Consider the following 71,843-nt stretch of genomic DNA (forward strand, 5'->3'; position numbering starts at 1 on the left):
TATGTTCATGAGTCCATTTATAGGAGCACCGTTTTTCCTAGTAATATATGCTCTTTGGCTGCTTTCAGTTTCAGTAATTTCATCTTATCTGTGGGTGCTTTTATTCTGGTGGCCTTTATGTGGTTTGCACACGTGGTAATAGAGATCTGTATTTGGGACAAATTCAGGCCTCTGTAGTCCCTGGTACAGAGTGCCCACTGAATTGATGCTTGAACTGGGAAAAAGGCACAGTAAATTTTGGAATTTCAACTATGGTTGAGAATTCCAGGGTTCTATAACCTGTTTAGACAACCTTAATATTGGCTGCACCCATACTGGGTAATTTGGTGGAAATTCATGTTATGGTGGTGTAGAGACAGGGAATTGTATGCTTCTTCTCTTTCTGTTTTATTACACTCATTCTCCTGGGCCTCCCAGATCCTCCCCCAGAAGGGCCCAGGGCTGGCTTGGTGCTGCGCTGAGGCAATATTTGTTAATAAGGCCCTTTCCTCATCTCTTCTGAGCCTCCGGTTCTTTCTCTGCACAATGAGGGCTTAGACTAGATAACTACTTTTCAGTTTCTTTTAAAGCCATGTTTCCTTTGAGAAACAGAAAATGCAAATCTCTCCTCTCAGCCCAACCCTTTAGATTTTGATAAGTCCTCCAAGGAGTGACATAGCTCTTTGTGGAATATGAATGTGATTGTGATCCCAGGTGAAACAGAAAAGACTCTTCAGAGATTGATTGCAGGGAGAGGGCAGGAAAGGGGCAGTATGTCACACTTTCTAGTGTGAGCACTGGAGCAGGGGCTTGGATTTAAATATGGTGACTGACGTGGCCTCTCTCTAATCTTGTAGAATGTGATAAACTTCTCTACCTCAGTTTCTTGATGTGTCAAGTTGGGGTGATAATATTTTAAGGCTTTTGTGAAACATTATGCACATAAGCCATTTGTGTCTCGGTAGAAACAAGACCTGCTAGGGATTCAGGGATTTGTTTAAAAAAAATCTTGTCCATAGCAGACTGTCTGTGTGTATTTTAAGTTCCTGGAGGGTGAGGGTGAGTCTGAAGCCCATTGTGGGACAGGTGGGCCATAGTTCTCTGTGCCCCAGTTTACCCCCTCCTCCCCAGTCCTCTTCCTCAGTCCAGGATGAAGTTCCCTTGTAGATTTTCTCAGAGGTCTTGTGGAAATAGCTTTTCATTTTATTGTTTCACCAAGAAGTTCTGCCATCATGATCTCTTTGGTCAGGCTTTGAAGGGCTGCCATCATGATATCTGGTAAGAATTCTATGGAATTGGGAGTTTCTATTTAATGAAAAGGAATAAAAATTACAAATAGAAAATTAGAACAAGGGTGGTTTCAGGGGCTCTTTGAAATGGACACCATTAGCTTTGTTAGCTTCAGGTGCTGTGGCCTGTTGCCACGAGGACCCATTCTCTTGCTTTGAAGTTGGAGGTACCAGTGGGTCCAGTGGGAATGATAACTGAGTGTATCTCATGGGCTGGGCATTGACCTATTTGTACTGTGTGTTCCTAATTTGAGACAGTGAGCTCACCTAACCTCAATAACCTCTTTAAAAAATTAGACTTTTTATTTTGAGATGTAATGTTGATTCCCATGTGGTAGTAAGAGATTATATGGAGAGGGCTTATGGATCCTTTTGCCCAGTTTTCCTTCATGGTTCCATCTTGCAATGGTGAGGTACAATTCATTACTGACTCACTAACAATTTGAGGTTTGTGTTATTGCCCTCATTTCTATTCATGATTAAACTGGGGCTTAGAGAAGCACACAGGCCTACCCAGGTCACCCACTTTGTTAGTGCAGAGTCGGGTGAACGTGGGCTTGGGATTTCCAGGCAGTGCCATTATGATGGTCTGTGGCAGGGAGCAGCATTCACTTGCTTGTTTATTCATTCATTCAACAAACATTTATTGAGTAAACTCTGTGGGTCATATGCTTTCTTTGGCTTATCTGATTATTCATCACTACTGAGAATCAGGCAATGTTTATATTTTTTAATCTGAGAAAATTAGCTCTGAGAGGTTATAACCCTCCGAAAGGAAGTATAGCTCATTAAGGAGGGATAGTACATTTGTACAGTCACCTCTTTTTATGCAGGTGGTACCCTAGACATTTTACATTTGCAAACATCCGTAATTCAGATATATTCTTGTAAGGCAAGGATTTTTTTTTTAATTGAAGTATAGTCAAGTTTACAATGTTGTGTCAATTGCAAGGTGTTTTTTGACTTTTGAATTAAAAAATACTTTTTCAGGAGGGTAATTACGTGTATTTATTTGTTTCATTTTTTAAAATGAGGTACTGGGTTTTGAACCCAGGACCTCGTACATGGTAAAAATGTGCTGTACCACTGAACTGTATCCTCTTCCCCTAGGCAAGTTTTCTTATCCATTATTATGAAGCTTAGGGGATCAAATAATTTGGATACAAATCCAGATCTTTTAATCCTACTGTGGTCCTTTTCTTTATATTCTGCTGAAGGGGTTTGGGGAAAGCATTTTCTTTGTTCATTTTTTATTCAGCATTTTTGAGCAGTGACTTTGCATCAGGGCCTTGCTAGGTGCTTGGAAATAGAAAATAAGAAATGACCCTTCTCTGCAGAGGCAGGAAGCCTAGACCAAAAGCTGGGTAATATGATCCGAGATACATTAGCCATGTGCAGACTCTGAGGACAAACTGTACCCCCGGATTTGCTTTGGCTTCCCTTGCCTTCTGGCTGGTACACACCAGGTCACATCAACCCAGATGGGCCCGTAGCACACAGCAGAGTATGTACCTCGATCTCCTCACCCCTCTCGGCAGGGCCAGCAACATGAGCATCCCTGACTACGTGCAGTGTGCTGAGGACCGCCAGACTCGTCCCGTTGTGGTCCAACCAATGGAGATCATCTCAGAGGAGAATTTCTTTTGCATCTATCAGCTACTCACCTCGGTGTGCCATATCAGCCCATGCGGCTCCCAGTGGACATTCTGTATCCACTACAGGCACCACTATGTGCCCGAGAATGGGTGGAGCGTCTTCCAGACACACCGCAAAGTCGTGGGCCTTGTCACCATTACCAACTGTCTCTCTGCCAAGGCCTTGGAGAAGCTGCACGTGCAGAGGGGCTGTATGGCACCGCGCTTAATTACTCTCAGCTCTTTGTCTTTGTGCTGCATGGGGAGGTAGCCGAGCAGCCGTTCACCGACGTGTCCTTCAATCTACGAGGACTGCAGGGTGGTGGAGAAGAGGATCGAGGACTTCACTGAGTCACTCTTCATCTTGCTCAAGTCCAAGTGGCTGGATGGTGGCCACAAGAATTTTGGGGCAAGATTCCCCTCCTCTGCATCCTGTTTGAGAAGGAGGACTTCATGGGACTGGACACAGACAGCAGGTAAGTTTACCTGGAGGCCAGCCCACCCTGGCTTTGTGCCGGATTGCTTCCCTACATCCAGAAAGGGATCAGCAAGGAAGAAGTCTGTCTTGTAGCCAAGGGGGGAGGGAGGTGCAGCCCGCTGGTTTCCAGACATTTCAAAGTGAATCCGCCTTTGTTTCAGAGAGATCCTTTTAGGGTTAGTGTGGACACTTACTCCCGCTTTACAGCCAGGACCATGGTGGGAACCCTGGAGTTGCTGTCCAATAAATTAGCCAAAGCCACTGATGCTAGGAGCACTGGGGAGGAGGCTGGACTGAGCTGAGATATGCTGTAGGTCAAATGCACATCAGACGCTGAGGCTTGTCTAGCAAATGTATATAAACTATCTCTTTACTTCCTACATTGATTACATGTCAAAATGATAGTATTTTACATACAGTTGATTAAGTAAGATCTGTTCTTAAAATCAGTTTCTAGTATTTGTTTTTTGTTTGTTGGTTTGTTTTTTTGTTTACTATTTTATACGTGGCAACTGGGAAACTTTCTTTACATGGCTCTCATTTCATTTCTGTTGGGCAGCCTGTCCTGGGACAGTCTCATTCCTTTGCTTTTGGATGAGATGCTTAACCCCGAGAGGCGGAACGGGGCACTGGTTGAGCTGGGGCTGGAGCCGGTGTCTCCTGCCTCTCAGGCCCAGCACCTGTTCAGCTCAGGCCCTCTCTTCTTGCCCGACAGCCACCATGCCAAGTTAGGACATCAGAAACACCGCCAGGGACTCCCGAATGAACTCCTTATGCAGGGAAAGGCGTATCACGGTGTATGGGACAGAGCAGGGAAATGTTCATTCTCAGTTTGTCCCTGTGATTAAGTCAAAGTCCCCATTTTGCCTCGGAAGTACAGACGAGCTCTTTTGGGCTGCCTACCCCCCCACCTTCTGCTCTGTTTCCCGGTGTATCTATCGTGCTGTCCCTCGGGCAGAAGAGGGTGAGATGTCTTTGCCGAGAAGTGGTCCCCCTTTGCTGGGGAGAGTAAGGGAGGCTGTGTCCCCCCGTCCTATGGCCTCTGTCCTTGTGTCTGGAGAGGGCTCATGGTGGTCCCACAGGTGACGGTCCGAGAACCTGGCACATGCTGCTGGGCCCGCCGTGAAGGCAGTGCTCTGTGATTCTTGAACTTACCTAAGATCAGATCCTACTTTCTGGTTGTTGGTAAGTTGGAGGAGAAGATGCTAGAGAATTGATAAAAAGAATATCTAGACCAGCCCTGTGAGTGAGAAGAGAAGTGGACCCGAGTCCCACCTGCGAGAGCCCACCTAGCGGTCTCTGGATGAATTTTCTGTTCCTCCCAGATATACCTGTATGGCTTAAGGAAGGGGAGAGGCTTGTCGTGGCCATGATCTGTGCTTGTCCTCACAGGGCCCTGTGATCTACATGCCCGCACTCCCCTTCTGCTTCTTGGGGATGTGCTGGTATGTTTAGGAGCCTGGGCACTGCTGAGGGCATAGCTGCCAGCACCGTGCTACACCGAGTCTGGCTCTGTTCACCTCACCTGTCAACACCTGCTGAGGCCCCAGGCATTAGTCAAGGTAGGTGCATCGGTGCAACGTAAGCAGGGACCACCTTCTCCCCCTGGACAGACTGGTGAGTGAGCAGTTGAAGCCTTGAGCCCTGCCCCAGCCCCCACGCCAGTGCCTCCTCTTTTGTCATAGGAGTCACTGGTGACATTTTTACTCAACAAATGCTTGTCTCTGAGTCTGCAGAGCCACCAAAGAATGCCAGCTTGTTTTTGTCTTTTGAAGTCTGCCCTTGGGACTTGGCGGAGTAGCCGAATGTGTACTTAGCCCACAGTGTTTGACACTGTCACCATTGATTACCCAGAACCTCATGTACCAGGCATGGCTCCCGGCATCAAAATACAGCAGCGCATTAAATCTCCCTCCTTGTGGGTCTGTCTGTCCTGGTACCATAAGAGCTCAGCCAGCTTCTGAACGTCAGTGAGATAACGCGGCCAGTGAGCTCAGGTCAAGCACATTCTCCTCCAGTCACTTTTACCACATTGTTGCTTTTAGTATTCCACAGTCATTAGTTTTTTAAACAATGCTTTGGTGAAGGAGCAGAGCCTAATTCTCTCCTGCTACTCTTGGTGGAAGTGAGTAAAACGGTCCAGAATGAAATGCGACCACAATTTGTAGCTCAAAATCTGCCTAGACGCTTGTAGGTGGAATTTGGGTTAGGGGCGCTGACCACGTTGGGGTCGTCCCGCAGCACCGCTCCCCTCAGGCCCCTGCTTTCCCTGGAGCAAGAGGTGAGGGTGGGTTTCACCATCCCCGCGTCCCTGGCCTCACACACTCACGTAAATTCTTGTACATGCTGTCAAAATCATTTTTGTTCTTGTGTGTTTCTAATTTTCTCGTCTTCATCTTTTCCTTTTTCTTTATTCCTTTTTCACTTGTACTGCCCAGTGAGCATGTTGTTGCATCTGAAAATGTGGGCTGTGCACATCCTGCATTGGAAATAGCCAGATTGCCATCCGTGCTGTCTCAATCATTTTAAAAAGCAAAAACTTAACAGCTGTCTTGATCCATGTATTATCCTCGTCATTTTGTATTTTCTCAATTTTTGGAATATTTACTTTGTTTGCACATTACCCACTGGTTTTTGATACCTGTTAAAATCCTTGCTTTGAGGAACCTGTTTGGTCCTCTTTTTATTTGGTGACAAATGCGCCCTTATTAAATTTGTTTCATTGTTTTGAAGAAGTGAGATGCGAATTGATTTAGGCGGCTGCTGAGGGATTCTTTTCATGGAGTATTTAAACTTGTAAAGTCAAATTCTGCGGCAACTTGCACGATTCCTGCTTTTATACAAACGTGCTCGGCACGAGGTTCCTGGCTGTCGCTGTGTGACGTGCGTGACGGCGCTTCCTGGCCGGTGGTCACTGGTGAGGAAGTGGCCGGCTCGGGGGTGAGCATCTGCAGGGGACGTTGTTGGAGGAAGCAGTCACCGTTTGGTTCTTTAATTTTTTTTTTTTTTTTGCATTCAACTACCCCGTGCCATTTACTTTACTTTGCCTTCATAAAGGGGCCGAATTGGGTCTAAAATCCATGCCACTATTTTGTTCCCTTTATGAGGCTGGTTTTTCTGAGTATTAGGACAACATGGCCTTCTCCTAAGTAGCTGGCTCACCTGGATCTGTTGGACACAGGGACAGCTAAAAGGGCCATAGCTTCCTCTCTGCTTCAGCCAGTGGGCATTCAGAGCTGGGTCTGTGGTTTGCCTCAGCAGCCGTGCAGACCTTCCTACCCAGGGATTTACTTTTAACCCATGTTGGTAGTAAATAGCTGAATCCGTTTCTGTTGCAGCTGACGTTCACCACTGACGGCCGTGTCATTAGTTTGTGGTAGTCAGTCTCCAACACCCCAGACAACCATGAAGGAAGATGATTTGGCCGACCTAGGACCTTGGATTCTCACCCTCACCATGGTTCATCTCACCCGGTGGAAGGGTGTGGCCACCACCATCATGCTGACCATGAGGCCTTGTTTCTCCTTTCATGCTCTGGTCCAAATGTGGACACTTCATTTTTCACTGAATTTGTCTCGCTTGAGACAGGCCAGAATATCTGAATGAGTCCATCACATTCTGGGTGGGGAACAGAACAGAAGTAAGTGTCGCAAGTAGATGGAGTCTAGGCTGTCCGGGTTGGCAATTGCAGGCTGGGATCTGTGATGGCCGGGCTGTACCCTGGACACAGGCCTTTCCCGTGGCTCCCATGAGCCCAGGAGTTGGAGTGAGAACAGCCTTGCCTGGGTTCCCACATCCTCATCTGCTCACTTTCAAGTGTGTCTGTTAATTAGGAGCTCCCCCAGACCTCGGGCCCTTCAAAGCTCAGACCACGGGAGAACCTTGAGTCCCTTCTCCTGGGCCTCCTGTGTGAGAATCCAGTGCCTTCTGAGGTGTCCAGTGGCAGGAGATGCCTCCCCCGCCGGGGAGCACCCTACGGAGGACTGTTATTCAGTGCACCATGCTGTGAGCTTGTGGGGTTCCGACCATGGTCCCTGCAGAACCACACTTGAGATGGACTTATTGTCATAAATAACAGGACTGATTGCAGGGCAGGGCCGGGGGGAGGGAAGAGTGGAAATTGAATGTGACCTCAGACAACTAGGTGGGTGCTGGGGCTGTTACTAAAATGGGGAGTCTGGGAGATACCTGCCAGGAATCGAATTCCAGAGTAAATGGTGGACATGAGACATTTTTAAGATGCCATTTTTCATCCAAGTTAGGACTTCAAAGAGGCACTCGGTTCGATGAGCCTGGGGCTCAAGTGAAGGAGCCGGACTAGAGATACACGTTGGGAGTCGTCATTCTTAGCTGGTGTTCACAGCCTTGCATGTGAATTAGATCTTCTCAAGGGCTGCAGACTGAGGCTGAGGGGTGGCAGGGCTGTGCCTGGGTTGGAGGAAAGCCCAGACCATGCAGCTTTGGTGTGTCAGTTAGCTGCATTTGCCATTTTCAGAGCAATGCTATTTATCCTTAAGGGGCCAGAGGGTGGGCAGGGCCAACCAGGAAGAAATCTGCAGCGAGGGTCGTGGCCACATGTGCGTCTTGGTAAGGTGCAGAGGCTGCAGGGTACGGGAGGGTAGACTCCTCAGAAGCTGAAGTTGGAGTGGGGAGTGGGGAGAATGTAGTCACAGTCACCTGTGAGGGAGGGAGGGAGGCCTAGGGAGTCCCCACCTTACCGGACTCGCTTTCCCATGAACAGAAGGCAGTCAGACAGAGGATCTGAGGTGAGAAGGGATGGGCACTGGGAGGGGAGCCAACCTGGAGAATGGTGCTTGGAAAGTTCTGGAGTAGTCTCCCTGAAAAATAGAGTTAAATATACCCAGACTCTTAAGAACATTGTTAGTGACTTGGGAGGAGGCAGTTGTTTTTCTGGCCTCCTAAGGGTAAGGCATGTATCCAGGGATACACAGAAGATACGGGCAGTCTGTTCCGGGGGCTTGATCGTTACCGGGGGAACAGTGCAAGTTTAAAGGGGCAGAAGGGCAGCGGAGGGAAACTAGCCAGGCCCCGTGTCAGGGAGCAGTCGGCCGCCCTACTTGCGTGTTGCATTCACATCCATGCCTCCCAGGTGGGCAGTGGCAGCCCCCTTTTGCAGATTGGGAAGCCTTCTCAGAGGGGTTAAGGAATTGGTCTGTTTAGCGGCTAGTAAATGCTGTAGCAGGATTCAAGCAGGGCCTTGTCAGACTTCAAGGTCATGTTCTCTCTACTGTTTCCAGTACTTCCCTGTTATACCTGGAATGGTGAAGTGGGTCAGTTTTGGAGCCTTTCAGAAAAAGTATGATTTAAGTGCCTCAGGACTGTTTCACAAAGCTCAGCGTTCTTTGATGATTCTGAAGCACGCAGTGCTTTTCGCCCCACAGAGGTAACGTCTAACTCCTTTGAAGATGACGTGGTTGCAAATGATGTACAGGTGCAAAACCAGACTCTGCAGCTTCTGAACGGAAACTCTCCAGTTCTCCCTTGGTCAGCTTTCTTCCGCGGGATGTAACTGTGCTGCAGCGTAAACCTGAGCTTTCTGTATGGAGTGAGTATTTAATATCCAAAGTTAGCATAAAACGGTCAGATGAAGAAAATCGACGTTGACAATTTATTTTTGGGTTCCATTAGTCAAGATATACTATAAATTAATGACCCATATAGCAAATGGAATTCAGTATAGGACATTGCATTTCTTGCTTTCTATTTAGAGTTCTCTTACAGAATAAGGTTGCCTGCTTTGGAACATCAGCTTCACCACCACGGCACCTATCAGTGTGTTGGTGTGATTGCATTTACAGAGTGAATGTAATCTGGGCTTCCTAAGCCCCAAACACTCCTGTGCAAAATCACGGGCTGTAGCAGTCTGTTAGTCACGCAAATACTTCTAAAATTATATGATTCCAGAAAAGAAAGAAGAGAGAGAGAGAGATTGCCTTTATCAAATTTCCTTTCAGTTCTAACTGCAAACTGTTGTTGAGCAGCTCTGGTTTCCTTTGGATATGAATATATACATTTCTTTGCATGTAACCTAGGTTTTGGACTAGAACACCAAGTTCTTGCTGTCCATAAGCCACAAAAATAGTAGCCAAATTGGACCCGTGTGAAATAGTTTATACTTTTTTCTGAGAAAGTATCCTTGAATTTGGGACTTGGGCTGTGATTTTTGCTTTTTGATTCCCCCACCCGTCTTGTAATCTCTCACTCCTTCCCACGTGGTTCCCAAGTGTTCGTGGTCTCAAAGGAGCGGGCAAACACCCAGTTGGTCACCATATACTGCTGCTATAGATAGAGACCAGACAAGACCTAAAGGACATTATCGGAGAGGAATTCCTGGAAGAAATGGGCTCTACATTCAGTTGTGAGGACAGAGTAAGAGTCAGCCAGGAGAAGGAGTCAAGAATGTGTCTCAGATCGCAGGTGCAGCCCGGGCAGAGGCCTGGAGGCTTTTGGCGTGGGCACCCGTGGAGAGTGCCCTGTGCGGTCCAGGGTGGAGGGAGCCCCTGCTGGGGAGGACACTGGAGAGAGTCCGGGATGTAGGGCTTTGGAAGAAGTTGAGCTTTACTAGAACTGACACAGTAGGCAGTGAAGGGTGTCAACAGAAGTGACCCTCAGGAAAGGTACTTCTGGTTTTGCTTCTGATATTCTACAGACCGAAGGATCGGGACGGGCGAGAGCAGTTATGTCTGTCCCTTTGAGACCCAACCGGTCATTCATTTATACATTACACGTGCACTTCTGTGAGTCTAGGGGAGAGAGCGTGTAGCCACATTAGTAAGCAAAATGTATTTGCTTCTTGAGAGCTTAGCATTGTCAGAAGTTGACTTAGCCTAGAATGTTCTAGGAAGAGAGGAACAAATTGTGGAGGTTGGAGGGAGGGAAGGCTTCCTTGGGAAACAGTCAAAATAAGACTGGAGCAAGTGGGAAGTAGGAGCAGGTCAGGGGCCCCTGTGGTTACTGGGGACCTGTGTACTTAGGTGAGGATGGGCGAGCAGGGTCTGTGGTGGGGCTAGAACTCTAACAGGGAGCCTCTAAAGGGTTTGAAGTGGGGGTTGATGTAATCAAATTTGTGATTTGGGAAGGCTGCCGTGGCTCTCTGTGTTTGTATAGCGGGGAAGAGGGGGTGGGTGCCACCAACTGGGGGATCATTAGAAGACCATTCACAGGCTGGGATATGGGCATCGGGGCTACTTGGGGATAGCAGGGGCAGTGTGGATGCCGGCTTTCCTTATTGGGGGACTTGTTAGCGGGCCGACCTAGAGGCATTTTGTGGCTGGAAGAAAACTGATGGAGGCCGCCAGGTGGATTTTCCTCTTCTCTCCTTCCCTGCCTAGTGTGATGATCTTAGCTCAGCCAACATTTGGAACAAAAGAGCTAATTTCCAGGGTTGCCCAGGACTTTGTAGAGCTCGTTCGAGTGAGATCTGATTGGATTTAGGTTTGTGTTCAGATCTGGATGTTCACTTAGCTAGAAAAGTCCTGTCATTTCGATTTCCATAGGGGTTTTTATTCTTGATAAAGATTGCTTTCTTGGTGAGAGGAAATTTAAAACAGCTGTTGTCTTTTTCAAAAAATCCTCTTTTAAGAATTTTAATATTCAAAAGAATACGAATATATAAAATATTTAAGGAAGTCTTTGGTGTTGTTTCTTTGCTTTCTGAGCTAATGTGAAGTTAGAGCCTTTGCATTACTTAATAGCACATCCTTGTCAGTATTTAAAGAGCTGTTAGTGAGCGCCCCAGGTCCCACCTCTCAAAGAATCGTTAAAGTTTGCTCTGAAATAATGAGGTCATAAAGGTCTTGTTTTCAGAAATCAAACGGTTTATAATACACAGCATAACTCCATTTATAAAATAATAATAAGTTCAAAACTAAGAAAGTGGAGGATAAATGATTTTTTTAAAGCCTAAACATAAATTTTCTTGTGCTAATGTTGCAAGTGGAAATTTTGAAAAGAAAAACCCTACTGCAATATCATCTATTTGGAATACATATATGAGTTTCACGTTTGAAAAGTATCTGCGCAGTGGTTTTCGAAGTCAGGAGCATTCCTGCTCAGATACTGGCAGTGATGGTTGCTGGTTTTCAATGGGAGAGCCTAAATTTGCCTTCTTAGCTTTTTGGTTTTTTTATAGTGAGAGGGTTGAGTAGTGCTTTGCCAGCATGATTTTGGGGCAATTTGAGGGCAGATGTCGTGTGCCAGCAGTGAGAAATTTCCATGCATTTTATTATCTGGACATCACCAGGGCACATGTGGGGTTTGTGCCTGCAGGCTGGAATGCTGCAGGACTCCCTGATCATTCACCTTTATGTCCTGGAGCTGCTCCGGTCAGTGAATGATTTTCTGTGGCTTGGAGATAATGTGGTCTGATGGAGATGATCAGATGTGCAGTTAAAATGCTATTACTTGAAATAAGAGTAACCTAGAAACATTTCTCTAACAATACAGCATGAGGGAGGAGGATTGGCTGAGCTGCTTGCAGTGGGGAGTCTTAGTTGACTCCCTCACCGTGACTCCTGCCAATATCCACCCCAGCCCTGCACGGTAGTCCTGCCGAAGCAAGCAAGCACTTTGCTCAGAAACAGACTGAATTTCCTTGTGCCTCTCTTTGTTGGATTTTTTTGAAAGCACATTTTGCCCTTTGCTTCAATTCCATACATGCTAGTCACCTCTTACACTCATTTTTCTGGCCTCGTCCATAAATACCTGCTGAATGGATGAACAGAATGTAGTATCTCCATCTAGTGGAACATTATTCACACGTAAGAGTGAATAAAAAAGACAAAAAAGAAGAGGAAAATGAAAAATGCCACCTGTTTTGGGAAGTCCACTTTGACTGTTCAACCCACACTTTTCCCTTTGAAACCCAATCACTTATGCTCCACTCTACTCTTTTTGATAGTACTTACCACCTTCTAATAATCTTTAACGTTTTCAAAAAAAAAAAAAAAAGAGATGCTGATACCACTTCAAAATGTACAAGACTTGATAACAGCATGTTAATTGAAAGGAAGCAGACACAAATGCCCACATATTGTTGATTTCAGTGATATGAAAAGCCCAGAATAGGCACATGCAGAGGCAGAGAGCAGGTGATGGTTGGAAGGAGCTGGTTGGAGGGGGATTAGGGAGTGACTGCTAGTGACAGGGGGATTCTTTTGGGGTGATGAAGTGTTCTGGAAATAGAAGGTGATGAGGGCTGCACAACCGTGAGTGTGCAGAAGACTGCTGAGCACTGTCTCTGGGAGTGCCTGTTGTCGGGGCATCTTTATTTTTTTCTCATCCTGCAATGTGAAGAATCATCTTCTGCTCTGGCCATTCTACTCCTGTGAGTGGTGAGGGTCAGAGACTTTGTAGAGTCATGTTTCTTTTTTCCCCCTGGCTGAGTGTAGGCAAAAAAGATTTAAGCCTGAGAAAGTGCTCCATCTGCAGAAATGTCTTTTAGATTTGCATGGTGTAAAAACCTTGAGAGCTTTTAATCATTGAGGCCAGTCTGTGGGGGGAAATACCCCGTGAAGCCTGGGTGAGCCGGGGAAGAGCCGCGCTTCTCTCCCAGACACGGGTGGGGATTGCACCCCCGTTCAGGCAGTGAAGGGCCCAGACCCGTGAGCAGAGTTGACAATCGTGAATATTTACGTGTATCCGCTGCTTCATCTTGGATATTAATTTCAAGCTGAGTCAGTTTGTGGCGGCAGCCTCATCCTACATCAGGAATTTATAGTATCTGCTCTTTGAGGTGAAGACCTGACAGACTTGATTATTTAACAGTCTGCCTTGAATTGATATCTCAGATTCCTTTGTCAAAAGCAAACAGCAGAAATACAGAATTCCTTTAATGCCAATGTGACCTGGAACGAGTTTAGTCTCTGTGCCTCAGTGGCCTTATCTGTGAGTGGGAAAGATGATAACAGTGCTTCCCTCAGAGGAGCTGGTGAGGGGAGAGTCAGAAGCACAAATGGAGGACTTACAAAAGATGCTCTTGAATGACCGAATTTAGTGCTCTCAGCCTGGTGAGGCCTGAGGGGCAGAGATGTCAGAACAGAGCAGTCCTAGCCGGAGCTCGATCCGTGATGGAAGCTGTTATGATCAGTATCACCACTGTGCGTTATCAGGTAATTTTAAGACTTGGTAATATGAATTCTTGAATAATGTTAAAGGACTAGACATCTCAGATCCAGTTTACATAGTCCTCAAGATTTCTTCTGAGAAATGGATGGTTTCTTCCCCATCTTAAATCTGAGATGAGTCTCTAAAAAATTCTGTATTCCTCCATCTTTTTGCTTTAATTTTCCATTTCCTAAAAAACCATGTTTTTAAATGGAGTTAATGGGGACTGAACTGAGTGCCTCATGCATGTTAAGCACTTACTCTCCCAAATGAGGTATAATCTCCTCCGTGATTTTTGTTAAAATTTACTTTCTTAGTTTACAGAGGTAAGAGGCCTCTAATTCTTTTTCTGGAGACTTGTCCATGAACCTGTAAATCTATAATTAATGGACAAAATTTGGTTTATTAAAAAATCATTAGAATATTCTGCAATTCATCCATAAAGAAATGCTCATTGACTTAAAATATTTCTCCTTTAAGGGGATTTCTCCTGTTTGGTCTAGCTTAATTTGTTAACAGCCATCCTCATCATCATAATGACCAAACTCACTGTGAGTGGACACCTACCTAAGGCTAAAATGTTTTCCTCATGTTTTAATTCATAGCAGGTGTTTGATTGTAGGTATCAGTGTCTCCTTTTTTGCAGCTGAGGGATTGAGAGATGGAGCAGCTTGTCCCAAATTACACGCAGCAGGCTGTGGCTAGCTCGGTGCTGGAACCCAGGCTGCACAGAATGCATTCTTAATTGCTCCTCTTATCAACCTCCCGTTAAGTGGTTACCCGAACACCTGTGACTCCATAAACGGCCGAGTTTAGTGACCTCAGACTGATGAGGCCTTGAAAGGAGAGACACCATTGAGAAGTTGAGACAGAGTGGCAGAAATTAAAATTGTTCATTTTCACAAATTTTTAATTCTCAGGTAATTACATAAAAAGTTATTTTTTTTATTTTAGTGCTCTGTAAGCACTAAAAACAAAACATTAAAAATAATTATAGTGCAAAAGAGAAGTGAGCTCTTAAAGTCCAACCACTGCTAATGATGTTGCTTGTTTTTCTCTTGTGGCCCTTTTTGACAGAAATACTTACAAAGACTGAATTGGTTTTATGTAGTTTTAATATGGAAGAAAAGATTGTCAGTGAATATTGTAAGAAAAGTCTTTACTCTTTTCTTTCCTGTTGATGAATATGTACTTTATTTTCATGGCTTAAGTACATTTCCTCATTTGTGAAATTTGAGTAATATCGTTTAATTTGTCTGACTGTGAGAGGTAGATGCCTTGTATACAAAGAACCCAAGAGGTGCTTAATAAAAGTGTGCTGTCACAATGACAGATATTTTAGAAGGATCAACTCTGAATACTAAAGAGTGTCGCTTATTTCTGATACATATTCAATATGTATTTGTATGATATATTTGAATATGGTTTAAAGTAACAAGGATTCATTTTTTTTTTGGTGTAGTATGAAGTTTTAATGAAATCTGTATCATTCTAGTGAGACAGGGACTAGTTAAATTGCCTTAATCAGATGACCTTGAAGATTATTTACACAGAATATGTATTGTTACAAATCAGAATTTATGTTGCCGTGTAACCATCCACTCAGACATTTAAATTCGTGGGATTCTGACCAGATCCGTTAAGTTTAGTAAAATCCATATTGATCATTTTCAGGGAATAAGCTCCTCTATTTTGTGATTAAAGAAAATTTTGATTTTTTTCTACATTCTTAACAGGTTTAAAATATCAAAACATTGATTTGACATGTCACTTTTTTAATAGAGAGAATAAAGCTCATGCTGTTTTATTATGTAAATAAATGTTTTTGTATGGCAACAAAATTGTATGATATCCTGGCTCTTTTAGTATTTTGCAAGATACTTAGATAACCTACTGTTGGAAAAATACAAACGTGAATTTTATGAATATAGGCCTAGTACAGATCTGTTGGTTTTTGCTACAGTGCAAGACATGAGGAATAGGAGAACTTTGCTGCTGATTGCCAGGAGGACAGATCCCATGTCTCAGTTTCCCCTCCTGTAAAATGAAGTGGCTGAACTGGATTCTTTCCTCTTCTAAGATGAGTTTCCATGAGCCTATATCTTCTGTTTATATTCAGGAGTATTAGCAATATCAGATTAAATACTGAATATCCCTCCTTTTCCCCGAATCAAAGTGCAGCATGTGCTATATAAGTTTTATTTATCTGATTCTCGTTACTGATCCTATAGGCAATTTTTGTGTTGCATCTTTCCTGGTAACCTGGAAGGTCATTTTACCCATAGGTGGCACTGTTGCACCTACTTACAGTCTTAACTTTCCTGTTTGTAAAAGGAGGCTTAAACAACGTTATTTTATTTTGATTACTTTACTTAATGCTTCAGAATAGCCCAATCTCCATTATGTCTGTCTAACTGGAAAAGTTATTCTGCTTATATCTTAGATTTATTCTGTCATCTCACTGTGAACATTTCAGACTTGCTGTGCAAACAATAGCAAAATCGGGCTTTTCTTCTAGTGTTAGAAACCAGTGAGCCGGGATTTTATAAAACAGCTAGAAGCGGCATCTGGAGGACCTTAAAGGTGAAAAGTGTATTGAGTTCCCTGAGTTTTGACCCCGCCGCTGTGTGTTAATTGGTGGTAGGAGATTTGGTACATATACGAAGGGGTGTAGTTTTTGATATGGTTTGCCTGCACGCGCTGCCACTGAGCCACTTGAGCCTGAGTCAGTTCGTTTTGAGTTTTTCCCTCGTCTGTGAGATGGGGACATTCGTATCTGATTTGTAGAATTGTGAGAATTAGAAAATATGTGCAGTGTTTACCACAGTGTGTATGTCAAGAGGGCTCTTAAACTTTAACTGCTGTTTTGTGTGAAGCCATCATTTGAGAGTCTTTGGCAATTACTAAGAAACAGGAAAATAAGAAGAGATGGTTTTATGATGAAAGATATTTGAGGAGGTTCCATAGTTCCTATACCCATAATTTAGCATCAGCAGAGTCAGAACTGTTACACAGTCGCCCTAAACCAACGTTAAGCCACAGAATTATTTGTTACTTCATATATTTTGGGGTTTAAGGAGATCCAATACTTATACATATGTTGTCTCCAGCAGCCTACTGAGAGATGACACAAAAGAGTAGACAGGCAATAAATGTCTTCTTTGTTACTGATGAAGCCACGTTCTCCATGAACTTCAAGGCTGTGGGAAAATGCGTGTCATGATACTGTGTCCCAGAAATACAGACTCACCCTGTCCCATGTAGCTCTGGGCCACAGCGAGCCTTCCCTTGAGAAGACCTGCCCTTTCATGCACAGGGCTTTCCTGACATGGAGCTGAGCATCCCGCGTGCTTCCCAATGGTGACCAACACTGGAGTGAAAGGAAGGGTTTCACATGCCCTGCTTGTCTCCCCGGACTCACACCTCACTCTGTTAGTGTAATGAGTGCTAGCTGTTGGCCAGGGGCCAGGGGTGTGAAGGGAGAAGCACCCTCCATGGCCCAGAGGAGTGGTTAGGAGACATCCACTCCCTCAGTTTAAACAGGTGGTTGGATGGAACATAAGGGTGCTCCCCAAGAGTGTGTAAAAGGAGAAATAAGGATTTTATTTGGGACTTAGGCTAGCCAGGAAACAGATAAGATGATTAGAGGGGAGACTTGTAAAACAATTTGATATTAAGTTGACATTTGTTGAACACCCAAAATGTGCTACATTCTTTTCTGAGCATTTTACAGAAATGAATCCTTCAATCTTCTCAACAAGTGAGTAAGGAAGGTTTGATTGTTATCCCAGTTTTACAGTGTGGAAATTGAGGCACACAGAGGGTAATTAAGTTGGCAAAATCACAGAACTAGTAATTGGCAGAGCTGGTATTTAAACCCTGGCTGTCTGGTTTTGAGGTTCCCAGAGATGGGCTTTGGGTGTTTAGCATTATCGACATCCCTGAATCTTTATACCTCTGTGCATCAGTTAGCCTAGAAAGGACAGGGAAAGGAGTGTTACACAGGAGCTCATAGTCATTTCTTGGCCGCTGTCCACGGAGAGTGCACCGTGATTGGCGTTAATTGACTTCTGGGCAGTAGATCTGTTCGTATAATAGAAATATAGTCCATTGAATTAATCTAGAAACCCTTCCTGCTCCGTTTCTGTCCATGCTTGCCATGTGACTGCCTGCCCGTGATTGGGCCGTGGAGGAGAAAATGTACTCATGGTTGAACTCTGATATTTCAGTCTGGTTCATAGATTCACATCTTCTGTTACATTAAAAATTTAAGTTTCTGGTTTTCTTGCATCAGTGTCTCATGAGCTTGGTTAATGTGAAACCAGTCCATGGGAGCCCAGGGATGATGACGGTATAATTTCTGAGCACGTTGAGGCACTTCTACCCGTGCAGACGTGGCTGGAGGATGTCCAGCTTCCTCACTGATTTCCCCCAACAGCATGGTCCTCTCCCACCCCTGGATGTGAGGTTGGGAGCTCTCTGAGTAGGCCAGTCAGAGGCCGAGCCCACCAATCAGAAAATGATGAAGTACCTGGAAGTGGGTTTAATAGAAGACAAGGGCTTCCAGGTTGTCAGATGGGCTGTTCGAGTCCATTTGGTGAAAAGCTGTCCACTGTCTGTGGTTGAGCTACTTCTTTGCTGTTGAAAAGTCTGGAGTAGATGAAGGGATTTTAAAAAGCAGAAAGGAGTGATTTCAGGTGGTACGTCCACACCGGTGAGAAGTGATGAATGACCGCCTTTGTGAGTCATAGACAGTCTTACAAACTTCATAAACCAGCTTTAAAAGCTCTTCCATCTGAGTGCACTTCATATGGGGTCCAGATCATCACTGGTCGCACTGTGAGGGCAAGTAACTGATAATGGCAGAAAGGACACGGAGGCATCAAAAAGGTCTCAGTCACTTTCCCTGTTTAAAGGATGCAGCACAGTGTAATATATTTTAGCTGGTTTTTCACTGAAAAGTTTTTAGTGTTTTCTGGGACTCCCCAGTGCCCCAAGGTTCCATGCAGCTGGGTGTCCCCTCAGTGCAGCTCTGTCAGCGCTTGCCCTGGGCTGATGCGGTGTCACGGGGAGCAGGACAGTCAGCGTCCCCGGCTCCTCCGAGCTCCGTCTCCTCATCCGCAGAGCCGGGTTTCTCATCCGTGTCTACTTAGTAGGGTTGCTGAGAATCACACGTGATGCTTCAGGTGTGACTTTTGGTTGTCTCTGTGATTGGCATATAGTTAATATTTGATAGAAACACTTGTTTTTTTAGTATAATTGTAGGACCTAGATTGCAGTGGTTTTTAGACTGCATTTTTTATAACTTTATTCTTATTTTTAAATATGCACTTATTTTTATTTATTTTTTTTGGAGGTACTGGGGACTGAAGCCAGGACATTGTGCATGCTAAGCAGGTGCTCTACAACTGAGTAATACACACCCTCCTTTTCTGCACTTGAAGGTAAATATTGCTATACACAAAATAGCTCTTAATCACCATCATGGGACCTAGTCACTGTATAGACAATTGAACACGGATTCTATTTCAATAGGAATAAATGTTTTTGAGACATACATTTCTGAATCTGTTAATGTGCTTAAAAACGATCATAGGTAGTGATAAACACGAATCTTTGATCCAGTACTTCTTAGAGACTGTTTTGCCATCAAGGGAAATTACATTCTACAGAGAAGGCTAATTGGGTCTCTTTGATATTTAGATGGTTTAGCAGATGATGAAGGCTTTCAAAAGCTGACAGTTTTGTATTTTAAAGTAACTACAAAGTTACCTTCTACAAGTTGTTAAGTACTAAGCTTGTGAAGTGCCCAGTAATCCAGGGGGTATGTGTCTGTGTCTGTGTCTGTGTCTGTGTGAACGTTGGTGTGTGTGATTTCAGGAAGGTAGAAAGAAATTCCATATAGACTTCTGATACCTTTCTCCTCCATTTCAAGGTGTTGGCATATATTTACACTAATAAAGTGATATTCAGTTGTCATTTGGCATATTGGGAATAAGACTTTCTCATACTTGTTTCAGAAGGATTAGGGAGCATGAGCTTAGGAAATGGGAGGAGATAGAGGCAGGGAGGTTCTTTAAACTTTGTGCAGAATTAGAAACAGTAACTTTTCTCTTTTCTTCTAAAGCAAACTGGCACTGAATTGTAACATACTATTACTCAGAATTGCTTTTCTGATCAGATACATGTACCTCAGATTTTTAAATGCAACATGAATGATGAAATGTGTTTTAGCAGTTATTTTTAAAAGTAGTCTCTTTTCAAGTAAAAGGATATATCCTGTTCTTTCTTCTAGCGGTACAAGAAATTCTCATTGTTCTGTTGCAATGATCTATGTGCTTACTTTCTTTTTTTTTTTTTCTTTAAGTGCTTTTTTCATTGTGGTTTGAATGAATGTTTAAAATTTCTGGATTTTGATCTTTAGTATATGCTGATTTCTCAGAACTGTTAAAAACCTGATTGTTCACTGCTCCTTGTTTGGTGGGGCACCCTATTGATTTCTGTTGTCTGTTAAAGAGTGAAATTCTTCCTCTAGCCTGCAGATCATTAAGTGAATGGTTTGCAGTGTGCCTTTAAAATTATTTGTATGCATTGAGCATGTTTGTCCAGTGAATTTTAAATTGACTCATTGTAATGACTTTGATTTGATTCTGTGTCTTTTGCTCCTCTCCACAAGAATTTGAATTCTCTGTTGCATTTTGTATACGTGTTCTTAACAGGGGAAGAAATTTTGCATTTTTTACAGAGGTGGGTTTTCCTATCCCCTCTGAATGCCTTCTAAAATTGATACAATAAAAATCAGTTATTGCAGTGCATAAATATTTCATAAATTATTTTTTGGCATAATCAGAAACAATGACCAAGAATGATAATAAAAAATACGAAAACCTTCCTTCCTTTGAAGAATAGAAATCAGGTAGTCAGGCTCCCTCATGCTTTGTGCCTGACACACTTAATCTCATGTCATTGTGTATCATGATTCGGAGATGGTATTGTTTCAGGTTTATAGATTTTTGTTTTAACATTTGTGTTGAATTCTTTCTCCAGGCTGATGTTTCCTGTTGTGTTTGTGGAAAGAGTAGAAGGGAAAAAAATACTTTGTTTTGTTTTCAGGAGGCCTGAGTTGATGGGAAAAGAGTTGAGGGTGGGCTGAGGAAAAGAGTGACACTCCCTCTCCTCCTGGTTGAAATTGATAAACAAAGAAATCAATTAAGTATATCGATATTTGACCAAAAGAAGTTAGCGAGCCCAAACTGGCTAGAAATGCACAATGGAAATTACTGAATTCAGCTTCAGAATGAGGTGCTTTACCAAGTAGAAGCAGCTTAGAGCAATCAGAAAATCAGTAATATGATGAGATATAAATGGAATATTATATCTTTTATTGCTGAAACTTTTCTACGTTAAGTTGTGTAGAGCTAAAATTAAGTTTCAATCACCAGGAGTTAAGAGAGTGAGTGGTACTGTAGGATCGTTATTCACGGATGTGCCTAGACCCTGATAGAGTGGCTGAAGATGGCAGGAAAAGACCCACATCCAGGATTTTCATCCTAGGGTGTCCTCCATAATGGTTCCATGTGGAAGCAGATGATTGGGTTAACAAATTGTAACACACCCCAGTCGCCTCTGAATTTTAAGAAGAAAAAATATGCTTTGATACTGCTTTACAAGCAAGTTCCTGTGCATCCTCACTCCAGACTCCTTGCCTTAAAAAGCAGAGACAATGCTTTGCTTGTGTAGTTGAGGTTTTAGATAGCACTCTGCTGGTTGTAAAGCAAGGACCGAGACCCTCAGCTATAAACGCTGGGCTTGTGTGTTGTTAGTCTATTATCCCCAAAACAAAGACCTGGCTGGTCTGGTGGTGTGCTTTTTAATGAACATATCTAAAAATGTATCTTGTTCCCCTCACCCCATGACTTCCCTAAAGATACACTAATCCTTTGTACTCATTGTGTATTCTACAATCTCTGCCTCATCCTGTCTTTCCCGAATTTCCTCCTTACTATCTCACAACTGTTAACGAATTTTTCCTTTGATTATACCCTATAAATATGGGAGCATTTGAGATGCTCATGGAGATGGCTCCCTAATCCCTCTCGATTTCTTGACTTTTTCCACAGAGCCTTGAATAATCATTCCTTGTCGGTAAGACTTCTTCCAGCCAGAACCCACAGTTCCAGGTGAGAAGGATGCAGGCTTTATCTCTCCTACCGGAGGCAGAGACAGAAGAGAATTGAGATATGCTCCCCCGTGATCCCTTCCTGCCCCAGGTCTACTGCAGTTCACCTGCAGCCTTCTGGCCTCTGCTCAGAGGGCCTCTGTCCCAGGACTGACCTCAGCGTTTTCTTCCCTTGTCAATATTTCCTGTGCCTTTCAGAACTTGGTCTCTTCTCTGCAATTCAAACCTGGCAGATGTGATGGTGGTCAGCGTGCTGGTGGGCAGTCCTTTGGGGACCCCCAGGAGCCATGCTGATTCTCCTTAGTCTCTCAATCGGGGTTACAGAACAGTCGAGCACCGAAGGAAGCCCATTCTCGAGATGTCAACAGAGCATTTCATCACTTTCATTTTATTTTTCAATTTTTGGTGGAGAAATTATTTGTAGTGAACTGTTCCAGATATTTGCAGCCTGCTTTCCTCATCACCATTCCTTGTTGTCTCTGGTGCTAGTTTTATAAACCAGGTTTCTTCTCTGGTCATTTCTGGCAGCTGGGCTTGCCGAATCCTTGATCTGTATTTGAAACAGAATGCTTCCTCGTGATGTCAAGGTGATTTTCCTATTTCTGAATATTTCGTGTACACTCAGCAACTGTTTCAAGTGAAATGCTCTTGTCCAATTTCGGTTAACTCACATTTGCTGATCTCCTGCTTTCATGCTGAGAGCAGTTTCTTTTTCCTCTAATAAAAGTTAGCAATTTGCATTTACTATGGAAGATACTGGCCCAAGGTCCTTTTGTTCTTAAGAGTTTTAATACAATTCACCCATTAAAATGTACATCGGTTTTTACTCTATGCCCAGAATTGTGCATCCCATTCAATCTTAGAATATTTTCATCCCCCCAACAGGAAGCCCTGTACGCATAAACAGACATTCCCATCTTCCCCATCCTCCCCAGCCCCAAGGAGCCACTTTTCTCTCTGTGGATTTGCCTGTGCTGGACATTTCATGTAAATCGAGTCACTTCATATAAGTGGAAACGTCTATTGTGACTGACTTCTTTCACACTGAGTAACGTTTTCAATATTTGCTCATGTTGTGGCCTTAGTCACTATTCTATGCTATGCTATTGTTGAATAACATTCCACTCTATGGCTGGGCCCCACTGTTTTCCCATTCATCAGGTGATACGCATTTGGGTTGTTTCTGTTTTTGGCTGTGATGAGTAATGTCGCCGTGAACACTCATGTGGTATTATTTATGTGGATATTTGTTTTCAGTTCTCTTACGTGTGTGCCCAGAGAGCAGAATTGCTGGGTAAGTCAGAAACGAAATGTTCAACTCTCTGAGGCCCTGCCAGGCTGTTTTCCAAAGTGGCCACGCTGTGTTACATCCTCACCAGCAAGGGCTGCGTGCTCCGCTTCCTCTGTGTCCTCTTTAGTGCTTGTTACGCTTTTTTTTTATTATACCCTATTGTAGTGAGTGTGAAGCGGTTTCTCCTAGTGGTTTTGACTTGATTTCCCTTACAGCTAATGGTATTGAACATCATTACATTGTGCTTTATGGACATTTGTATATTTTCCTTGAAAAATACCTTTTCAGATACTTTATTAACTTTTAATTGAGTTGCCTTTTTATTGTTGAGTTGTAGGGGTTTTTTTTCTTCATTTTGAGATACAAATTCCTTACCAGATAAGTGATTTGAAAAAATTTTCTCCTCTGTGTTGTTGTTTCACTTTCTGGATGGTGCCCTTTGAAGCAAAGTTTTAAATTTTGATGAACTGCAATTTGTCTCTGTTTTCTTTGTTTCTTGTGCTTTTGGGGTATTATTTAAACTCTGAGGTATTTTATTTAAGCTTTTATATATAAAATAACTTAATTCTTAGGACCGTTATAGGAGATGGGTGCAGTTGTTGTCCCCAGTCTATGGATAGGAGACTGAGATGCAGAAAATTTCACTGAAATATCAGTGTCACATCTACCTAGTGCTGTGGGATTTCAGACCCTCATGTTTGTCCCCAGCATTTGTGATCTTCACCACCATGCTCCACTACTGCCTGGAATCGTTAATGAAAATGACTTTCATTTTTTGATTTCTTGTTAGTTTGTTTTCTCATTGGGGACCTCATCTCCTTATTTTCCTTTCGGATATCAGTGTAGATTTATTTTAGGTCTCATGTAGGCAGAAGCATTGCTATCAGTTAACTTCTTTATTACTCACTCTCCAGTGATGATTGTTGCTAGTTGACCTAACCAAGTCATGCTTAAGTCTTTCCTGCTAATGACACTAAAAACAGTCATGACTTATAGAATGCTCAAAGAAAGTACTTGATTGATTTTATTTTGCTACCCAATCAAACCAATCAAGTAAAAACCCCAGTGTTGACACAGATTATAAGCCCTCCAGAATAGGATCACTGTCTTCCTTCTGTTTCATTTATTTGGTCACAGTGTCTGGATAGTGACTTGCTGTCCAGCAGTTTTGTGAGGATATGGTGCTCGTGAATCATTGTAAGCACAGAATTTTGACAGCAGACTGTGTTGTTCATTTCACAAGGGAAAAGATAATATAGAAATACTGCTCAGATCTATTTTAAAATTAAGCTTGGAATTTTGAGAAGAATTCAAGAAACCATACAAAGCTCTTTTTCACTAATTTTAGATCTATCTTAGACACATATGGTTACATAGCAGAGTAAGTTATCAAGTACATTTGACAATAGGAGTGTAATATTGATTATTTGTTTTAGTTGAAATATTCTACCTGGGATAAAGTAATCAGTGCCCATAAATGAACAAATATGTTTGTATTTCTATGCAACATGGGAGCAGAGTTCATGTTTCTATATAATATGTATGACTGTGTGTTTTAATCTGTCTGTCAGTGTTTTTATAGTTTTTCAGCAATGTTGTAACTTCAGAATTCTTCTAACATATTCACTCCCGATACTACTGCAGTTTGTACTGTGTATCCTATCTTATGCATGGGATTCCACTGTCCCCTCAGTGAGGAATTTCCTCTCCTATTGAGCTAGTAGCAGAGTTAAAGGAACAGTGATTTCAAGGCCTTTGCTCTCCACGTGTTCGCAGTTTCCTGTCAATCACGATTTTCTCTTTCTTGTGTTTTCATTGTGCAATTAGAATCTTTGAAAATAATTATTAATATGTTTCACCAGTCTCCCTAGAAATTTGATGTGTTTGTGCTTTTCAGTTTTCAATTTATGAAAATTGTAAATGCAGACTTGTTTTTAAGTAGTCCTTTTTCACTAGATATTTGTTTACCTCTTTATAGTTAAAATAATTTTCCCCAATGAATGAATCGGTGTGCATGTTTTAAAAGATACTTTAGTTTTTATTTTTCTTATTCTAACAGGTATATTCGTTGTACAGAATTTAGAAAATAAGGATAAACACAATAATACCTTAAAAATGGCCTCTAATCTCACTTGTAGATACAGTTGTAATGTTTGAAATTGAGAATTACAAGTCCTCTCACTTTGTTCTACTCTTTCAGGTATGTTTTGGTTACTGAGACCCTCGAATTCCCATATGAATTGTAGCAGAAGCTAGTCAGTTATTGCTGAGGAGCCCGCTGGGATTGTGATCAAGACCACGTTGTATGTGTGCTTCACACTGGGGAGCACTGCCATCCCAAGAATATTGTCATGTGATCCAGGAATTTGCGTGGTTTGTCTTTCCAGGTATTTAGGTCTTCTTTAATTTATTTCAGCAATGTGTATGGTTTACATAGTATTATTTTACTTTAATTTTTGCATTTATACTGAGGACAATTGTGCAAGGTACCAAGATTAGAATTGTATTATAGCCCCGCAACTTGCTGCCACCATGGACGCTGTGGTCTCTCTTTGCCCTTTGTAAAATCTCGCACAAAATAGGACCTAAGTAACTCTCTCTTGAAAGAATGATTATATGATTGCTGGATGACGCTTGAGAGTCCTTGTGATGATGTCTTTTTGCCAGACTTTCCCCTCTTCTTAAATATGCCCTTTCTCTTCCTTTCCTCCAGCCTGGGTTTCAGCCTGCCTGTGGCATTGATTTTCCTTGTCTGTGGACTCTTCTTTTCACTAGTTCATGATAATGTTACATGTCGGCTGTGGAAACTTGCTAGATGTCAAGAAAGAGCAAATCCATTGCATGCTAGTATTTTTAGAGTGTGTTATTGAATTATCAATTGAAATTAAATCAGGCTGACCCATTGAGCCATCCCCTGAGCTCTTTTCGCCTTCCTACAGGTGATACTGCTCTCGTTGCTGCATGTGCCCTTCCCCCAGACTTAGTTTTGGAGTTGAATAAATCACCATCACTGGAGCCCTCTCTTTAAAAGATGAAGAGAACATTTGCTCCTTCTCCCTGCTTGGGGACTTGGATGAGATGAGGTAACAGATAAAGAATGAAGCCCCACCTCATTCTGATTACTGCTCTTTCCGTTCATTTCTCCAGGGGAAGAGTACAATTCAAAAATATAAAGATTGTGAGCTAATGAAATATACAAGACAACCGATCATTTATTAAATACACTTTCATGCCAGAAACAAATGTATTATACACACAAAAAGCACATAAATTACGGTAGTACTGTGGTTACAAACGTGGGCCGAGTTCGAGTCCTGCTCTGGAGTGACAAGTCCTGTGAAATGGAGAACTTGTAGGTCGGCTTAGCCTCTCCCGGACTTTTTTCTTTCCTGCAGAGACAGGGCTCGCTAGTCATCCCTCCCCCGTAGAGGTGCTGTGGGTTGTAAACGACGCGCGTGGGCAGGCCAAGCACAGCTGCTCGTTCCTCGTAAGTGCAGGATAGCACAGCTTTTGCTGTTACGGCTTTATGATCGCACCGTGTAGACCCTCAGTGCTCCGAAGGGATGTCTTGCGGATTGGAGATGGGATTCTCACTTCTGTAAATACCCAAAGATTGTGTTATTGAGCCTTGCTGATATAAATCTATTCTTTAGAAAGTACATAATATAGATATATTTTTCAAACATGCATGCTTTTTTTCTTTTATTATTTATACTTCTACCCTCTCATCACGTGGTGTGACTTTTGATGGAATCCAGGAAACAGTCCTAAGCCACCTGCCTCTTCACACTTCTTCGTGATGGTTTTCTTCCTTGACTAGAAGAGGGTTTTGCATAGGAAATTTTGTTTGCTCTCCTTCTCTTGGAGTCTCCCTGTTTGTCTGCCCATCTCTCACCTGTCCATCTGTCCATTTCTCTACCCACTCATTCTTCTGACTTGTTCCAAGAAGCACTTCAGGCAGCTTACAGAAGAACAGATACCAAATAAACAGGTGAGAAAATGGGGCCAAGTTCACAAATTGAGGCTCGGAATTGAGCCTGTGTGAGAGTTGCAGGCGTGAGACACACGCCTCTGCCTTGTGACTTATAAGATAGACAGCATCAATGTGCCTGAGGCTCCCAGCACACCCAGGGAAGCAGGGTTTGTGGGAGATGCTCACTGGCTGTGAAATAAATAAGTGACTTAGGAGAAGCCCAGCCTTTCCAAATACTAAGACTTAGGAGAATATTTTGAGTGTCTTCCAAAATCTGAGTATTGCATCTTTTCTTTTTCAGAGTTTTATGTATAGTTGGTTAACATTCTATACCTGGAAATTTCTCCAAAACTGCTGCCCACGTGAGTCCCATGACTCGGGAATGGGGTGGTTCTGCTCATTGACGGGTGTTGGCCAGAAACGGAAAATGACAGCCTCAAAGGAGCCTGGGATTAAGCAGTTATGTTTTGTCAGTGCTGTAGATTTCAGAAAATGCTTTTACCGTTTCTCTCCATCTGAGGAAGCAGCGTGCTCTCTTCCCAGCATCAGGAGTTCAGGGTCTCGGGATGGTGGGGGCTGACTGCACTGCCGTAAAGACAGCTGAGCTAGTCACTGCATGTGTGGTGCTTTCACGTAGTGCATTTCATGTTTTTTAAAAGGTTTCAACATGTAGTTAATTAACTGAGTTAATTAACATTTAATAAATATGAGACTTTTTTGAAAAGACAGTTATAGGCAGAATATAAGTTGTGAACACTTTAAAAATGGCTTCATTACTGAAATTTCAGTAAGGAAGATTCAGTTTATCTTATTTACGCCTCTCTTTAAAAGTAACAAAGAAACAAGACAGAAAAAGCAGAGGATTACTTCTGTTCTTCCTCTCGGCTTGCAGGTGCCCTCACCTCCAGTGGCATCCATCCAGACACCAGCACTGACACTGGCCGTGCTCAGAAATGCCTTAGCCCTGAAGACACAACTGACAAATGGAAGGGAGCCGCGTCCTGTTACAGCGGGTGCTCTCACTTTGTGGGTCCTTATGTAACTGCGTGGTGTTATTCAGGATCGCCCTTTCTACACTGTTTGACGGTGCTGCGGTGTCTCCTAGTTATTTGTTTCTGTAACTACTCATGTATTTTTTCCAATGTGTGGTACTAGACATCTAAAAATGCATTTTTCAGATGAAAAATAATGTGTATTTAATATAAAAGTCTGAAAAAAGAGTCAAAAGTGTCTATCCTGGTCCCAGTACTCAAAGATAATAATTAACACTTTAACATCTATTTTCTGTTCTTTTCATCAGTGTGTATCAGCTCTGTCATAAAAACCAGTGAGCACTGTGTGCCTGTTTACTGTGTGGAGACCTCCATTTTCCATTCGGCTTATTACACATTTTTCTACAATATTCTATCTCCCCTGACATGATTTTTAATGACCAGTATAGCATTCTGTTTTGTGGAGGCATCGTCCATTTTACTTTGTACTTAAGTAAACTTTTAAATTCCAAGTATACTTAATTGAAATTCTGAAAAGAGAACTGTGGTGGTACCGAAAGTCCCCTACTTCCCTTCCCCTTTTTCCTGAGAGTAAAAGCTGCTGACAATGTGGAGTATATATTTCATGACCTTTATGCCTTTGTCATATATATATATACACACATACATACACGTATATGAGAAATCTATGTATATGTGTGTGTATATATGCTTTATTGAAAAATAAGGCCATACTATATGTTTTCTGTAGCTCGGTTTATTCACTAACGTATATATCATAGACCTCCTCCCACTCCAGACTCACCCGGTCCTTTCAGATAGAGTAAAGGGGTCTCCTGATGTGCAGGTTTGGTCTCTTGTGTAACGACACATTTCGTGGGAGAGTACTGTGGACAAGGCCTTGGACCACGCTGAAACGCTGCAACTTTAGTGCCCACAGCTCTCCGTGATTTACCGCATCATTGTCTTGATGGTGAACACTTAAGTTTTCTCCATTTTCCACTGTCAGAAAGGGTGTTTGACTGGCATCCTTCTTGTACAAACATTCCTGTGATCTTGTATGAGTATTCCTTTAGCTAAGGTTTCTGGAAATTTAGTCCTTGGATGTGACAACTTCATACATCACAGGATGCTTTCAAGTGAATCTTGAAATTCCTTCTCCTGTGGGGAATGAAAAGATGTAGAATAACTTATGTAACCAATTCTCTATCGCTGGATATGATTTCACTTCAGCATTTCTTCCCACCATTGTAAACAGTGCTGTGCAAATGTTCTGATGAGTACATCTTTTTGAACTGATTTTTTCTAAATGTAACGATTCCTAAAAGTGGAGTTCAGCCTGTGTGCACACACGTTTTTCAGAGTTTACATATCCATTGACATGTCATCCTCCAAAAGATCGCTCACAGTTTGTTGTCTCAAAGATGGACACTAGCTATAATATCTTTTAAACATATTTGCCAATATGACGAGCAAAATGATTTTCATTATTTTAGTTTGCACTTGATGACCAGTGAGGTTTTGAGCATTTTTCACTCATTAGCCATCTGACTTTTAAAAAGTGAATGATCCCTTTTGTCCTTTGCAAACATTTAAGTGGGGGAGCTTCTTGCTGCTTTGTGACAGCTCTATGTGTATTATGAACATTAACCCCTTGTCTTCATCAACATGTATCAGAGAGCTTTTACTTGTCATTTCTTGCCTTTCATTTTGTTCAGTAGGTTCATTATTGTTGTGGCCCAAAATAATCTTAAGATAGTAAATGTCTTCTTTTTGGGTTTTATTCTTAGAAATGCTTTCTTATAATGGTATAAATTTCTTCTGTAGGTTTTTTTAATCTCTAAGATGGAGATGATAATGGTATTTGTTACAGTGAGGAGAAGCTGAATTGATATGAGCAAAGAGTTGTATTTGCTCTTATTAGTACTTTCTAATATTTACATCATTTTCTGTAATTTTTCTTGTGGTCATTTTGACGGGAATAGAATTTGTTTTTTCCAGGTATTCTCTGATTGTAACAAGACAATTATTAAATTCATACTTTGCTTTTTAATTTGAAATCCCACCTGTAAAAAATACTTATGTATACTAGAGTCTCTTTTTGAGCTCATGATTTATTTCTGTCAATCTTACTTTCTTAATCTAGCACTATATCTTACATATTGTAAAAATTTATTTAATATATTACAGTGCGAATTTTTTGATTCTTTTTTCGATCCCTAAATTTCTTGGCTTGTATTATGACTTTATTATTCCTGAAGAATTCTAATATAATTTTTTCAAGTTAAAAAAAAACAGATAAGTGTTGTCATGGGATTTTTTAGTAATTTTGAATTATCTTTAGGAGAACGTACATCTTTAAAACTGCTTTCCTCCATACAAAAGGTTGATGTCTCTACTTTCACACTTTTACTTTACCCCTCAGTACAGTCCTGTACTTTCTCCATGTACAACATGGGCATTGTTTTTGAGTTATTTCCAGATTATTGTTGATGTTTTTGTTAATTTTTTAAGTGAGAAATTTTTGCTATTATATTTTTTAACTGTTAAAACTGACACCTAGGAAGGCAGATTCGGTTTGTAAATACTCACTTTGTAACTTCTCATTTAAAATTGTAAGTATTAAGTACTTGTTACAGAATCCTTTCTTTTCTGTTTTTAAAAATTTGTTTCCAAGATTCTCAAAATGGTCATAGCTAAGTAGTATAGGTGGGGAGACAGATGGAGAGAGGTAGTGTGGCTCATGTACAAACTGTGAGCACTTTCATGGCTGCCTTTATGCTGGAAAAGCTGATAAACAGTCCAGCTTAAACCAGGGTGGCTTTGTATGCACTTGAAATCCAGCTTTCCTGCCTGTATGGTGAAGCCTGGTAGGCGTGGCAGGTAGATGATCAAGGTCGAATGGAGGTTATTGGCTGCACAGAGCGCTGTGTCTGAGAATTGGAGACCATCGCCATGGGAAATGCTTGGTGCCAGGAACAATGCAGAGGAGCTGGGGAACCTTGTGTTAAGGATTTTCCAGCCCTGGGAGTGGGAATATCAGACTCTGCATTCAGATCTGAGTTTGAATTCATCCTCTTTAGTTTTCTTGTCCTCTGACTTTTGTCAAGCTATATACCGTCTTTCACTTCCTGTTTTCTTGTCTCTCAAATTAGGAGAATTACATCCTGCTGCTAGAGTGTTTGATCAGGTTAAATAATTTGTGTCTATAAGATGTCACATACAGTCACAAGCTCAGTGAGAAATGGGCTGTTGCCTGTTCTTCTGCAGCTCAGTGCTTGAGAAGACATGGGGGAAAGCCAGTCCCTAATTTGTGTGTGATGCAAGTAGGAACAAAATTAATGTCTTGCCTTTCCCTAGCAGTATTCTTACAGCTTTGCTTCATTTACTTCTTTCCTCCTTTCCTTTCCCCTTTCCCATCCTCCACCAAAAGAGCCTCTCAGAAAAATAGATTCAAATTACTTTAAAGGTTGGCTCATCCTCATGAAATGATAGTATCATAAAAAAAACTGTGCAAATCCCAGAATATATTTTATATGATTTACACACACACATGTGCGAGCAAACACACACACACACAAAATCAGGCTACCTCCCACTTACAGAGGGAGAAGGTCCACTTTTTCTGAGTTTTCATTCACAGAGAGTGAGAACAATGTCTCTTACACAGACTTTCACCAGGCTTCGTGCATGGTGTTTTTATTTGAATTTCTGTTTGTGGCCATAGATATAGTCTCCTAATAGAAGAGAGAAAGTGGAGACATAGACATTCCGCTGAGATATTGGTGTCATCATATTTTAGTTGTAAAGGACTTAAGACAGCATAGAGTCGCAACATTTTATGGGTGAGAATCCATGATGTTGTAACTTAGACAAGAAGCTGGGTCTTCTGCCATCTTGTCCACGCGGGTGAAGAGGAAACTGGGCAGGGGATAGTAGGGATCCTTCCTGCTTCACTTCCATGTTCTTGCTAGTTTTCATTTCAGCTGCCTTTAGTTTATGTTCATGAGGCCACTCATGGGAAGGTCACTCTGTCCTGATAGATTGAGTTTCTTATCAGCGAAAAGCTCTGGACCCACTCATATTTCCCAGAGTTTTCTGCTGACCTGCTGACACTTTATATAATTGAGACCTAAGAAACTACTGAATATAAAATCCTTATTGTTATCGTTTCCCCTCGAGTTCCATAGGAATGGGGTGCTGTCTCAGGCTGTCTAAAGCCAGATCTGAACAAAGATAGGGTGATGGGCTGTGCTGCTGGACCTACACAGTCGAAGGGGATTTCCACCTTAGCTTTATAATCAGGCAGATTAGTTCAAATCTTGCCTTTACCAATTATTATCTTTGTGTCTTGGGGGAGAAACTGTACTTTTTTGTGTCCAAATTTGTTTATCTGTAAATAAGTTCAGTATTTATTTTAAGGTTTCTGTTTTAGAATTGAATGAGCTAATTCATTCATTTATACCTAAAATAGCGATCGCATGGTTCTATGCTGGTGCCTTGGTAGTTGATTACTAAGGGAATCGGCAGTGAGAATGGGGGTGGGGGACTCCTGGATAATAGAGCTTATATTCCAGGATATGCTTGTAAAAGACTGGATGTGCAGTAGATTTTTAGTAAATATCTACTCCTTTCCTAATCTGCATTGATTGTTTATATATCTTTATACAAATATATTAACAATTTTTATTGCAATTTAAATATTTTTGTAGTATTTACATTATGTAGCTATAAAAATACATGAAATAAAATGATTTGACTTTTATTTTCTTTTCAATAAGCAAAACAAAATAAAATAGAAAAGAAAAAAGTCTTGAGGGAGTAGAAATAATTTTATTTCTGTGGAATCAATTCCGTATAATAGGTCTTTGTCATGTTGTTAAACAGCATATAAAATTGATAGGTTGTGACATACTGGAAATGAGGAAACAGTGGAGACATACTACCTCTAATGCAGTCATTTTGTTACCAAGTCCAAACTCGTTCTGCTTGCTGCATGACAGGCCAATAAATGGGGAGATGAGATGTTGGAGTAAGGAATAGTGACTTCATTTGAAAATCTGGCAGACCCAGAAAATGGCATATTGATATCCAGTAGAACTCTCTTCCCCAAAGCAGAATTCAGTCTCCTTTTATACTAAAAAGCGGCGGGGATGTGGTTGGTTGTTGCAAACTTCTTGCTGTACGTATTGTTTGTCCTTGGAATCCTTTGTTCCTGCAGCTGTCCATGGTGGGTCAAATTAAGGTGCCCCCGTAAAACCTCCAAATAAAAGAAAGGTTATTATCTATTTTGCCACTTGCCATCTGTACATAAGTGTAGAAGAGCTAATATCCTTAAAGATCAGAGCCCGGAGAATAGGCTGTCCTGGATATTTCAGGCTAAAGGCAACTTTTTTTCACAAAAGGTGCAGAGATAGCAAGTCGGAGCCTAGAAAACAAGGTACAGGTTTAAAGCCAAACGAACACATCTAACATGGAGTCAAATTTGTTCTTTTCTTTTACAATTTCTTTTTCTAACTCATAAATAATTTTAGTAAGAAACATGAGAAATTTTTTTTATTTTTGCTTCTTAATAACGGATTACAACTACACTTTAGTGAGCAGGGATGCTGTGCGTGCCTTGGGGTCACAGCAAACTCTTGTTGGGGGTGGTCGACCCTGTAACATACCTGATGTCCCGTGAGTGTTGGTGAGGGTCCCCCTAACCAGGGGCTCTATTCAGGAACCACCATATGCGCGTTGACCTCTGGCACCTCTTTTTCAGCTGCAGGAAATTTTTTCAGATTTTGTGATGGAAAAATCTCTCCAGCTGCAGATAATCAGGGAATAAAGGAAGAGGAAAAGGGCTTGAAGTAGAGTAGAAGAGAAGGACAGAATATCAGGGAACGTGGGGGCTTGGCAGCGGGGCCTCGGGAGAGAGAGGGGCAGAGGTGTGGAGGGTCCCGGCTATGGAACTAGCTCCTGCAACTTTCCCCGCACCCAAGCCACACAGCTTTTAATTGGGCCCAGGACTCCCTCCTGTCTGGATGTCACCCTGGGCAGAACTTTGAGAATCGAAGCTAAGGGGTGGTCAACACTCACCTAGGGGGTCACTGAGGACTTTGCTCAAGTCCACATTGACTTTTCCAGTCATGTGCCTTCACCTGTTCTTTATCTCAGGATCTGAGAAGCAGGAGCAAGGAACTCATGGAGAGATCCAGGAAGATATCTGACTGTGTTAAGAGACGACAGTCACAGTGACACGTGGAGCGAAGACACTTGCATTAAAGTAAAATAACTTCACAACTATTGCATCAGAGCTGCAAGTGTGAGAGAACCTAAGCCTGTCTCAGAGTGCAGGGGACAAGAGAAAAGGAATGGTAAAATTACCACTGACATTTGAAATTTTGTTAAAAAGAATGCTACTGTTAATTGTATCACTTGAATGTATGCAGGTGTTTTTCTATGAGCATTCATAGGTTCACAAAACCCCACCAGCCACTCTTGCTCCCATCTGGTGTGGGCTTTCTCAAGCACAGTGCCCTTCCTGCTTGGGTGGGCCACGCTGCTGGTCCTCGCCTGGGGCCGGACTGCTACAGGACACTGAGTCCCCGAGGCACGACCTGGGATACATGACAGGAACATCTCTGCTCTTGGCTGAGGGCCTCCGTTTCCCCCTGCAGTGTAAGAATGCCGGTGACTCAGTTAGAAGCATGCATCCAAGCCATCCTTCCGTGTCATCACCATCTAGAAGCGGTGCCTGAATATTCTGAATTTCTGCAGAATGTTGTTTACAATCACCTTGAACAAGTGAGTGTGTGTCCTCTTTCAAGTGGAGGAATTACTGCCGTTTTCCTGGAACTTACTCACCAGTAGTCCATCTGATTTTTCTGTGCTAGGATTCAGTATAGCCTGCTAATAACTCTGCAGTCAGATCTTGAAACCCTGATGAAGAGGATTATTTATTTTCTTTCCTTATATGATAGTATTTTACTTTCAAAATTCTGAGTTTTCTGTTCTTGGAGGAATTTTTTGGGGGTTTGGAGAAACAACTTTGCTCTTACCATCTTTGTGACCTGTTGCTATATGCATCTCACCTGTCTTCTGTCACTTGTGAGACGGTTCCATTTGTGACCCTGTCCGGGTTATTCATGTTATAAAACATAAAATCTGTAAAAGTACAGAACCCTTTTACTCCGAAGACATTCCACAAATACTCCTTTAATCTGGGTGTGGTTTTAACAAGACACAAACATTAGAACATATACTTGCAGGTTGCCAGTGCAAAATCCCCAAATGAATAGTCTAGCTCAACATCTAAAATCTTTCTTATCTACCTTGGATATGTATGGATAAGTGAAGCAGTTTGCTAAGAACCCAAGACCAGGTTTAGGATACAGGCTGATGTAGCTCAGCGGGTCCTCCCAAGCTGATGCTCTGCCAGAGAGTGGGGTTGAGGGGAGAGGGCGTGCCCTGCCCTCCATGAGCTGACAGTTTCATGGCAAACACCTTCACAAGGTGAAGAAATTGGAGTTTCTTCTATGAACAGTGGGTCTGAAAAGAGCCCAAAAAGCATGGGAGTGACACAATCCCATTTGTCTCAAGTAGGGGAGAGTGGCTGTGGGGCCACTTGGGAGACTCGTGAGTCCAGGTGGGCAGTGTTGGTGGCTTCCACTTGAGCGGTAGGATAGTGGGTAAAAGCGAACAGATTGAAGGCATGTTTAGATGGTAAAAAGAAAGATTTAAAGCTGTCTGTGAAGGTAGGATGGAGTAAGGCCCAGGTTTCTGGGTGGATTAATGAGTTAAATGATGGTCCTGCTGTGTTCTGAGGAGGGAAAGCTGCAGAGGGATTTCTGGGGGAAAACTGATGAGTTCAGCTGTGGGTAAAGTGAAAGGTTGTTAGATGTGTGGTCTGGGATCTCAGGTGAGAGCCAGTAGTGAGTAGGGAGAGGGGAGAGAGACTTTCAAATAATTTTATCTTGTGAGCATACATATAAGGATGAGTAATGACACACTTAACCCCTCTATATTCTGTATTTAAAACCCAGTAACATTTTGCTATATTGGTTGCAGGGGTTCTTAATTTTTTAATACAAATAAAATAAATAGAAACAAAATAGTGGAGTTAATGAATATCTTAGAGTTGATGTGTGTCCTTGTATGTATTTTGATTTCTCATCTTTATAAACATAATCTACAAAAAGTTAACTTGCTTAGAATAAGAGTTAAACACAGGGACATGACACACTCTGTTGGGGGTTGAAGGTGATATCTTTGGCAAATTATATAGCCTCTCTTTGCCTTTGTTGCATCTTCTGTGAATGCCCCCGTGCCCCTCATCACAGCTGATTTCCTAGACTAGAAGTTGGGAGGGAGGCTGCTGAAGGGAGTAAGAGGTGGCAACTGCTAGGAACAAAGAAGACAAAGACAAAAACAGATTAAAGCCGAGAAACTGAGTCCTAATACCCTCAAAGGAAAAATAATCCCGCAGTGTTTTGAGCCACTTATCGTAAGGGAAACAAAATCACGTGGATCCAAATCTCTTGAGCATATGTGTATTGTGGGTGGGAGGGTATCATCAGAAAAGGGTTGAGAAGAGGCTTTTTGGTTTCCCTTAACGTTTTCAGTAAGAATGGGGTGCAGAAGCAAAAACCACCCGCTACACATTAGAAGGTGTTGTTTTGTGCGAAACTGACCAAAGTTTGGAAACCAGTCATCAGTGGTGCTGGGAAATGAAGAGGCTTCTGGATTGGGTGGGGCACTTGCTGTGACTTCCAGGTGACCTGCTGGCTGGGGTCTGTGAGGCGGGCAGTAGGTTTGCAGTGTGACCTGGGCATAATCCCTGGCTCTGAGGCTGCTGGTCTGACTAGCAGACCTGGGCAGATGCAGTCCTATTGGGGCATCTCGCGATGTGTCCTGGGACACCTGCCATGCTGAGGGCGAGAGGAGGGATCCCCTAAGGGGGTGTCCCTGTGAAGAGTAGAAACGTCCTCCTGCAGGGGAGGAAGAGCCTCTGAGCAGCGGGCCGGATGCACAGGCAAGAGCAGCCTGAGCACGGAGATTTCGGGGACCTGGAAGTCATAAAGTGGCCCGAACAGCCTTGTTCCTGAGAAACTGGAGGGAAAAGATGCTGCAAATGCAGGCTAATTTCAGACCCTGTGGTGGGTCATGAGTGATAGGAAAGAACTGGTCAGGCAGGCACGAAAGAACCCTGTGGTTGTCCCAGTTGGGGCGTCACACCAGAGGGAGGAGCAGAGTTATAGACTTTGTCACTTTTTATCTGTGTGACTTTGAACAATAACACCCCACCTCTCTCTCTATATATCTTCATCTGTAAAGTGACAGAGTGACAACTCGTGTCATCAGAAGGCTTAGTTTAGCTCTGATCCTCATTGTCCAGTCCTGTCAGTGCTGCCCTGCAAGGTTCTGAAGTGGGTGCTCTTACCCTGAGATGGGAGGGCGTAGAAGGACATTGTAGCACCCGAGGGCAGGAAGGGGTTGCTTTAAAAGCAGACATGTAGCCTCCTGCAGCTGCAGACCTACAGGCAGTTTGGTTTATGGTCGTGGAGAGGACTTTGGAGGTCTTAGCATCGTCTTAAGACTTGTTTTCCCTTGGGGACCTGATTTGCCTTTGCAGATTAATGTTGAAGATTTGGGCTTCTGGCAAAGCTGTTTTCAGAGATGGGTATATATGTAACATATAGTATAAAATGAAAGGTTTTATTTAATATTTGGGACTTTGTAGCTGTAGGGAACAGCTCTGTTGGCCTGGTTTCCACGGAGGACACTAGCAGTCGTCAGAGCGTGCGGGAGGGCAGGCAGCCTGCAGTGCTGCTGCGGGGGTTCTCCCCAGCAGGACGCTCTGCTGAGTTGACTCTTCTCTGAGTTTGGTTGGCAGAGGAGCAGACAGCAAAGTAATGAGTTCTGGTGGGATTGTATAATGACAGGAAGAAAGAGGGAGCCGTAGTTCTTAGGGACTACTACACTCTTTTGGTTCCTGATCCAGTGTGTTCCATTACACAATTGATGAGTTGTGTCTATTCTTGGACTTGATTGAAATAAACGTGCAGCCTGAATATTAAGAGTTATGTTTTATTTGTCAGAAGGACTCGAGCCAGGATGACCGCCTCTCAGAACACTCTGAGGGACTGCTCGCAAGAGTAGGGGAGAAGCTAGGATTATATAGGAGCTTTACAACAAAGACCAGGTAGTCAGGACAATAAAACATTGCTTGTTATCTAAAGAAAGCCAGGTATCTCAAGTTCATGAATTTAATGCTTTTCAATATATGGGAGGAAGCCAACATTTGGGCTGACTGAATATATACTTTAGACAAGCACCTAGCTATCTAGGGCCAGTAATCTTCCTTTCTTATTCTGAGTCTGCTCAGAGGGCACCATTGTGAATGGCTGCAGGCCTGTCTTCACTGGGGGGTGGCGGCAGCCGCTGATGACTTGTTTTCAGCATTCTTTGTTTAGTGACATGGTTGCAATATTTTCATTCAATTTGTAGTGTTTTCATTCACAGAAAATTATGGTATTACCCTGATTATGGATAATCTGGAAGCTTGGAATGGAACCGAGATGGAATTACTGCAGGTAACTTCTACTTTAATAAGCCATGTGTAAACATGAACACGGAGGAAGCATACAAAAGGATTCGGTGGTGAATGGGAAGGGTTTCTGCACGTTACAGAAGAAGGCAAGGCAGAATTCTTCTTCTTTGTGGGCAGGTATGTGAGTCCAACTTTCCTTTCTGAAGTGCTTTCTGAGAACTGTTTATGGTAATGAACCAACATTGACAAACGGTGACACACATTGCATTTAAGAGCTGGCTGGCTTCAACTTGGGTATTGGACAGGTGGAATTCATAGGCAGTGGTCAGGTGGATGGGACAGAGATGGAGCCCAGGCCTGGGCCCATATTCAGGTTGAAATCGCCATTTACTCACCATAGCGCCTTGGACTTGAATGTAACCTCTCTTAAACTGATGGTGAGTCTGTGAAATGGGCATGATAATATTCGTTACTTCCTGGGCTTGTTGTAAGTTCTGAAGATTATTATAGCACACATGAAGCACTTAACACACTGACACTTAGCAGTGTACACTTTGTTCGACCACCACGCTTGGTGTGTGTCAGAGCCTTAAAGGCAGCATGTGTCTGTTCAGGATGCACTGGTAGCCCCTTGGCTACTTTGTGAATTTGGTGATTTCCTTTAATACTTGTAACTCTGTGTGCCATGGGCAGTTATTTTTATGGACAGATGAGGAATCTCAGGGTAAAAAAGACTGTGTAATTTGCCCAAAGTCAGACCATAATTTTGTGTGCAGGGGCCTCGGTTCAGCATGGGCTCCTGGGCCTTCTGCTCTCTCCGTTCAGCACCAGAGCCAGATGTGGGCTCGGCTGTTTCCCAGCCCAGAATATCCGGCAGGCCACAAGACACACCTGGTCCTGTGCTGCTTGAGCAAAATCTCCGGAGGAGAGGCAGTTACAAAAGGGATAAACATAAAAACAGACGACAGCAAATTGTGATCAGCTCTGAGAAGGAAAGGAACACGTCTGGCCGTGCAGAGCTGGGAGCTTTCCCGTCGGGGCTGCTCTGGGGGCGCTCATCTCAGCTAAACAAGCTGTGCTGCTGCACCAAGGCAGGAAGGCAGGGCGCGTGTGGCCAGGTAGACAGGGCCTCGTTGATCGTACTCATTCCCTATTAAGTGGCAGGTGTCACAGGCACTTAACTAATAAACAGACATTGGCCAGAATCATCACGCATTTTGCTTGGTAGTTTTATTGGCGCCAACTTTGAGAGGAGGTCATTGAAGCTGGGGAGTTTGCTGCATGCCCGTGATTACCATGGAAATACCCCCACTGGTCTTTCAACCTAGACTGGTGTGGCTGTCATGTCCCAGCCCTGTGAATGGCATCGTGCAGCTTCTCCCAAGTGGCCCAAATGACTGACATTGATATGCTTAATTCGTAGGAAATGGTATGTGGCAATAAGAGAAAAAGGTAGTAAGAAATTGGAAAACTAGAAAATAACCAATTCTTCCCCTGCTGGGGGACCGTACCCTGTGTCTCTCACCCCACTCACTGCCTGTCACCTCCTCCCTGCCGACTCCGTGTTCAGAAGCCACTCTGAGCCTTTGAAGAACATTTTGCCTCATGACACTGTTGACTAGGACCTGCGACCTCTCTGTCCCTGGTTAACTCTCTCTTCAAAGCCATTTAAATTTCTTGCAGGCTCCTCCACTCAAATGTAAGAATAGCCCCTTTAAACTTCTTGATGCAGCTCCTTAATGAAGATCTTGGGAAGGAAACCTAGCCAAAACCTGGGAGGTATTCACAGAGTGAATGTAACCTGAGCATTTTTTGACGTTCAGAATCAGAGCGGTGGGAGACACAGGAAGGCCTTTTTAAGTTAGAAAGTGGAAAGAGAAAGGACTCAGGATGTTTGAGACTGAAACATCTCGGTCCCAGCCAGCAAGGCACCTGCGTTCAGGATGGTGTGTGGGGAGTGCAGAGTTCTCAAAAAGAAAGAAGTGGTGGGATGGCAGGGAGGACATTTAGGTACTTAACTGGGGAAGGAAAAAGTTGGCTGAACAATTCATGGTTGAACAAGAGGATTGTGACATGATGTGCTTGTATTTTGGAGAGAAGGGTTTTGTGGAGCCAGGCCTAAGGAGAAATCTCTCTGACTGGGGAGTCAGCACAACAAAAAAACACAGAGAACCAGGCAGACCCCATGGCCCCTGATGGGGGAGAGGCTGCCCACCAATTGGAGACCTGGAGGCTGCTTCTGTCCCTTAGCTGGGGTCTCAGACCTCACTTCACATCCCAGTCCTGTTGATACAAGAAAAAATATGTGGGGCATGAGAAGGGCTGTGTCCCAGGCTTCCGTTGAGCCCCTGGGATGTGCCCCACCAGATTTTGTTCCTTGGCTTCATGCAGTAAAGAATTCAAGAACAAGCCAGTGTTGAGTAAAGGTAGATTTATTCAGAGAGATACATTGACAGGCATGAGAAACGTCACGAAGTATGGGGGTTTGATGCTCAGATTAAAAGTAGGCACACACTCCACAGAAATAGTGTGGGCCTTCTCCGAAGAGGTAGAGAGAGGGGTTCCTGGGATGTGGCTCTGTGTTGCTCCTTTTCTTGGGCTTCGTGGTTTCATACACTAATAAGTAGAAGGACCAGCCTTAGGGCAAGGGGCTGGGATTCCAGGGAGTTGGCCATTTTCCACCCTTTGACCTTTTGTGGCTAGCCTTGTGACTGCCATGGTGCCTGGGGCCGTGTTATTCACCATGTTACTATTACAATGGGTGTATAATGAAGCTCAGGATCTACTAGAAGTTAAATCTCTTCATCCTGAGCCTCAAGACCTATTGGGGGTTGAATTCTTCACCATTTTGATGTTAATTGCTGTGGTCTTTCTTGAATGGCTTGCTCTGCCCCCTTCCATCCTGTCTCACTGTGATGACACAGAGAGAGCAAAGGCCGGGCCCTGCGTGTGTTCCTGCATTTAACAGCGGGAGATGTGGGGTGGGCTGAGGATGACTCTGAGTGGTGAGAAATATGTTTCAGATTTTCCCACATGAGACATGGGGACCTGCCAGCAGCCATTGCAGATTTATCTCACGGGCATTATCGCTTGTGTTGTTACGGAAACAACAGGCCAGCCAAGAAATAAGCAGCACTCAGAGGGTGGGAGTACTGAGATTTATTATGCCAGCGGGCTCAGAGGGGCTTCTGTTCCCAAGCCCTGAGCACATCCAAGACGTGCACATGAGGTTTTATAGGGTTAATTACAAGTATGGGGCTTTTAGCCAATAAGGCTCAAACAACAAAAAGCAAGGAATCAGTACACTGAAGCTTATCAATTTGGAACAGATCACGTTACTGACAATTGTTGACCTTGGATTTACGAGTTAGCTTGTTAGCCCAGTAAACTGACACTGAACTTCAGATTTACGAGTTAGCCCAGCAAAACTTAGATCAGTAAACCGACACTTATCACACTTAGATTTGTGACTTAGCTTGTTAGCCCAGCTGGGGTTTTTGTTCACAGTGTCACTCATCTTTTCTATTTTCCTTTTATTTTTAAAGTATTTAATCCAAATTTAATATCAGGATTTTTTTGGAAAGAAATTTCTCTTTTTCTTTTCTTTGGGGCTCTTTTGGGGGGTAGGAAATTAGGTATATTTATCTGTTAGTGGAGGCCCTGGGGCTTGAACCCAGGACCCTGTGCACACTAAGCACACGCTCTACCACCTGCCCCATCATCTTTTTCTTTTTGCTTTAGCTGCCAAGAATCTTACAGCTGAATTTCTAGTCGGCCTTTAACACTTGCCCTGACTTCATGGAATCCATTTTTATGAGTTTACCTCCCCCTGGTTTCATTTAAGTATTGAATCTCCATTTTCTCTTCACTCTCAGTTTTGCCTTTTTGTTGTTATGGTTGTTAAGCTGTGTTTAAAAAATTGTTTAATTTCTCTTTTAGCAGGAGGCTGAAGTAAATAAATATGTAAACAAACATCACACTTAAATGCTTTTATATATTCTAAGCTGTTTAGTAGTTAATTAAAAACCAAATTGAATATTAAAGGGATAACATTTTTAAATTATTTTTTAATTTTTTATAAAGACATAGCTGATTTAAAATATATGTTTCAGGTGTACAATAGATGCTCCATTAATAGTTACTGTAAAACATTGTCTGTATTCCCTGTGTTGTAAGATACATCCCTCTAGAGTGTTTACATTACATGTTGCAGTTTGTATAAGAAATTTGGGTAACGCAGAGTCTGGGACATGGCTGTGGCTGACCCAGGTTCACGCAAACCCTGCCTGTCAAAGCTCAGGCCTTCACTCCTGTCTGCAGGGGAGCGAGTGGAGGCAGCTCTCATCAGCGCTGGCACCACACTCTGAGTGGCAGTGACAGCAGTGACTGTGTGTGGACGTGAAAATTGTTGTTCCTAGAGTTTTACATGATTTTCTGCATTTAATAATTACAGCCCTCCTGTGAGGAAGGGTTTTAAGTTTGTAATGAATAATACATTTTATTTTGATATTGATAGACTTCAAAACTCCGGAAAATTTACAGGAGTAGTACAATAAATGCTTAGATACAGTTCACCTTAAAGGGCACTATTTGCCCTTTTGTGACGGGCTTATTTTAGCATAAATTTTCAAAGTTCATTCATATTGTAGCCTGAATCAGTACATTATTCTTTTTGTTTGATAATATCCTTTTCCTTTTTTTTCGTTTTTGGTCTATTTAAAAATATTTTCATTGAAGTCTAGTCAGTTTATAGTGTTGCATCAGTTTCTTGTGTACAGCACAAAACTTCAGTTAAATAGGAACGTACCTGCATTCATTTTCATATTCTTTTTAAACATAAGTTACTATAAGTTATTAAATATATTCTCCTGTGCTATACAGTATATACTTGCTGTTTATTGTATACATACTCAGCATCTGCAAATCTTGAACTCCCAATTTATTCATTCCACACCCTCTCCCCTCTGGTAACCATAGTTTGGTTTCTATGTCTCTGTGTCTGTTTCTGTTCTGTAGATAAGTTTATCTTTTTGTTCCTTTGTTTTTGTTTTTTGTTTTTTTTTGTTTTAGATTCCACATGTGAGCGATCTCATATGGTATTTTTCTTTCTCTTTCTGGCTTATTTCACTTAGAATGTCATTCTCCTGGTCCATTCATATTGCTGCAAATGGCATTATTTTATTATTATTTTATTGCTGAATAGTAGTCTATTGGACATATATACTACAACCTCTTTATCCAGTCGTCTGTCAGTGGACATTTAAGTTGTTTCCATGTCTTGATATTGTAAATAATGCTGCTGTGAACATTGGGGTGAAAGTGTCTTTTTGAATTACGTTTCCTTTCGGATATATGCCCTGGAATGGGATTGCTGTGTCATCTGGGCCCCCAAGGTTTTGTCTTTTGAGGAACCTCTATACAGTTTTCCACAATGGCTCCACCAAACTGCATTCCCACCACAGTGTAGGAGTGTTCCCAATTCTCCACAGCCTCTCCAGCATTTAGTGTCTATGAACTTCTGAATGATGGCTATTCTGACTGGTGAAAGGTGATACTTGTTTGCAGTTTTGATTTGCATTTCTCTGATAATGATATTGAGCATTTTTTCATGTGCCTATTGGCCATTTGTATGTCTTCATTGGAGAAATGTTTCTTTAGGTCTTCTGCCCATTTTTGGATTGAATTGTTTGTTTTTCTTTTTTATCAAGTGTAAAAGCTGTTTACATATTCTGGGAATTAAGCCCTTGTCACTTTCATTTAATGCAACTATTTTCTCCCACTCCATAGGTTGTCTTTTTGCTTTAATTTTTGTTTTCTTTTCTGTGCAAAAGCTTGTAAGTTTAATTAGAACCCACTTGTATATTTTTGCTTGTATTTCTATTGCTTGAGTAGACTGCTCTTGGAAAATATTGTTCAGATATATGTCAGATGTTTTGCCTATGTCTTCTTCTAAGAGGTTTATAGTGTCTTGTCTACAGTTTTAAGTCTTTAAGCCATTTTGAATTCATTTTTTTGTATGTTGTGAGGGGGTAGTCTAACTTCATTGATTTACATGCAGCTGTGCAGTTTTCCCTGCACCATTTGCTGAAGAGGCTGTCTTTGCTCAATTGTATGTTCTCACCTCCTTTGTCAAAGATTCAATTACCAAAAGTTTGTGGGACTATTCTTGGTAATTTTGTTTATCCATTCATTGATGGATGGATATTTTTAGTGACTTTTAGCTACTCTGAATGATACTGCTATGAATATTGATGTGCAAGTTTTTGTGAGAATACATTTCCATTCTGTTGGCTGTACAGTTGGCCCACCATATCTGTAGTTTCCACTTCATGGATCCAGATGGCTGATTGCAAAGGGACTTGATCATCCTTGGATTATGGTATCCAGGGTGGGGGGTTCCTGAAACCAAACCCCCGAGGACACTGAAGGATGACTCTACATGTAGGAGTGGAATTGCTCAGCCACATAACTCTAACCTTTTGAGGAAACATCGGGCTCTTCCAAAGAAGCTGCACCATTGCCCCTTTCCAACGGCTGCATATTGAGGGTATCCATTTCTCTGCCTCCTGACTGACACTTGTTATTGTCCATGTTTTGATTATAACCATCCTAGTGAGTTTAAAATGAGATCTCATTTTGATTTTGATTTCGCTAGTGATGCTGACCATCTTTTCAGATGCTTATTGGCCAATTGTGTATCTATTTAAATCCTTGGCAAATTAAAAAATTGGGTCGATTTTCTTTGTATTGTTCAGTTGTAAGCATTTGTTTTATATCCTGGATACTAGTCTCTTATTAGATATATGCTTTGCAAGATTTTTCTCCTATTCTGCAGATTGTCATTTCACTTTAATTTTTTTAAACATTAAAACAATTTCTTTATAGGGGAGGTAATTAGATTTATTCATTTTGTTTTTCTTCCTTAGCACGCACTCTATCATTTGAGCTACCCCTTTCCCCTTTCATTTCACACTCTTGATGTTGTCCTTTGTAACAAATGATTTTAATTTGATGAAGTCCATTTTATCTATTTTGTTTTATCACTTGTGCTCTTGGTATTGTATCTAGGAAGCCATAGCCTATCCTATGACCACAAAGATTCATACTATGTCTTCTTTTAGAAAGTTCATATATTTAGTTTTTACGTTTCTGTCTGTGATCCATTTTGAATTAATATTTGTTATATAAAATACGGGGTCCAGATTCCAGATTCATTCTTTTGCCTTCAGATACCCAGGTGTCTCTGCTCCATTTGTTGGATAGACTATACTTTCAATGGAGTGTTGTTGGCACATTTCTGGAAAACTGACTGTAAATGTAAGTTTCCCCCCAGGATTTTTTATTGTGTCTCATAGATTTCTGCATCCAAACTTATGACAGAAGCATAATGACTTGAGTGCTATAGATTTGCTGTAACCTTTGAGTGAGTCCTCCAAATTTGCTCTTCTTTTTCAAGATTGTTTTGGCTGACCTGGGTCCCTTGCTTTCAATATGAATTTTGGGATCAGTTTTTCAATTTTTGCAAAGAAGTCAGCTGGAATTTTGATAGGGATTCCATTAAATATGTAGATTACTTTGGGAAGTCTTAACATTTTTAACAATATTTTCTACCATTGCATGATCATGGGATGCCTTCCATATATGAAGATATTTTAAATTTTTTTTGGTGATACTTCAAAATATTCAATGTACAAATCTTGTAAACTTTTGTTAAATGTATCTCTCATTTTATTTTTTATGCAGTTGTAAATGGAACGGCTTAGCTTCATAAGGGTGGGACTATATATATCAATTTATTTATTTCTAGGATTCCTACATAGCAAATACCCTAGGTTTATATTTGCTACATTGATCTATCCACAATTCTTCCCACCCCCGTGTCATAAGAAACCAAGACCCAGCTTAAGCCATCTGAACACCTATGTGGAAGTGAGAAATGAGACCTTTGGGTGGGGTTTGTGTAGATGATACTGAGATCTTATTCAGGATGGCTTCATCTTAATTTCTTTTAAACAATCCTTTCAGAGTACATAGTCAGATACATTAGGAAAATGCTGTTTTGATGTGCGGAGGAGCTAAGACTATAATTTTCAAGTAATTTCCAGTGAGAGTGTTGTACTTGAAACATAATTTGCATCAATCTTTGAAGATTTATGTTTCAGGAGCTTTGAGTAAATAATACCTGTCTTTATTCAATAACTACAACTAAATGCTCAAGCAACATGAAAGAGTTTGAGCAAACAGCTCCCGCCCCGTAGTGCTGGTTGGTTGCAGCTGTAACTGGAGTCAGCGCTTACCTCGCCCAGTACACTTGTGCTGATCTGCTCAAAACAGTTCGTCCAACAGTTTGTCGGTAGTCTTTTAGACAAAGCCATAAAGCATTGATTTAAGGTTGCTGGAATGTAATCTATTCTTATTAATATTAAGTAAGCACATATTGAGTACTTACTGTATGTTGGGAATTGTCCCGCAGCCTCACATGAATATTACTTCTAATACAACCTCTCATATTTCCCTGTTATTTGCACTTTACAGATAAGGAGACTGAGGATTAGGTCTTCTCTCTTTTGGGGGGAGCTCATTATCAATGATGGGAAGTTGTAAGGAAAAAGATATTGATTCATCCAGAGAAAATATTTTTCTGAGATTCAGTATTGAAGAAGGTAACCACTGAAGAGGGTGATCATTGTTTGAGTGAGACGAGCCCCGGGTTGTACGGAGTCAGCATCCCTGTCCTGGATGCTGCACGTGTAGAGCTGCGTGGTGGGTGAGGCGGCGCGGCCGCGCAGGGAAAGCGGATGCCGGGCCGTTGGGCTGTGCTCAGGCCCGGTGGGGCTTTCTCCTAAGAGCAGTGGACCGTCATTGACAGATTTTAAGTAGGCTAGTGCGATGCTCTCGTAGATCACTTTTGTCTTGTAGAATGCTTAGAAACATTTAGAAGGCTCGGCAGGAGGTGATGTGATGAGTCAGAGTAGGGTGGCTGCGAGGTGTAGCAGTGTTCAATTTTCAAGTGATTTTCAGTCCCAGGTTTGTGGCTCAGTAGCCGTGTCACTTTGGATGACACACCCAAGGAAGTGAAACAATTTATCTAATCAATAGAAGCAGTGATGTACCGAACTCCCAGGACTGCTGTGTAGATCCAGTGAGATAACGTGTGCACAGTGTGCAGCATGGTCCCCAGCACAGAGTCAGTGCTGAGGGAGTGCCAGTGAGTACCTGGTAGGACAGGTGTGGGTGGTGGATCTCGTTGACTGAGGAAATTTGCCCCTGAAGGAGGGGTCTTGTCACATCTGTGAGTGATTGGCCTGAGCTGGGAGAGGCAGGGAGACCTTGCCCCCGACCAAGGGCCCTGGGCAGGATGGCTATGGGAGGAACACCGTGAAGTTAGCTCTTTGCAGGTGGAGTTGGAGGTGCCCTTGAGACATCTAAGTGCAGTGTCACAATCACAGAAGTGGTCTGGTCCCGGGCTGTGCATTTTCCTGCTGAGATATTGATCTCTGAACGCGAAGACATACTTTACAGGACAAGTGAATAGTAGTATCATCTCTCATCAAAGCTCACATCTCTTTATTCATCACTCACTTTGCTAATTGGGTACTTACAGAACACACTTCACTGTCCTCCCCTGGGCTCAGGCTCCACAGAAAAGAGCTGGTGAGTCTCCCTCTTTTCCAGAAGAAGACACACTTAGCTGGTAGACATCTATACCTCGCCAGACTTAGAATTTTAGGTTGTTGATTTAATTCTATTTTCTGTTGGTCATCTCCTGACAGGAGAGACGTTTTACCTCATGGTCAGGTTTCAATTAGCTGTTACTGAGAATTGCTGGTCTGATCCATAGTGTATTTATTCTATTAACTTTGTAGAGTACTTATCATTTTTCTGTCTTTGCTCTTTAATTTTGTTTGCCCCTTCAATTTTCTATCTTATTTGGGACCTTATTTTATTTTTTAATTAAAAAATGTCTATTAGCAGTTAACAAAACAAAAGCAAAGAAAAAATGCACATGATAGCTAAATTTAGAAAATATCTTGTGTGTTTTCTGTCTCAGCAATGGAGGGTTCTAGAAACTCGTGAAAAGCTTCATTACATAAGTTCCTTTAAATTCTGATTAAGAAATAAAACCTTCCTTCCTCATCTTTCAAGCTGCACAGCTAATTGTCAAGAAAGTGAGGGGAAATTCTCAGAAGCCAAGACAAACCAGAAAGCAGGGATTCTGGGAGATACGTGAGCCTTAGAAGCCCTGGGGTGCCGGTTGGCTCCTGAACTGAGTTTCAGTTGCCCTGGCAGGAGGGCAGGAGGTGAGCCTGTGGCCTCTCACACTGGGAGTTGGATGGCTGTTCTTATATAAGGCCAAGCACATCCTGAGAATCCTGCTTTATAAAAGGTTGAATTAGAAAGAAAAGAATAAAAGCATTCCTCAAGGCAAGGAAGTAAGGAAAGTAAAATTTTTTGGAAGCGGGAAAAAATAACATATCCAAAGTAAGGATTTAGTTTAAAGCTGTTCTGGCATGAGAGTGACCACAAACCCATGGCAGAAAATCACAGCTCCTCCCGGAAAGAGAAGGTGTGTTTTGAATGAATCAGTGGACAGCCATTCTGAAAAAGGCCTCCAGAGTCTTCTGGATCAAGATACTGGACTCAAACACCTCCCTTCCATGGTCTCATTTAAATAACCAGAAAGGTTTTAAAGGAAAGAAGCCATAACCATAGTTCTATTTATTGACATTACTTTATGCTAGGAATTCAAAGGTGACTATGGAGTTGTCTCCTCTTTTATGGACCTTACTTTCTATTTGACATAGTTGGGGAACTTGGTGGATGGTGGTGTTAGTATGTTGCAATTAACCAGGAGAGGAGTTTAAGAAAGCAGTGAAGGGTTGATGACATTTTTCGCTGAGGACAGTCCTGTTCAGTTGGCTTGTAATTACAGGCTCGTTGAGTTATCACTGGAGGGAATTAATCTTAAGGAATTTGGACTTAACTCAGGCCTCTTCAGAATGGGCAAGTGAACCTGGAGAAAGACAGTCAAATCTGTGCAGACATTGAAGTTCACTTCAACATGTGGTATCCATGAGCCAAAGATAGGACTAGTAGGCAGCACTTCTTGAGGACAGAGGAGTGGTTTTTAAGGTTCTTCAAGAATGAATCCCAAGGTACCGGGATGGCCAGTTGTCAAACTGTGACTTTGCTCTTTGGACGGTGTATCCACCAAGGGTATTGGCCGTTTATAAGTTTCCATTTCTCCTTAATACATGTCAGGTTATGAGGACGTGGGCATAAACGTTTCACACCTTGTCAAGGTGACTTTGGGTACCTGCCTAGAATCATGGGCACAGTTGCGGCTGCGTCATACATCTTGCCGCACATCCCGCTCCCCGGCTCCGTGATCACGGCAGAGTGGTTCCTTATTGAGCTGTCCATCTCCTCTGTGACATCGTAACCAAACAAAAGATTGGAGAGTATTAGCTTGGCTTTTTTCTTTTCTAACATTCCCTTCAAATTATGATGACTGATAGTGGACCCAGTTACGTTTGCAGATGATTTACAAGTAGGGCTGTCAGTACAAACCTTGTAATCCCCGCTGTGTGATCTAGAGAAGAAAGTTACACTCTTTCCAAATTGTTTTGATGCACTTATGTGGGAAAATGATGTATGTTTGAATATGTATTTCCTCTCTTAATCATCATGGCTAGAGATGAATATTTGTAGACATGGAATGAGTACTCTGTATTTGAACTGTATGGTCCCCTAAATTCTCCCCAGCTTTTTAAAGTCATCACTGGAGTGCTACCTCCAGAGTGCCGCAAAGCATCCAACACTGCCTGCTCTTCGGACACTGTAAGTTTCCAAGTTGGAGAAGGCTGCTGGCTGGTGAGGCATTCTCTCGCACATCTCTGGTTGGGTGATGTGAGCTGAGAACACAAGAATTGGCAGACAGTAACTAACCACGATCACGTCCATTTCTGGAACACTCATGGAGGATTTTACACCTATGCTAGTGGAATACGTTATTTCATTTAGTTTTCCCAAAAATCATAATTAGATTTTATCACCTGTATTAAAAGGGAAACTGTCAAAGCGAGTGACGTGCAGACTTTGGACTGGAACACTGGTCTTTCTGATCCCTGTCTCTGTTCCCTCCCCGGCCTATCCTTGCAAATGACCAGGAGACTCTTCCTCAGTCTTGAGTTTCCCTCTGATGTTACCGCTCTCTTTGTTTCTAAGAGAGGAAAACAAGTCTAAACTTACTTTCCAGTTGGAAATGGAATGGAGAGTTAACATTGGAAGCCGGGAGAATCTGTCCTGTGATGAAGTGGTCTCCGAGCCACTTCCACTGGGATGTCACATCACTGTCTGGGCCCCTTGCTCAGCCTGTGCACAGGTGACAGCACAGTTGTGCCGAGCAGTCCTCCCGGACAGGGCAGTGGGTTGGAAATGAGTTTGGGGATTTGGTTTCATTACACAAGTTCCTGAGGGCCTTGACCTGGCACTTCGAGTGGGAGCATTCCCTGTCCCACAGACTGTGCTCTGGGCCCATGCAGACCTGACGTGGCCTCAGCCTGAGTCTCAGGGCCCGTGGTGATGAGGAGCATTTTAGCCCAGGGTCTGCCGGAGGCTCTGAGACTACTGGGCTGTGGGACTTTGTCCAGGATGATAATAATTCCTCCCCGAGTTTCAGATTTCCTTGCCTGTGAGCCGGGGTAGTAGTTGTTTCTGAGATGATTGTAATGATTCAGTAATGGGCGCAGCGTGTGCTGACAGGTAGCTGGGTGCTTTAGGAGCAGAAGTCGCAGTCACTCTGTCAGCCTCTCCCTGTGCGCTCTGTGCTTTGAGAAGTTGTGTGTTTGGTGAAAGTCCCGCCCAGACCCTAGGGTCTAGATGAACTGTTGTTCCTTTACTTTCCCTTCCTCTTCCTCTTTCCCTTCTCTGTGTCCCATGTTTAGGTAGCAGATTCCTCTATTTCAGGGAATACGGGCTTTTCTAGTAAAGGGACAGGTGGATTGCGGAGAGGTGGGGCCCAGAGGGGGTCTGGAGTGTCTGCACAGTGCTGCTTCCCTGCGTTTCTGCATCCGGTCCCATCAGTGCACTAAGTCAGCCTTCCTCTTCCTTCCTGTGTCATCGGGTCTCTGTTTTAAGGGAAAACCATTTTTATGGGTCTTTTTTCACTTACGTGTTTCATTCAGATGCTTGTTGCTTTTCTCCCTGTGCTTCAGCGTTCTGAGGAGAAAATTCAGCCGTGCAGCATCCTCTCCGAGCTCTACGAGTTGATCGGCTTCCACTGCAAGTCCACCTTCTTCAAGCGGGTGGCCCCCGTGTGGCACGCGGCCCCCGGCATCCCGGAGCCTGGCGGGAAGGCCTGCTCCCGACTCCTCCTGCAGACGCTTCCTGGCTACAGTCTGTCACTGGACTTGCAGGACTTCAGCAAATGTGTTGGAACTAAAACATTGCTTCAGCCCCATTAACCATGCCTGGTTTGGGCCCTGCTGTCCTGCCTCATCAGGGTGAATCTTGATTCATTTAGAACAGGGCTCAGCAGACTTTTCCTTTCAAGGGCTTGGGGGTAAATATTTCAGGGTCTGAAAACCTCCTGATCTCTGGTGCAGCTGCTCAGCTCTACTGTTTAGATGCCAGAACAGCCAGATAGTCCACACACCCATAGAGCTTTATTAACAGCGGTGGCTGGGGCTGGATTGGGTGTATGAACTGCAGTTTGCCCCCACAGCCTCCTCAATATTGACACCTGCACCAGAGTGTACATTTGTGACAATGGGTGAACCTACACTGACATGTCATCATCACCCATAGCCCATAGTTGACACTAGGATTTACACATTGTGTTGTGCACTCTGTGGGTTTGGACAGATGTACAATGACATGTATCCACCATCACAGCATCATACAGAGTCGTGTGTCTTAGTGACCTTAAAATGCTCCGTGCTGCACCTCATTCATTGCTCTTTCCCCTCTAGCCTCTGGCAGCCACTGATCTTTCAGTCTCTGTGTTTTTCCCTTTCCCAGAACAGCATACAGTTGGAATCAGACACTTGCTGAAACTTCCCAGATTGGCTTCTTTCACTTGGTAATATGCATTTAAGGTTCCTCCATGTCTTTCCATTCCTTGATAACTCATTTCATTTTAGCACCAAATAATAGTCCATTTTCTGGCGGGACCACAGTTTATTTATCCATTCACCTACTGAAGAAGAGCTTAGTTGCTTCTGAATCCTGTTGAGTATGAATAAAGCTGCTATTAACATCTGTATGCAGATTTGTGTGTGAACATAAGTTTCCATTTCATCGAGTAAACACCAAGGAGCACAGTTGACGGATCATATGTTAGAATTACGTCTAGCTCTGTAAAAAATTGCCAGACCGTCTTCCAAAGTACCTGGGCCATTTTTCATTCCCACCAACAATGCATTATAATTTCTGGTGCTCCACATCCTCACCAGCATTCGGTGCTGTCAGTGTTCTGCATTTTGGCAGTTCTGACAGGTGTGCAGTGGTATCTCGCTGTTTCAGTCTGCATCCCCTTGATGACAGGTGCTGTGGAGCATCTTTCCAAAGGCTTCTTTGGCATCCAGATTTCTTCTTTGATGAGGTGTGTGTTCAGGCATTTTGCTCATTTTTTAATCAGGTTATTCATCCTTCTTGTTGAGTGTAAAGAAATTTTGTTATATTCTGGATTTCAGCCCTTTATCAGTGTGTCCCTGCCCTTCACCTTCAGTGCCAGAGTTGTCCTTTGGGTCTCAGTGGAGTGTCAGATCTTCAAAGAGATTCCCTGTCTTCCCTCAGCCTAAATACTGTCCTTGTATTTTTCACTTTCATTGACTCATTTTGTTCTTTTTAAATAGCATTTCCCATAATTTGTAAGTATATTAAAGAGAAAAGGGCAATGATTGAACACCGCCTGCCCCACCAGGCTGTGTGCCCTGTGAGAGCAGAGGCCCTGTCCCCACTCACCGTTTCCCATGACAGCACATGGCACATGTCCATGTAAAAGTGTGTAACGTGGGGCCAAACCTGATGAGCAGCTATGACGACATGTGTTGTCTACCATTTATTGAGTAGACTTTGTTTCTGATCTTAATTATTAAATCATATGAATGAAACTTGGTTGTTTTGAAAAATAAAACAACAAAGCACACCTCAATGTGATTGGTAATTTCTACTTAGATTTCTGACCCAGGAGGGGATGTTCACCATCATTTTGTGGAGGAGGTTGGGAAGGTAAAGTAAGAGAGTGAGATCAAATAAAGTAAAAATGATAACAGTCAGTTGGCTATATTTTCACTGAAATAAAAGTTATTTTAAACCCTATCTCAGCTGTTGTTCTGTTGTTTTAAACATTTCTCATAGAATTAAATGGAAGCCCACTAAACCCTGAAAGGGAAACTGTGTGCTGAGGTCCTGAAAATAGTCTATGTCTATTTCTTGAGATACAAATTTCCCTGTGGTTACAGAAATTCGAGACGGGAACACAACAGTGCACTGCATGTGTCTGCCGGCTTCACGGGCTGCTCAGTGTCAATTTCATTTTCTTGGGTTGCAGTTTAGGACGGATTTCCATGAGAAATATTGCTCAGAATATTCCTGAATGAAGGATTGAATTTTCCACAGGAAATATTATGAAAGACAGTGACAAGGCACAAGGGATTCCCATAAAGGAATAGTTGATGTAATAAACTCTCACTATGGTGAATATTTTTAATAAAAGCCAGTTGAAAATTTTATCACTAGGTCAAATGGCAAAAATCCGTCTGAAGAAAAAAGATTCAAATTTTTTAGAAGAAGTGGTTTGAATCAAGTAGAAATTATGATTTCTACACTATTTGTTGTAAGAACATATAATCAGTCTTATCATAATTGCCGGTGGTAGGAAGAGGATCATTATATATTTATTAAAAAAAAAATCCACAAGGTACTATTTGCCCCATTCTTGATGCGGCAACCTGTGGTTAGTTAAGTTGGGATATTTAGGAAACTTAGCTAGGTTTTAGGACATTGATTTCAGCCACTTCATCTTTACTACAATCTCTTCTGATGTGTCGGCATATGGTCCATACATATATATGGGGAGGAACAACCTCCAACTCGGTTTTACAGTGCAAACCGCAGGAACTTCAAACCGGCACTACGAAACAGACTGAGAAACCAGAGTAAGGGTTTCTCCTGCAACCCGTTCCCTTTGTGTTGGATGAACGAACGTCTCTCCACATGCTCAGTTCTGAGAGATAAGTGTGTGTGAAAGCCGTCCTTCAACAAGCTTGAAGGGAACACAAAGTTTCTTTTCAGTTGCCAACTCCACTCCATACATATATATGGGGAGGTACAAGCTCCAACTCGGTTTTACAGTGAAAACGGCAGGCACTTCAAACCGGCACTAGGAAACAGACTGAGAAACCAGAGAAAGGGTTTCTCCTGCAACCCGTTCCCTTTGTGCTGGATGAACGAACGTCTCTCCACATGCTCAGTTCTGAGAGATAAGTGTGTGTGAAAGTCGTCCTTCACCTAGCTTGAAGGGAACACAAAGTTTCTTTTCAGTTGCCAACTCCACTCCATACATATATATGGGGCGGTACAAGCTCCAAATCGGTTTTACAGTGAAAACGGCAGGCACTTCAAACCGGCACTAGGAAACAGACTGAGAAACCAGAGTAAGGGTTTCTCCTGCAACCCGTTCCCTTTGTGCTGGATGAACGAACGTCTCTCCACATGCTCAGTTCTGAGAGATAAGTGTGTGTGAAAGCCGTCCTTCACCTAGCTTGAAGGGAACACAAAGTTTCTTTTCAGTTGCAAACACAAATCCACACATATATATGGGGAGGTACAAGCTCCAACTCGGTTTTACAGTGAAAAAGGCAGGCACTTCAAACCGGCACTAGGAAACAGACTGAGAAACCAGAGTAAGGGTTTCTCCTGCAACCCGTTCCCTTTGTGCTGGATGAACGAACGTCTCTCCACATGCTCAGTTCTGAGAGATAAGTGTGTGTGAAAGCCGTCCTTCACCTAGCTTGAAGGGAACACAAAGTTTCTTTTCAGTTGCAAACACCACTCCACACATATATATGGGGAGGTACAAGCTCCAACTCGGTTTTACAGTGAAAACGGCAGGCACTTCAAACCGGCACTAGGAAACAGACTGAGAAACCAGAGTAAGGGTTTCTCCTGCAACCCGTTCCCTTTGTGCTGGATGAACGAACGTCTCTCCACATGCTCAGTTCTGAGAGATAAGTGTGTGTGAAAGCCGTCCTTCACCTAGCTTGAAGGGAACACAAAGTTTCTTTTCAGTTGCAAACACAAATCCACACATATATATGGGGAGGTACAAGCTCCAACTCGGTTTTACAGTGAAAAAGGCAGGCACTTCAAACCGGCACTAGGAAACAGACTGAGAAACCAGAGTAAGGGTTTCTCCTGCAAACCGTTCCCTTTGTGCTGGATGAACGAACGTCTCTCCACATGCTCAGTTCTGAGAGATAAGTGTGTGTGAAAGCCGTCCTTCACCTAGCTTGAAGGGAACACAAAGTTTCTTTTCAGTTGCAAACACCACTCCACACATATATATGGGGAGGTACAAGCTCCAACTCGGTTTTACAGTGAAAACGGCAGGCACTTCAAACCGGCACTAGGAAACAGACTGAGAAACCAGAGTAAGGGTTTCTCCTGCAACACGTTCCCTCTGTGCGGGATGAACGAACGTCTCTCCACATGCTCAGTTCTGAGAGATAAGTGTGTGTGAAAGCCGTCCTTCACCTAGCTTGAAGGGAACACAAAGTTTGTTTTCAGTTGCAAACTCCACTCCATACATATATATGGGGAGGTACAAGCTCCAACTCAGCTTTACAGTGAAAACGGCAGGCACTTCAAACCGGCACTAGGAAACAGACTGAGAAACCAGAGTAAGGGTTTCTCCTGCAACCCGTTCCCTTTGTGCTGGATGAACGAACGTCTCTCCACATGCTCAGTTCTGAGAGATAAGTGTGTGTGAAAGCCGTCCTTCACCTAGCTTGAAGGGAACACAAAGTTTCTTTTCACATGCCAACTACACTCCATACATATATATGGGATGGTACAAGCTCCAACTCGGTTTTACAGTGAAAACGGCAGGCACTTCAAACCGGCACTAGGAAACAGACTGAGAAACCAGAGTAAGGGTTTCTCCTGCAACCCGTTCCCTTTGTGCTGGATGAACGAACGTCTCTCCACATGCTCAGTTCTGAGAGATAAGTGTGTGTGAAAGCCGTCCTTCACCTAGCTTGAAGGGAACACAAAGTTTGTTTTCAGTTGCCAACTCCACTCCACACATATATATGGGGTGGTACAAGCTCCAACTCGGTTTTACAGTGAAAACGGCAGGCACTTCAAACCGGCACTAGGAAACAGACTGAGAAACCAGAGTAAGGGTTTCTCCTGCAACCCGTTCCCTTTGTGCTGGATGAACGAACGTCTCTCCACATGCTCAGTTCTGAGAGATAAGTGTGTGTGAAAGCCGTCCTTCACCTAGCTTGAAGGAAACACAAAGTTTCTTTTCAGTTGCAAATACCACTCCACACATATATATGGGGAGGTACAAGCTCCAACTCGGTTTTACAGTGAAAACGGCAGGCACTTCAAACAGGCACTAGGAAACAGACTGAGAAACCAGAGAAAGGGTTTCTCCTGCAACCCGTTCCCTTTGTGCTGGATGAACGAACGTCTCTCCACATGCTCAGTTCTGAGAGATAAGTGTGTGTGAAAGCCGTCCTTCACCTAGCTTGAAGGGAACACAAAGTTTCTTTTCAGTTGCCAACTCCACTCCTTACATATATATGGGGAGGTACACGCTCCAACTCGGTTTTACAGTGAAAACGGCAGGCACTTCAAACCGGCACTAGGAAACGGACTGAGAAACAAGACTAAGGGTTTCTCCTGCCACCCGTTCCCTTTTGTGCTGGATGAACGAACGTCTCTCCACATGCTCAGTTCTGAGAGATAAGTGTGTGTGAAAGCCGTCCTTCACCTAGCTTGAAGGGAACACAAAGTTTCTTTTCAGTTGCCAACTCCACTCCATACATATATATGGGGAGGTACAAACTCCAACTCGGTTTTACAGTGAAAACGGCAGGCACTTCAAACCGGCACTATTAAACAGACTGAGAAACCAGAGAAAGGGTTTCTCCTGCAACCCGTTCCCTTTGTGCTGGATGAACGAACCTCTCTCCACATTCTCAGACTTGAGAGATAAGTGTGTGTGAAAGCCGTCCTTCAACTAGCTTGAAGGGAACACAAAGTTTCTTTTCAGTTGCCAACTCCACTCCATACATATATATGGGGAAGTACAAGCTCCAACTTGGTTTTACAGTGAAAACGGCAGGCACTTCAAACCGGCACTAGGAAACAGACTGAGAAACCAGAGTAAGGGTTTCTCCTGCAACCCGTTCCCTTTGTGCTGGATGAACGAACGTCTCTCCACATGCTCAGTTCTGAGAGATAAGTGTGTGTGAAAGCCGTCCTTCACCTAGCTTGAAGGGAACACAAAATTTCTTCTCAGTTGCCAACTCCACTACATAAATATATATGGGGAGGTACAAGCTCCAACTCGGCTTTACAGTGAAAACGGCAGGCACTTCAAACCGGCACTAGGAAACAGACTGAGAAACCAGAGTAAGGGTTTCTCCTGCAACCCGTTGCCTTTGTGCTGGAAGAACGAACGTCTCTCCACATGCTCAGTTCTGAGAGATAAGTGTGTGTGAAAGCCGTCCTTCACCTAGCTTGAAGGGAACACAAAGTTTCTTTTCAGTTGCCAACTCCACTCCATACATATATATGGGGAGGTACAAGCTCCAACTCGGCTTTACAGTGAAAACGGCAGGCACTTCAAACCGGCACTAGGAAACAGACTGAGAAACCAGAGAAAGGGTTTCTCCTGCAACCCGTTCCGTTTGTGCTAGATGAACGAACGTCTCTTCACATGCTCAGTTCTGAGAGATAAGTGTGTGTGAAAGCCGTCCTTCACCTAGCTTGAATGGAACACAAAGTTTCTTTTCAGTTGCCAACTCCACTCCATACATATATATGGGGAGGTATAAGCTCCAACTCGGCTTTACAGTGAAAACGGCAGGCACTTCAACCCGGCACTAGGAAACAGACTGAGAAACCAGAGTAAGGGTTTCTCCTGCAACACGTTCCCTTTGTGCTGGATGAACGAACGTCTCTCCACATGCTCAGTTCTGAGAGATAAGTGTGTGTGAAAGCCGTCCTTCACCTAGCTTGAAGGGAATACAATGTTTCTTTTCAGTTGCCAACTCCACTCCATACATATATATGGGGAGGTACAAGCTCCAACTCGGTTTTACAGTGAAAACGGCAGGCACTTCAAACCGGCACAAGGAAACAGACTGAGAAACCAGACTAAGGGTTTCTCCTGCCACCCGTTCCCTTTGTGCTGGATGAACGAACGTCTCTCCACATGCTCAGTTCTGAGAGATAAGTGTGTGTGAAAGCCGAACTTCACCTAGCTTGAAGGGAACACAAAGTTTCATTTCATTGCCAACTCCACTCCATACATATATATGGGGAGGTACAAGCTCCAACTCGGTTTTACAGTGAAAACGGCAGGCACTTCAAACCGGCACTAGGAAACAGACTGAGAAACCAGAGAAATGGTTTCTCCTGCAACCCGTTCCCTTTGTGCTGGATGAACGAACGTCTCTCCTAATGCTCAGTTCTGAGAGATAAGTGAGTGTGAAAGCCGTCCTTTAACTAGCTTGAAGGGAACACAAAGTTTCTTTTCAGTTGCCAACTCCACTCCATACATATATATGGGGAGGTACAAGCTCCAATTCGGTTTTACAGTGAAAACGGCAGGCACTTCAAACCGGCACTAGGAAACAAACTGAGAAACCAGAGTAAGGGTTTCTCCTGCAACCCGTTCCCTTTGTGCTGGATGAACGAACGTCTCTCCACATGCTCAGTTCTGAGAGATAAGTGTGTGTGAAAGCCGTCCTTCACCTAGCTTGAAGGGAACACAAAGTTTCTTTTCAGTTGCAAACACCACTCCATACATATATATGGGGAGGTACAAGCTCCAACTCGGCTTTACAGTGAAAACGGCAGGCACTTCAAATCGGCACTAGGAAACAGACTGAGAAACCAGAGTAAGGGTTTCTCCTGCAACCCGTTCCCTTTGTGCTGGATGAACGAACGTCTCTCCACATGCTCAGTTCTGAGAGATAAGTGTGTGTGAAAGCCGTCCTTCACCTAGCTTGAAGGGAACACAAAGTTTGTTTTCAGTTGCAAACTCCACTCCATACATATATATGGGGAGGTACAAGCTCCAACTCGGATTTACAGTGAAAACGGCAGGCACTTCAAACCGGCACTAGGAAACAGACTGAGAAACCAGAGTAAGGGTTTCTTCTGCAACCCGTTCCCTTTGTGCTGGATGAACGAACGTCTCTCCACATGCTCAGTTCTGAGAGATAAGTGTGTGTGAAAGCCGTCCTTCACCTAGCTTGAAGGGAATACAATGTTTCTTTTCAGTTGCCAACTCCACTCCATACATATATATGGGGAGGTACAAGCTCCAACTCGGTTTTACAGTGAAAACGGCAGGCACTTCAAACCGGCACAAGGAAACAGACTGAGAAACCAGACTAAGGGTTTCTCCTGCCACCCGTTCCCTTTGTGCTGGATGAACGAACGTCTCTCCACATGCTCAGTTCTGAGAGATAAGTGTGTGTGAAAGCCGAACTTCACCTAGCTTGAAGGGAACACAAAGTTTCTTTTCAGATACCAACTACACTCCATACATATATATGGGATGGTGCAAGCTCCAACTCGGTTTTACAGTGAAAACGGCAGGCACTTGAAACCGGCACTAGGAAACAGACCGAGAAACCAGAGTAAGGGTTTCTCCTGCAAACCGTTCCCTTTGTGCTGGATGAACGAACGTCTCTCCACATGCTCAGTTCTGAGAGATAAGTGTGTGTGAAAGCCGTCCTTCACCTAGCTTGAAGGGAACACAAAGTTTGTTTTCAGTTGCCAACTCCACTCCATACATATATATGGGGAGGTACAATCTCCAACTCGGTTTTACAGTGAAAACGGCAGGCACTTCAAACCGGCACTAGGAAACAGACTGAGAAACCAGAGTAAGGGTTTCTCCTGCAACCCGTTCCCTTTGTGCTGGATGAACGAACGTCTCTCCACATGCTCAGTTCTGAGAGATAAGTGTGTGTGAAAGCCGTCCTTCACCTAGCTTGAAGGGAACACAAAGTTCCTTTTCAGTTGCCAACTCCACTCCATACATATATATGGGGAGGTACAAGCTCCAACTCGGTTTTACAGTGAAAACGGCAGGCACTTCAAACCGGCACTAGGAAACAGACTGAGAAACCAGAGTAAGGGTTTCTCCTGCAAACCGTTCCCTTTGTGCTGGATGAACGAACGTCTCTCCACATGCTCAGTTCTGAGAGATAAGTGTGTGTGAAAGCCGTCCTTCACCTAGCTTGAAGGGAACACAAAGTTTCTTTTCAGTTGCCAACTCCACTCCATACATATATATGGGGAGGTACAAGCTCCAACTCGGGTTTTCAGTGAAAACGGCAGGCACTTCAAACCGGCACTAGGAAACAGACTGAGAAACCAGAGTAAGGGTTTCTCCTGCAACCCTTTCCCTTTGTGCTGGATGAACGAACGTCTCTCCACATGCTCAGTTCTGAGAGATAATTGTGTGTGAAAGCCGTCCTTCACCTAGCTTGAAGGGAACACAAAGTTTCTTTTCAGTTGCCAACTCCACTCCATACATATATATGGGGAAGTACAAACTCCACCTCGGCTTTACAGTGAAAACGGCAGGCACTTCAAACCGGCACTAGGAAACAGACTGAGAAACCAGAGTAAGGGTTTCTCCTGCAACCTGTTCCCTTTGTGCTGGATGAACGAACGTCTCTCCACATGCTCAGTTCTGAGAGATAAGTGTGTGTGAAAGCCGTCCTTCACCTAGCTTGAAGGGAACTCAAAGTTTCTTTTCAGTTGCCAACTTCACTCCATACATATATATTGGGAGGTACACGCTCCAACTCGGTTTTACAGTGAAAACGGCAGGCACTTCAAACCGGCACTAGGAAGCAGACTGAGAAACCAGACTAAGGGTTTCTCCTGCCACCCGTTCCCTTTGTGCTGGATGAACGAACGTCTCTCCACATGCTCAGTTCTGAGAGATAAGTGTGTGTGAAAGCCGTCCTTCACCTAGCTTGAAGGGAACACAAAGTTTCTTTTCAGTTGCCAACTCCACTCCATACATATATATGGGGAGGTACAAGCTCCAACTCGGTTTTACAGTGAAAACGGCAGACACTTCAAACCGGCACTAGGAAACAGACTGAGAAACCAGAGTAAGGGTTTCTTCTGCAACCCGTTCCCTTTGTGCTGGATGAACGAACGTCTCTCCACATGCTCAGTTCTGAGAGATAAGTGTGTGTGAAAGCCGTCCTTCACCTAGCTTGAAGGGAACACAAAGTTTCTTTTCAGTTGCCAACTCCACTCCATAAATATATATGGGGAAGTACAAGCTCCAACTCGGCTTTACAGTGAAAACCGCAGGCACTTCATACCGGCACTAGGAAACAGACTGAGAAACCAGAGTAAGGGTTTCTCCTGCAACCCGTTCCCTTTGTGCTGGATGAACGAACGTCTCTCCACATGCTCAGTTCTGAGAGATAAGTGTGTGTGAAAGCCGTCCTTCACCTAGCTTGAAGGGAACACAAAGTTTCTTTTCAGTTGCCAACTCCACTCCATACATATATATGGGGAAGTGCAAGCTCCAACTCGGCTTTACAGTGAAAACGGCAGGCACTTCAAACCGGCACTAGGAAACAGACTGAGAAACCAGAGTAAGGGTTTCTCCTGCAACCCGTTCCCTTTGTGCTGGATGAACGAACGTCTCTTCACATGTTCAGTTCTGAGAGATAAGTGTGTGTGAAAGCCGTCCTTCACCTAGCTTGAAGGGAACACAAAGTTTCTTTTCAGTTGCCAACTCCACTTCATACATATATATGGGGAGGTACAAGCTCCAACTCGGCTTTACAGTGAAAACGGCAGGCACTTCAAACCGGCACTAGGAAACAGACTGAGAAACCAGAGTAAGGGTTTTTCCTGCACTCGTTCCCTTTGTGCTGGATGAACGAACGTCTCTCCACATGCTCAGTTCTGAGAGATAAGTGTGTGTGAAAGCCGTCCTTCACCTAGCTTGAAGGGAACACAAAGTTTCTTTTCAGGTGCCAACTCCACTCCATACATATATATGGGGAGGTACAAGCTCCAACTCGGTTTTACAGTGAAAACGGCAGGCACTTCAAACCGGCACTAGGAAACAGACTGAGAAACCAGAGTAAGGGTTTCTCCTGCAAATCGTTCCCTTTGTGCTGGATGAACGAACGTCTCTCCACATGCTCAGTTCTGAGAGATAAGTGTGTGTGAAAGCCGACCTTCACCTAGCTTGAAGGGAACACAAAGTTTCTTTTCAGTTGCCAACTCCACTCCATACATATATATGGGGAGGCACAAGCTCCAACTCGGCTTTACAGTGAAAACGGCAGGCACTTCAAACCGGCACTAGGAAACAGACTGAGAAACCAGAGTAAGGGTTTCTCCTGCAACCCGTTCCTTTTGTGCTGGATGAACGAACGTCTCTCCACATGCTCAGTTCTGAGAGATAAGTGTGTGTGAAAGCCGTCCTTCACCTAACTTGAAGGGAACACAAAGTTTCTTTTCAGTTGCCAACTCCACTCCATACATATATATGGGGAGGTACACGCTCCAACTCGGTTTTACAGTGAAAACGGCAGGCACTTCAAACCGGCACTAGGAAACAGACTGAGAAACCAGACTAAGGGTTTCTCCTGACACCCGTTCCCTTTTGTGCTGGATGAACGAACGTCTCTCCACATGCTCAGTTCTGAGAGATAAGTGTGTGTGAAAGCCGTCCTTCACCTAGCTTGAAGGGAACACAAAGTTTCTTTTCAGTTGCCAACACCACTCCATACATATATATGGGGAGGTACAAACTCCAACTCGGTTTTACAGTGAAAACGGCAGGCACTTCAAATCGGCACTAGGAAAAAGACTGAGAAACCAGAGTAAGGGTTTCTCCTGCAACCCGTTCCCTTTGTGCTGGATGAACGAACATCTCTCCACATGCTCAGTTCTGAGAGATAAGTGTGTGTGAAAGCCGTCCTTCACCTAGCTTGAAGGGAACACAAAATTTCTTTTCAGTTGCCAACTCCACTCCATAAATATATATGGGGAGGTACAAGCTCCATCTCGTCTTTACAGTGAAAACGGCAGGCACTTCAAACCGGCACTAGGAAACAGACTGAGAAACCAGAGTAAGGGTTTTTCCTGCAACACGTTCCCTTTGTGCTGGATGAACGAACGTCTCTCCACATGCTCAGTTCTGAGAGATAAGTGTGTGTGAAAGCCGTCCTTCACCTAGCTTGAAGGGAACACAAAGTTTCTTTTCAGTTGCCAACTCCGCACCATACATATATATGGGGAGGTACAAGTTCCAACTCGGTTTTACAGTGAAAACGGCAGGCACTTCAAACCGGCACAAGGAAACAGACTGAGAAACCAGACTAAGGGTTTCTCCTGCCACCCGTTCCCTTTGTGCTGGATGAACGAACGTCTCTCCACATGCTCAGTTCTGAGAGATAAGTGTGTGTGAAAGCCGAACTTCACCTAGCTTGAAGGGAACACAAAGTTTCTTTTCACTTGCCAACCCCACTCCATACATATATATGGGGAGGTACAAGCTCCAACTCGGCTTTTCAGTGAAAACGGCAGGCACTTCAAATCGGCACTAGGAAACAGACTGAGAAACCAGAGTAAGGGTTTCTCCTGCAACCCGTTCCCTTTGTGCTGGATGAACGAACGTCTCTCCACATGCTCAGTTCTGAGAGATAAGTGTCTGTGAAAGCCGTCCTTCACCAAGCTTGAATGGAACACAAAGTTTGTTTTCAGTTGCCAACTCCACTCCATACATATATATGGAGAGGTACAATCTCCAACTCGGCTTTACAGTGAAAACGGCAGGCACTTCAAACCGGCACTAGGAAACAGACTGATAAACCAGAGTAAGGGTTTCTCCTGCAACCCGTTCCCTTTGTGCTGGATGAACGAACGTCTCTCCACATGCTCAGATCTGAGAGATAAGTGTGTGTGAAAGCCATCCTTCACCTAGCTTGAAGGGAACACAAAGTTTCTTTTCAGTTGCCAACTCCACTCCATACATATATATGGGGAGGTACAAGCTCCAACTCGGCTTTACAGTGAAAACGGCAGGCACTTCAAACCGGCACTAGGAAACAGACTGAGAAACCAGAGTAAGGGTTTCTCCTGCAACCCGTTCCCTTTGTGCTGGATGAACGAACGTCTCTCCACATGCTCAGTTCTGAGAGATAAGTGTGTGTGAAAGCCGTCCTTCACCTAGCTTGAAGGGAACACAAAGTTTCTTTTCATTTGCCAACTCCACTCCATACATATATATGGGGAGGTACAAGCTCCAACTCGGCTTTACAGTGAAAACGGCAGGCACTTCAAACCGGCACTAGGAAACAGACTGAGAAACCAGAGTAAGGGTTTCTCCTGCAACCCGTTCCATTAGTGCTGGATGAACGAACGTCTCTTCACATGCTCAGTTCTGACAGATAAGTGTGTGTGAAAGCCGTCCTTCACCTAGCTTGAAGGGAACACAAAGTTTCTTTTCAGTTGCCAACTCCACTCCATACATATATATGGAGAGGTACAAGCTCCAACTCGGCTTTACAGTGAAAACGGCAGGCACTTCAAACCGGCACTAGGAAACAGACTGAGAAACCAGAGTAAGGGTTTTTCCTGCAACACGTTCCCTTTGTGCTGGATGAACGAACGTCTCTCCACATGCTCAGTTCTGAGAGATAAGTGTGTGTGAAAGCCGTCCTTCACCTAGCTTGAAGGGAACACAAAGTTTCTTTTCAGTTGCCAACTCCACTCCATACATATATATGGGGAGGTACAAGCTCCAACTCGGTTTTACAGTGAAAACGGCAGGCACTTCAAACCGGCACTAGGAAACAAACTGAAAAACCAGACTATGGGTTTCTCCTGCCACCCGTTCCCTTTGTGCTGGATGAACGAACGTCTCTCCACATGCTCAGTTCTGAGAGATAAGTGTGTGTGAAAGCCGACCTTCACCTAACTTGAAGGGAACACAAAGTTTCTTTTCAGTTGCCAACTCCACTCCATACATATATATGGGGAGGTACAAGCTCCACCTCGGCTTTACAGTGAAAACGGCAGGCACTTCAAACCGGCACTAGGAAATAGACTGAGAAACCAGAGTAAGGGTTTCTCCTGCAACCCGTTCCCTTTGTGCTGGATGAAGGAACGTCTCTCCACATGCTCAGTTCTGAGAGATAAGTGTGTGTGAAAGCCGTCCTTCACCTAGCTTGAAGGGAACACAAAGTTTCTTTTCAGTTGCCAACTCCACTCCATACATATATATGGGGAAGTACAAACTCCAACTCGGCTTTACAGTGAAAACGGCAGGCACTTCAAACCGGCACTAGGAAACAGACTGAGAAACCAGACTAAGGGTTTCTCCTGCCACCCGTTCCCTTTGTGCTGGATGAACGAACGTCTCTCCACATGCTCAGTTCTGAGAGATAAGTGTGTGTGAAAGCCGTCCTTCAACTATCTTGAAGGGAACACAAAGTTTCTTTTCAGTTGCCAACTCCACTCCATACATATATATGGGTTGGTACATACTCCAACTCGATTTTACAGTGAAAACGGCAGGCACTTCAAACCGGCACTAGGAAACAGACTGAGGAACCAGAGAAAGGGTTTCTCCTGCAACCCGTTCCCTTTGTGCTGGATGAACGAACGTCTCTCCACATGCTCAGACTTGAGAGATAAGTGTGTGTGAAAGCCGTCCTTCACCTAGCTTGAAGGGAACACAAAGTTTCTTTTCAGTTGCCAACTCCACTCCATACATATATATGGGGAAGTACAAGCTCCAACTCGGTTTTACAGTGAAAACGGCAGGCACTTCAAACCGGAACTAGGAAACAGACTGAGAAACCAGAGAAAGGGTTTCTCCTGCATCCCGTTCCCTTTGTGCTGGATGAACGAACGTCTCTCCCCATGCTCAGTTCTGAGAGATAAGTGTGTGTGAAAGCCGTCCTTCACCTAGCTTGAAGGGAACACAAAGTTACTTTTCAGTTGCCAACTCCACTCCATACATATATATGGGGTGGTACACGCTCCAACTCGCTTTTACAGTGAAAACGGCAGGCACTTCCAACCGGCACTAGGAAACAGACTGAGAAACCAGACTAAGGGTTTCTCCTGCCACCCGTTCCCTTTTGTGCTGGATGAACGAACGTCTCTCCACATGCTCAGTTCTGAGAGATAAGTGTGTGTGAAAGCCGTCCTTCACCTAGCTTGAAGGGAACACAAAGTTTCTTTTCAGTTGCCAACTCCATTCCATACATATATATGGGGATGTACAAACTCCAACTCGGATTTACAGTGAAAACGGCAGGCACTTCAAACCGGCACTAGGAAACAGACTGAGAAACCAGAGAAAGGGTTTTTCCTGCAACCCGTTCCCTTTGTGCTGGATGAACGAACGTCTCTCCACATGCTCAGACTTGAGAGATAAGTGTGTGTGAAAGCCGTCCTTCAACTAGCTTGAAGGGAACACAAAGTTTCTTTTCAGTTGCCAACTCCACTCCATACATATATATGGGGAAGTACAAGCTCCAACTCGGTTTTACAGTGAAAACGGCAGGCACTTCAAACCGGCACTAGGAAACAGACTGAGAAACCAGAGTAAGGGTTTCTCCTGCAACCCGTCCTTTTGTGCTGGATGAAAGAACGTCTCTCCACATGCTCAGTTCTGAGAGATAAGTGTGTGTGAAAGCCGTCCTTCACCTAGCTTGAAGGGAACACAAAGTTTCTTTTCAGTTGCCAACTCCACTCCATAAATATATATGGGGAGGTACAAGCTCCAACTCGGCTTTACAGTGAAAACGGCATGCACTTCAAACCGGCCCTAGGAAACAGACTGAGAAACCAGAGTAAGGGTTTTTCCTGCAACACGTTCCCTTTGTGCTGGATGAACGAACGTCTCTCCACATGCTCAGTTCTGAGAGATAAGTGTGTGTGAAAGCCGTCCTTCACCTAGCTTGAAGGGAACACAAAGTTTCTTTTCAGTTGCCAACTCCACTCCATACATATATATGGGGAGGTACAAGCTCCAACTCGGTTTTACAGTGAAAACGGCAGGCACTTCAAACCGGCACAAGGAAACAGACTGAGAAGCCAGACTAAGGGTTTCTCCTGCCACCCGTTCCCTTTGTGCTGGATGAACGAACGTCTCTCCACATGCTCAGTTCTGAGATAAGTGTGTGTGAAAGCCGAACTTCACCTAGCTTGAAGGGAACACAAAGTTTCTTTTCACTTGCCAACTCCACTCCATACATATATATGGGGAGGTACAAGCTCCAACTCGGTTTTACAGTGAAAACGGCAGGCACTTCAAACCGGCACAAGGAAACAGACTGAGAAACCAGAGAAAGGGTTTCTCCTGCAAACCGTTCCCTTTGTGCTGGATGAACGAACGTCTCTCCACATGCTCAGTTCTGAGAGATAAGTGTGTGTGAAAGCCGTTCTTCACCTAGCTTGAAGGGAACACAAAGTTTCTTTTCAGTTGCAAACTCCACTCTATACATATATATGGGGAAGTAAAAGCTCCAACTCGTCTTTACTGTGAAAACGGCAGGCACTTCAAATCGGCACTAGGAAACAAACTGAGAAACCAGAGTAAGGGTTTCTCCTGCAACCCGTTCCCTTTGTGCTGGATGAACGAACGTCTCTCCACATGCTCAGTTCTGAGAGAAAAGTGTGTGTGAAAGCCGTCCTTCACCAAGCTTGAAGGGAACACAAAGTTTGTTTTCAGTTGCCAACTCCACTCCATACATATATATGGGGAGGTACAAGCTCCAACTCGGCTTTACAGTGAAAACGGCAGGCACTTCAAACCGGCACTAGGAAACAGACTGAGAAACCAGAGTAAGGGTTTCTCCTGCAAACCGTTCCCTTTGTGCTGGATGAACGAACGTCTCTCCACATGCTCAGTTCTGAGAGATAAGTGTGTGTGAAGCCGTCCTTCACCTAGCCTGAAGGGAACACAAAGTTTCTTTTCAGTTGCAAACTCCACTCCATACATATATATGGGGAGGTACAAGCTCCAACTCGGCTTTACAGTGAAAACGGCAGGCACTTCAAACCGGCACTAGGAAACAGACTGAGAAACCAGAGTAAGGGTTTCTCCTGTAAACCGTTCCCTTTGTGCTGGATGAACGTACGTCTCTGCACATGCTCAGTTTTGAGAGATAAGTGTGTGTGAAAGCCGTCCTTCACCTAGCTTGAAGGGAACACAAAGTTTCTTTTCAGATGCCAACTCCACTCCATACATATATATGGGGAGGTACAAGCTCCAACTCGGTTTTACAGTGAAAACGGCAGGCACTTCAAACCGGCAGTAGGAAACAGACTGAGAAACCACCGTAAAGTTTTCTCCTACAACCCGTTCCCTTTGTGCTGGATGAACGAACGTCTCTCCACATGCTCAGTTCTGAGAGATAAGTGTGTGTGAAAGCCGTCCTTCACCTAGCTTGAAGGGAACACAAAGTTTCTTTTCAGTTGCCAACTCCACTCCATACATATATATGGGAAGGTACAAGCTCCAACTCGGTTTTACAGTGAAAAAGGCAGGCACTTCAAACCGGCAGTAGGAAACAGACTGAGAAACCAGAGTAAGGGTTTCTCCTGCAACCCGTTCCCTTTGTGCTGGATGAACGAACGTCTCTCCACATGCTCAGTTCTGAGAGATAAGTGTGTGTGAAAGCCGTCCTTCACCTAGCTTGAAGGAAACACAAAGTTTCTTTACAGTTGCCAACACCACTCCTTACATATATATGGGGAGGAACAAGCTCCAACTCGGTTTTACAGTGAAAACGGCAGGCACTTCAAACCGGCACTAGGAAACAGACTGAGAAACCAGAGTAAGGGTTTCTCCTGCAACCCGTTCCCTTTGTGCTGGATGAACGAATGTCTCTCCACATGCTCAGTTCTGAGAGATAAGTGTGTGTGAAAGCAGTCCTTCACCTAGCTTGAAGGGAACACAAAGTTTCTTTTCAGTAGCCAACTCCACTCCATACATATATATGGGGAGGAACAAGCTCCAACTCGGTTTTACAGTGAAAACGGCAGGCACTTCAAACCGGCACTAGGAAACAGACTGAGAAACCAGAGTAAGGGTTTCTCCTGCAACCCGTTCCCTTTGTGCTGGATGAACGAACGTCTCTCCACATGCTCAGTTCTGAGAGATAAGTGTGTGTGAAATCAGTCCTTCACCTAGCTTGAAGGGAACACAAAGTTTCTTTTAAGTAGCCAACTCCACTCCATACATATATATGGGGAGGTACAAGCTCCTACTCGGTTTTACAGTGAAAACGGCAGGCACTTCAAACCGGCACTAGGAAACAGACTGAGAAACCAGAGTAAGGGTTTCTCATGCAACCCGTTCCTTTTGTGCTGGATGAAAAAACGTCTCTCCACATGCTAAGTTCTGAGAGATAAGTGTGTGTGAAAGCCGTCCTTCACCTAGCTTGAAGGGAACACAAAGTTTCTTTTCAGTTACAAACAACACTCCATACATATATATGGGGAGGTACAAGCTCCAACTCAGTTTTACAGTGAAAACGGCAGGCACTTCAAAACGGCACTAGGAAACAGACTGAGAAACCAGAGTAAGGGTTTCTCCTGCAACCCGTTCCCTTTGTGCTGGATGAACGAACGTCTCTCCACATGCTAAGTTCTGAGAGATAAGTGTGTATGAAAGCCGTCCTTCACCTAGCTTGAAGGGAACACAAAGTTTCTTTTCAGTTGCAAACACCACTCCATACATATATATGGGGAGGTACAAGCTGCAACTCGGTTTTACAGTGAAAACGGCAGGCACTACAAACCGGCACTAGTAAACAGACTGAGAAACCAGAGTAAGGGTTTCTCCTGCAACCCGTTCCCTTTGTGTTGGATGAACGAACCTCTCTCCACATGCTCAGTTCTGAGAGATAAGTGTGTGTGAAAGCCGTCCTTCACCTAGCTTGAAGGGAACACAAAGTTTCTTTTCACTTGCCAACTCCACTCCATACATATATATGGGGAGGTACAAGCTCCAACTCGGCTTTACAGTGAAAATGGCAGGCACTTCAAACCGGCACTAGGAAACCGACTGAGAAACCAGAGTAGGGGTTTCTCCTGCAACCCGTTCCCTTTGTGCTGGATGAACGAACGTCTCTCCACATGCTCAGTTCTGAGAGATAAGTGTGTGTGAAAGCCGTCCTTCACCTAGCTTGAAGGGAACACAAAGTTTCTTTTCAGTTGCCAACTCCACTCCATACATATATATGGTTAGGTACAAGCTCCAACTCGGGTTTACAGTGAAAACGGCAGGCACTTCAAACCGGCACTAGGAAACAGACTGAGAAACCAGAGTAAGGGTTTCTCCTGCCAACCGTTCCCTTTGTGCTGGATGAACGAACGTCTCTCCACATGCTCAGTTCTGAGAGATAAGTGTGTGTGAAAGCCGTCCTTCACCTAGCTTGAAGGGAACACAAAGTTTCTTTTCAGTTGCCAACTCCACTCCATACATATATATGGGGAGGTACAAGCTCCAACTCGGTTTTACAGGAAAACGGCAGGCACTTCAAACCGGCACTAGGAAACAAACTGAGAAACCAGAGTAAGGGTTTCTCCTGCAACCCGTTCCCTTTGTGCTGGATGAACGAACGTCTCTCCACATGCTCAGTTCTGAGAGATAAGTGTGTGTGAAAGCCGTCCTTCACCTAGCTTGAAGGGAACACAAAGTTTCTTTTCAGTTGCCAACTCCACTCCATACATATATATGGGGAGGTACAAGCTCCAACTCGGTTTTACAGGAAAACGGCAGGCACTTCAAACCGGCACTAGGAAACAAACTGAGAAACCAGAGTAAGGGTTTCTCCTGCAACCCGTTCCCTTTGTGCTGGATGAACGAACGTCTCTCCACATGCTCAGTTCTGAGAGATAAGTGTGTGTGAAAGCCGTCCTTCACCTAGCTTGAAGGGAACACAAAGTTTCTTTTCAGTTGCCAACTCCACTCCATACATATATATGGGGAGGTACAAGCTCCAACTCGGTTTTACAGTGAAAACGGCAGGCACTTCAAACCGGCACTAGGAAACAGACTGAGAAACCAGAGTAAAGGTTTCTCCTGCAACCCGTTCCCTT

General features: G+C 43.6%; 1 protein-coding gene across 14 annotated transcripts; it reads left to right on the top strand.

Annotated features, from left to right (window-relative positions):
• The first annotated feature begins 3,118 nt into the window (after window positions 1-3,118).
• Window positions 3,119-52,219, top strand: LOC140695022 (trafficking protein particle complex subunit 9-like). Of its 14 annotated transcripts, none has more exons than XR_012070700.1 (4): window positions 3,119-3,378; window positions 18,862-18,949; window positions 27,250-27,310; window positions 27,841-27,974. XR_012070700.1 is itself a non-coding variant. In XM_072957986.1 (4 exons), exons 1-4 carry the CDS (start codon window positions 13,382-13,384, stop codon window positions 51,938-51,940), a joined length of 573 nt encoding a protein of 190 aa, XP_072814087.1. In that variant the 5' UTR covers window positions 13,112-13,381; the 3' UTR covers window positions 51,941-52,219. The 14 variants fall into 14 exon arrangements, 1 of the variants encoding a protein (XP_072814087.1); XR_012070702.1 differs by lacking the exon at window positions 27,841-27,974 and adding an exon at window positions 21,626-21,685 and having other exon boundaries at window positions 27,250-27,313; XR_012070706.1 differs by lacking the exon at window positions 18,862-18,949 and adding an exon at window positions 25,915-26,058 and having other exon boundaries at window positions 3,143-3,378.
• The last annotated feature ends 19,624 nt before the right edge of the window (window positions 52,220-71,843 follow it).

Source organism: Vicugna pacos, unplaced genomic scaffold (assembly GCF_048564905.1).
Source record: "Vicugna pacos unplaced genomic scaffold, VicPac4 scaffold_123, whole genome shotgun sequence".
NCBI lineage: Eukaryota > Metazoa > Chordata > Mammalia > Artiodactyla > Camelidae > Vicugna > Vicugna pacos.

What these genes read in the sequence shown, in the direction of transcription:
- LOC140695022 (XM_072957986.1), top strand. Translation starts at nt 13,382, where the DNA reads ATGACCGAATTTAGTGCTCTCAGCCTGGTGAGGCCTGAGGGGCAGAGA. An exon ending in TCTCCAAAACTGCTGCCCAC is followed by an intron (nt 27,311 to 27,840) that starts GTGAGTCCCATG and finishes CTCGGCTTGCAG; the next exon opens with GTGCCCTCACCTCCAGTGGC. An exon ending in ACAGCGGGTGCTCTCACTTT is followed by an intron (nt 27,975 to 51,691) that starts GTGGGTCCTTAT and finishes CCTGTGCTTCAG; the next exon opens with CGTTCTGAGGAGAAAATTCA.